Raw genomic sequence first — 72,089 nt, 5'->3', positions numbered from 1 at the left:
TAGTGGTTAAAGAAAACACTCTCAAACTCACCAGCTTCTTCTTTTCTCAAGAATCAAGAACTTCTGTGTTTTACTAAAAATAGAATTACCATATAATCCAGGAATCCCACTCCTTGGCATATATCCAGACAAAACTATAATTCAAAAAGATACATGCACCCGAATGTTCATTGCAGCACTATTCACAATAGCTAAGACATGGAAACAAGCTCAAAGTCCATCGATAGATGAACTGATAAAGAAGATATGGTACCTATATATAATACAATGGAATACTACTTGGCCATAAAAAAGAACAAAATAATGCCATTTGCAGCAACATGGATGCAACTAGAGATTATCATACTAAGTGAAGTAAGTCAGAAAGAGAAAGACAAATACATACCATATGATATCACTTATATGTGGAATCTAAAATAAGGCACAGATGAACCTATCTATGAAACAGAAACAGACTCACAGACATAAGAGAACAGACTTGTGGTTGCTAAGGGGAGGCATGGACTGGGAGTTTGGGGTCAGTAGATGCAAACTCTTACATATAGAAAGGATAAACAATAACTAACTCCATTCATGAGGGCTCTACCCTCATGGCCTAACTAATCACCTTCCAAAGGTTCCACCTCCATAACCATCACATTGAAGGTCAGGATTTTAACATGTGAACTTTGGGGGGGACACGGATATTCAGCCCATAACAGTAGGTACATTTCTTAAATCAGAAACAAATAGTAGCTAAGGAAGAAAACGATCAAAACATATTTAACTTGCTTTACCATCCATCTCTCTGGAGCCAAATACACAGATCAAAGGTGACTTTCCAAAGTTTAGATTTAGTTAGAAAGACAACTTAGTTGGATTGGAAGCAGAAAACTAACTCTAACTTTAATTTGCCCAGGAACGAAACAAAGGATGCATCATAAAGTAAATAGCCATTGGAATTGGTTAATGAAAGAATGCCTGCTTTTAGTAAGAGATCTAAGAACAAAAGTCATAGAATTTTTTCAGAAAGTGTGTCACAGAGGGTGATTTGATGGTCACAGCCCTTGTTTGCGAAGTTTCCTTGGGTCTGGTGATGGTAAACCAGGGTCTCTTTGAAGAAGACTGGAAACCTAAGGAGTGTTGGGCTGTGGTCTTCTGAGAGCAGCTTTGTCCAACAGGATGGAAAGTTCAGCTCAGAGTGGGGTGAATGGGGGCTGTCTTGATGGAGCTGACTGACAATTCCACCCATGTCAGTGGAAGGAAAACAGAATAGATGTGGACTTCTTTTCAAGGAAGAACACCCAGTTCCAATGCCTTTACTCTGGCAAAAATGCACAGGATATTAACATGCCACATTTTCTCGGATTTACCACCTGTGAAAGAGGCCCTTACATAGACTTGGTCCCTGGGCTAACCCTTCCTTTCTCTTGGCTCTTGCCTTTTGTGAAGTTGACAATTCTTTAGTGGCAGAAAGGAACACTAGTACAGGAAGGAATGGAAGAGATGAAGGAGGTATCATGTCTATCTAGATTCAGAGGTTTCAAATAATCATACTTCTCATTTCAAGGTGCATTGTTATCGTTGTCTGGGTAGGGTTCCTCTTGTGACTGGCTGATTTATTAAATAGTTTACTTATTATCTCCTCTTCCCTTATCTGCTTCCCTTTAAGCCTTCCCCCAAAGGCAACTATTATTATGTGTTTAATGTGTATCTGTGTGTATGTTTCTTGCAAAAAATATATAATTGTTTTGTGTACATGTATTTTTAATTGAGTGGTACTACAGTATATCTCTCATTCTGTTCCTTTTCTTTTGCTTCAGCAGATGCCTCTGAGATCTATTTATATTGCTGTGTGTACTTTTCATCCATTATTTTTAACTGTTGCATAATATTCCATGATGTATATCTACCATTTTAACAAGCCACTGGCCAAGAGATGGATAACCAATTGTCTCTAACTCCCTGCTACCACAGATAATGCTGCCTCTTAATGAATCTGAGTGAGAACGTCTTTGGGATATATACTGAGGGATGGAAATGTTGTGCCATAGAATATGAATATGTTTAATTTGACTATAGTACCAGATTGTTTTCCAGAATGGATGAACTAATCTGTACCTCCTATAGCAGAAGGCCAAAAACGTGTTCACAAATTCTCATCAAAAGGTGGAAACTATTTCTCTTCCCTTTGAATCTGATTTGACTTGTGACTTACTTTGAACTGTAGAACACGGCAGAAAACACATTATTTGAGTTCTGAGTTTGGGCCTTGAGAGTTCTTGCAACTCCTATTGCTGAGCTGGGATCCTTCCACCATCACGTGAACAAGCCCGGGCTAGCCTGCTGGAGGATGAGCGACCATGCGGAGAGAGGTGCGGAGAGAGGACCCAGGTGCCCCAGACACTTTGGCTGAGGCCCCAGACATGGGAGTGAGTGGAGAGTAGTGGGACCAGAGAGTAGGCTGCCTGGCAGAGCCCAGTCCAGATTGCAAACCCACAGAATTGTGAGCTAAATAAAATGTTTGTTGTTTTAAGCTACTAAGTTTTGGGTTTTGTGCTATGCAGCAATAGATAAGTGATATTTCCCCCCCTGACATATCTCACATTCCCACCAACACTTGACATAATCTGGCTTTCTTATTTTTATCCATCTTATAGGTATAAATAATATTTTATTTAATTTGGATTTTTAGAAGTATACTAATAAAATTGAATATTTCTGCATGTGCCTGGTGGACTTCGGGCTTCCTCTTCTTAAATTGCCTGTTCATATTCTTTGCCCCTTTTTCTTATGAAGTTGCTGACTTTTTCTTGATGATTTTTTGTTCTTGTATATTAGGGATATTAATCCTTTTCCATTTTTAGACACTATAAATATCTTCTACTATTCTGTAATCTATTATTTTTTACCCGTGATGGCCTTTGTTTAATAAAACTCCTTAATTTTTATGTAATCGAATGCCTCAAGTTTTTGCCTTATGGTTTGTGTTTGTAAATTTTTTAAATTGAAGTATAGTTGATGTACAATATTATATAAATTACAGGTGTTACAGTATAGTGATTCACAAGTTTTAAAGGTTATACTCCATTTATAGTTATTATAAAATATTGGCTATTATACAATATATACTTGTAGCTTATTTTATATATAATAGTTTGTCCCTCTTAATCCCCTACTGCTATATTGCCTCGCCCAGGCCACTGGTAACCACTAGTATGTTCCCTATATCTGAGTCTGTTTCTGTTTTGTTATATTCACTAGCTTGTTGTATTTTTTAGATTCCACATATAGGTGATATCATAGAGTGTTTGTCTTTCTCTGCCTGTGTTTGTCAAGGTTTGTTTAAGAAATGCTTCTTAACTCCTAGAGTCACAAAGACATCCTACTACAATTTCCCCCATTAATTTTAGAGTTCTCCCTCAGATAATTAGAACCTTCATTCACCTTGAAACCACTCTGCTAGTTTGAGAGGTGAAAAGGGCATTTTCCACCCTGGTCCCATGTAGCAAACTGGACTTTCTTTTCCTTCATAATGAGTCAGTTCTCCCAACACCATCTGTTGAACAATGCATTCTTTCCCCCATTGAGCTGTGGTGACACCTTTGTTGTGTGTTAAGATCTCATGTGCAAATGGCACTACGTTAGCTCTTCTAGTCCACTGGCCAATCTTTCAGTCTTGTGCTAATATAACACTGTTTTTGTTTGTTTATTCTGTTCTGTTTTTACAATGGCAGGAGGTTTGATATTTTGTTCTTATGCTCTAGGCATTCAGCCATGTGCTTTCTTTTTTTAAAATAAATTTATTTGTTTGTACTATTTTTGGCTGTGTTGGGTCTTCACTGCTGTGCATGGGCTTTCTCTAGTTGCTCTTCGTTGGAGCACGGACTTTTGGCACGCAGGCTTCAGTAGTTATGGCACGTGGGCTCAGTAGTTGTGGCTCGCGGGCTTTAGAGTGCAGGCTCAGTAGTTGTGGCACACGGGCTTAGCTGCTCCACGGCATGTGGGATCTTCCGGGACCAGGGATCGAACCTGTGTCCCCTGCACTGGCAGGCGGATTCTTAACCATTGGGCCACCAGGGAAGTCCTAGCCATGTGCTTTCACTCCAGGTTCTCACTTAATTCTCTCAGAAAGCTGCAAGGTCAGTATTATGTTTTTATTATTTTTTTTAACTTTTGGAGGTGACTTTATTACCATGATTGTGATGATCTAGGTCAGTATTATTATCTGTATTTTACACATAAGGAAACAGAGGCCCAGAAAATTTAATTTCATCGACAAAGTTCATGTATACTCTTAAATGGTAGAGCTAGGATTTAAACTAAGCCAATCTGGCTTGAGAGCCTGTGTTTTCCTTTCTACAACATGCCCAGCTTGTCAGCTCCTGGTCTGCTTGCTCTTTAAGCTCAATGAAGAGTCCTGACCAATTGGGAAAGGGAAAAAATTCATCATCTTAGTCTCTTGGCAAACACTGGCATGGTTCTAGGTTTAATTGCCTCATTTTTTTTTCACTCAGTACTACCAATGCTCAAAGTTTTAAAAATCCATATTCTGAGCTAGATTTAGGCCACTTATGTGATCATTTTAAAAGTAAAGCTCCAGGTCTTGGGAGTGATGTAGTGTTTTCTAACTATAGTATATGCAATTTAGTTCAATAGTTAAAAAAAAATGTCAGAAACCTAGGTCCTCACAATGTAGGAGACAGTGTTGTTATTACCCACTCTCTTCCTTTTCAGCAGAACTCAGATTTTATTCAGATCGCGAATTCCCTGGCAGTCCAGTGGCTAGGACTTGGTGCTTTTACTGCCCGGGCCTGGGTTCGATCCCTGATTGGGAAACTAAGATTCTGCAAGGCTCAGGGCAGCCAAGAAAAAACAAATTTTTTTTAATTCAGATAATGCACACCCTAGTCAACCAGGTGCTGCATATAAGCCAATCATGGTCATTCTACTCCCCTTGCCATCAGTTAGTTTAGGCATGAGCATCAACCCATTTCTGCCAAATAAGACATGAAGAGAAAGTCTGATAGAGTGGCTTCTGGGAAGTCTTTTTCTTAAAAAAAAAAAAAAAAGATATACAAGCTTTCAGGAAGAAAGGAACACTTTTTCCTCTGGTGTGATGTTGGGAGCTGTGGTAGCCATTTTGTGACTGTGAGGGAAATTAGCCTGAGGAGCAGGCTGACCCGCTGAAGGTAGCAGAGCAGAGTGATGGAAAGAACCTGGGTCTTTGATGAGACCGAGCTGCTAAATTAACAAGTCCTGGGACAGTGTTGCCTCTGAACTTCTTGATGAGTGAAATAATAAAATTTCCTTACAGTGTAAGTCACACAAGTGACGAGGCTCCTGTCAGTTGCAACGTATGGTATCCTATATGTGCTTCCTAAGGTGATGTAAGTATAAGTCCTCAAATATCTCTTGTGAATTTAAGTCAAGAACGTGACCTCTGTATGGGCTAACCACATGCACTGGCCCCTGCTCGAGGTAGGGAGTGGGGGAGTCAACAGGGCATATTGGACCACAGTTCCCATATGCCTGCCTGCTATCTCATCCCCTCTCATCTCCAAGGAGCTTACTGTCTAGTAGGGAAGACAGAAAAATGACACGACAGTGGGTGAAGACCTGCCTGGGACTGAGTGTAAAGTACAGGGTAGCCCAAAGGATTGAGAGACCCACCTATCTGGGATGCATATCCAGGAACAGAATTGCTGGATTATCAGGTAAGGGCATGAGGATGGTTGGGGCAGGAGTGGGCTAAGGTGTCAGAGGAAGAGCCTTGAGTTGGGTGTTGTGCATAGGAATTATCCGGGGGAGGCCTGGGAGGAACAGTATTCCAAGTTGAGAGGAGGTGTGCGTTAAGAGATGGAGACAGAAACAGGCCCCCGAGGGGGAGATGGAACCCTTGGTGTGGCTGGAGCACAAGGTTATCAGGCCACAGAGAATGGGGCTGAAAAGAAGGCATTTTCCTGTTCCCCCAGAGAGGTGAAAGGAAAGAGTCTCTTTTTCTGTGAGAAGTGATGTGATATGTGCTCAAGTTAAACAAAGTATGAAAATACTTCTTTGTGAGTTAGCTAATGTATGTCGATATAGAAAAAATGTTCATATGAGAATTTTAGAAATGGGTCTTTGGAATGATTGTTTATTGGAGGATATTAAAAATGTTATTATTTGTCTCTTTGCTCATTTGTTGAATAAACAATAGACTGAAATAGACCAAAGGGTCTACACTAAAAAGTAAGTTTCCTCCCGCCTCTGATCCCCAGAATCTTACATTTCCTTTCCTGATGGCGAGCACAGTGGCCAGTGTTTAAAGAACTGTATATATGCATAACAAACAAGCATTTTGTATTAGTTATCTACTGCTGTGTAACAATTTACACCAAAACTTAGTGGCTTAAAACAACGAACGTTTATTATCTCACAGTTTCTGTGATCAGGAGTCCAGTGGCCTAGCTGGGCCCTCAGACTCAGGGTCTGTCACGAGGATGTCATCAAGCTGTCAGCTGGGAATGCAGTCACCTTATAGCTCCACCCCGGAACATCTGCTGTCAAGTTCGCTCAAGGCCTTGCTGGCAGGATTTAGTTCCTCACAGGTCGTTGGGCTGATGGCCTCATTTCTTCACTGGCTTTTGGCCTGAGGCCTCCCTCAGCTTCATGCCCCGTGGGCCTCTCCACTGGGCCCCTCAGAGCATGGCAGCTGACTTCATCTGAGCCAACAGTTGAGAAGAGCTAGAAAAGTCAAGGAAGACAAGAAGCCAAAGGTTTTTTAACCGAATCTCAGAAGTGACATCCTCTCACCCTTGCTGTATTCTGTTCATTAGAAGCATGTCACTAGGTTGAACCCATACTCAAGGGCAGGGGGTTACACAGGGCATGGTTACCAGGGGTTGGAGAGCATTGGAGGTCATCTTAGAAGATGCCTGGCTCACATGTGTACATATTTCTATCTATTGATAGCTTTTTTTTTTTCAAGCATAAAGTTTCCTACCTTGCTTTTGTCATGTAGCAGTGTATCTTGGAGCAATTTCCAAGTCAGTGTGTAAAGATCTTCTTGGCATAGCATTTTGGCCCTGCACCACACTGAACATTCTATGGATGCGCTAGAACTTAGGAAACAGTCCCTTAGTGATGGACGGTCAGGGACTTTGGATGTTTTGCTGCACATATTCTTTACTGGAGTGAGAAAGCATCCAGGGGGAAAATTCATTCCTACAAGTGGAATTGCTGGGTCAAAGGGTATGTTCACTTCACATTTTAGTAGCTATGGCCAAATGCCCATCCAAACCCCAAAGCAGAAGAATTGTCTACTTCTCCACAGCTTCTTGAGGCATTTTTTGCCACAAGTTTTAATGAAAAGAGAAAAGAGAAATCGCAGGAGAAAAACTAGAAACCAAAGTCTAATAAGTGAGACAAATCGGAGTCATTAATTTTTAGTAACAAAAAGTGGAACACTACTTGTTTACTTTGATTTGGATTTACCAGGGTATTTTCCTAGTGTAATATACAAACAAGAGCAAGGACTCTTGAGTTGAGGTCCCAGTGTACCTGTTGATCATTTCTGGCTCTCGTCACTATAATCTTAGATAATGCTTCCCTCTCTGAGGTTTGTGTGGGTCCCTAACAGCACTCAACAGTTAGCTTCTCAGATTCCAGCTGCATCTGTGGACTATGGCACTCATGAATATCGAATCAAGTTTATAATGAGTAATTATTTACTTTGGAAACTTTACAGCTTTGGCTGTTTTTGTCTTCTCCACGGATGTTTCAAGCGTTTGAAAGACAGGGAATGTTGGGGTAAGAGAAGTCTTAGAACCCAGATATAGCTCTCCTCCAACTGCCTTCCAAATTCTGGAGCCCTTTCTACAATCAGCTTCTGTCTGTGTATTTTCATAGAGAAGTACTTATTTCATTAAGGTAGATTGTTCCATTGGTAAACAGTTCTAGAGGTCAAAAAGTATTTTGGACATTGAGTTGAAATCAGAAATTTGTTGTTTTGTGCCTCCATCCAGTGCTTCCTCATCTGTCTTAGGGAGAAACAAGGAAAAAGCCTTTGTTCCTTAGCTCCCGTAGCTTCCTTCAGTCTGCTCTCCTCCAGGCCAATGGCTTTATTTCGTATCATTCCTTCTTCCCAGGAGTTGATTTCCAGATGTACCACCACACTGATCCCTCTACTCTGAACACACTCCTGTTCTAAGGTTCAAAAAGATGTCAAGCATCAGGGCACCCACACTGCCAGTTTTTCTGCTGATCCCCACTTGATAGTAGGTATATTTTTAAGACCACTGATTGCTGGTATGTATAAATGACAAAGAGCTGTTGTGAATTCAAGAATGCTCTGAGAGTGTCCATAGCAGCGTTATTCACAACAGCCAAAAGCTGGAAGCAACCTAAATGTTTATCGATGGATAAACAGCTAAACAAATTGTGCTATAGACATACAATGGAATATTATTCAGCCTTAAAAAGGAAGGAAATTCTGACACGTGCTACATCATAGCTACGTTATAGGAGACATTATGCTAAGTGAAATAAGCCAGTCACAAAGGAACCAATACTGTTTGATTTCACTTGTATGAGATATACAGAGTAGTCAAATTTATAGAGACAGAAAATAGAATGGTGGTTTCCTGGCGCTGGGGTGGTGGGGGGAGATGGGAAGTTAGTGTTGAATGGGTACAGAGTTTCAGCTGGGGAAGATGAAAAAATTCTGGAGATGGATGAGAGTTTGCACAACAGTGTGAATGGATTTAATGCCACTACGCTGCACCCTTAAAATGGTTAAAATGGCAAATTGTATGTTATGTGTATTTTACCACAGTAAACCAAATTGTATCCTAGCAGTCACAGCAGCATCTCCAAACATTTGAAAAACAAATTGTATATGTGCCTAAGACCTATTATTCATACACTCTATGGTTAGTTTTGGCCCCTCAACCCCACACCCGACATGAAATCTTTGTTCGATCACACTGTAAGCCTCTGGGGGCCATTTGTACTATGTGGCCCTATTTCCCTGGGCGCGGCTGATTGGACCAAGAATGGGCAGCTGATCTGAGCTGGACTGTTCAGAAACTCACGGCTGTGATTTTGGAATTTGGTTTCAGGAACTTTTTGTTAGTCTCTGTGTAGGGTGAGAGGATATATGTTTGGGAGCTACAAGGTAGCCATCTTCCATGTTCATTTATTATTTATTCAACAAACGTTTATTGTTTGCTTATGGGTGCCAGGCACAGTAATAAGTTCTGGGATTCAGCCCTGTCCCTGTCCTCCTCAAGAAACAGAAAGCCAGACTGAAAAGATATTACCTCTAATGTTATCTATAATATGTTTGTTATCTCTAAGATTTTGTACACAGTATACCATCGTTTCATCGTATTTAACTTCCCCCTCTACATTATTTTGTTAGCACTTTTTTTTTTTTTTTCCAGCACTGGAGCTAGCACAACTGCTCAATGAAAGCTTGGTTGACATTGACAGGACACTAGGAAGATTTTTAATTGACAAGAGCACCAGGACCACTCACAGAAGTTGTGTGTGTGTTCACAAGATCTACAAAGGATGGTGGGTGTTTTTATTCACCAGCTGCAGCAGTGCTACCACGTGGCAGAATAGTAAATGATGTTTGTAGTCCGTTGAGCCTGTCTGTAGAAATCACACAATTCTTGTTTTTTCTTTTTCCTTTGGGCCACTCTGCGTGGCTTGTGAGATCTCAGTTCCCCGACAGGGATTGAACTGGGGCTTCCGCAGCGGACGTGCTGAGTCCTAACCACTAGACCACCAGGGAACTCCCGAAATGACACAATCCTCGAAAAGAGTTTTTTAAATTGAGGATGAGAGGAGGTTCGTATTATTTCAAAATTTGCACAGGAAGGGAGACTTTTCAGTCTGTTTAAAGTGAGCAAAATTTGCATTTTCTTAAAATGAGATAACATTGTGCTAAGGTCTCCATCCTGCTCTCTGAGAGCCTCTAGTAATTCCTGGGAGTTAGCCCCAGAGGTGATTTCTTAAGAGCAGGACAGATACCCCCAAAAGTTCTACAGATTCTTTGACGAGGCCTTCCCTGACTCCTCTTATGCAGCACCAGTCTTCTGTGTTCCCAAAAAACCACCTCTGCTGTGGATTTCATTCATTAGCAAATAGTCATTGAGTGCCTGCATGGTGCTTACTCTGTTTCAGGCACTGCAGACACAGCAGTAAACAAATCGGACCAGAATTTCAATGTTATTACACTTGTTGTGACACATCTGTCTCCTCTATACCCTGTAAGTCCTCTGACAACAGGGATCTGTCTCATGCCATTTCACTGGAACCATACCGTCTACCCCTTTAATTCCCCAATAACAATTTCAGAGCTCAGTTGCTTTGAGAAGACTGTATTTATTAGGACCATTCCCATGTTAGTGTTCTGGTCGGATCAAAGCTGTGCTTGCCAGCTTTCTTCTAAGATGAAGAAAGTTCATTTTAGATCCTGTGGTAGGCTGAATAATAGCCCTCCAAAGATATGCACATCCTGACCCCCAGAAACTGCAGATACGTTAATTTACATGGCAAAGGGACTTTGTGGACGTGATTAAGTTAAGGTTTTTGAAAATTTATTTATTATTATTATTATTTTTTTTTGTGTGGTACACGGGCCTCTCACTGTTGTGGCCTCTCCCGTTGCGGAGCACAGGCTCCGGAAGCGCAGGCTCAGCAGCCAAGGCTCACGGGCCTAGCCGCTCCGCAGCATGTGGGATCTTCCCGGACCGGGGCACGAACCCGCGCCCCCTGCATCGGCAGGCGGACTCTCAACCACTGCGCCACCAGGGAAGCCCAAGTTAAGGTTTTTGAGATGGGAAATTATCCTGGATTGCTGTGGAGGACCAAATGTAATCATGAAGGACCTTAAAAGAGGGAGATGGAAGACTTGGAGAGAAGATTATAAGTTTGAATCAGAGGTCAGAGAAGAGAGAGGATGCTATGCTATTGGCTTTGAGGATGGAAAAGGGGCCACAAGCCAGGGAGTGTAGGTGAACTCTAGAGGCTGGAAAAGGTAAGGAAATGGATTCTTCTCTAGAGCCTCCAAAATGAACACAGGCCTGCTGGCACATTTTATACTTCTGACCTACAGAACTATGAGATAATACATTTGTGTTGCTATAAGCTGCTAACTTTGAGGTAATTGTTCTGGCAGCAACAGGAAGTTAATATAGATTTCTACCCGTCCTCCCTCTAATCTGCTCACCCCACTGCCCATTCTCGCTGGTGCACAGAGCAGGACATTTCTACTCTGTTCCCTTATTTTCCCAAGTCATGGAGGTGTCCTGGGGTTTCTTAACACAAGCCTGTAATAGTGTTTCTGTCATAGGGTTGTCTGACCATTGGCAGTCTTTGGCATATCCTCAGGGTTCCCAAGTTTTCTATGAGAATTAAAAATTCTGTATTTTCAGTTCCATGCTTGGCTAAAAAATTAATATATAATTAATATATATTAATTAATAATTCAACGTACAACCCCAAAGTCAGCCTCATCCTCGTAAGAACACTAAAAGCATTCTCATCAAAGTCAGGAACAAGACAGGGATATCCATTAGTACCATTCTTACTTATCGTTATTCTGGATTCACTGGCTAATGTTATTACACAAAAGATAGAAAAAAAAAAGTGGGATGAGAGGAGGTAAACTTATAGTTATTTGCCAATGAAATGAAAGTCCAAAAGAAGCTGTGAACAACTATACAAATAATAAAAGAATTCGGCAAAGTGGTAGGTACAACGTTCATGCATAGTAATCAACATAAAAAATTACCTAGGACACATATAAATAATGGAAAAACATCCTATTTGCAGTAACAGAAAAAATTTAAAATCTAAGAATTAGGGTAACAAGAAATGTGCAAAGTCAATACAAAGGAAACAGAACAAAACTTGGAAAAGAAGGAAAGTATGCCATGTTCCTTAAGAGAAAGACTTACCATGATAGCACTGTGAAAACAGAGTCTTATGTGCTTAAGACCACTGCGGCTGGGCTTCTGTTGTTGGCAACCAAATGAACTTGAGGAGAGAAGCAGTCTTGTTTTATTTTCTCTCCATAACTTCATTCTCCACCTAGCCTTTATATTACCTGGTGGTCCAAGCCAAGCCCACCTTTGGACTGCCAGGCCATGGCAAGTGAGTTCTCCCTAGGAGACGTTGCCCTCTGCTCCGTTGTTGTGACTTGCCCTGGGCACCTTCAGTCCTCCTTTTTCACACACACACATACACACACAAACTTAGAAACACCCATTTCCACAATACCCTATCTGGCCCATCCTAGGTTTTACTATATTGTTGATACAATAATTGCTACACAGTAAGGGTAATCTCTCCAGGATCAAAGCTAAAATAGCAATTTTTATTATCTTCAACATGTCACCAGACCATTCTTGGGCTATATGCTTTCTGACACTGGTTTTTTTTTTTTTTTTTTTTTTTTGCGGTACGCGGGCCTCTCACCGCTGCGGCCTCTCCCATTGCGGAGCACAAGCTCCGGACGCGCAGGCTCAGTGGCCATGGCTCACGGGCCCAGCCGCTCCGCAGCTTGTGGGATCTTCCCGGACCGGGGCACAAACCTGTGTGCATCGGCAGGTGGACTCTCAACCACTGCGCCACCAGGGAAGCCCTCGGACACTGTTTTTATATACTTCTTACCTCCCTACATCCCGGGCATTGTAGTTAAAAAAAATTCCACTGCTAATTACTATTGTCAAAGGAATTCTATATATCATCAATAAGTACATTTTTTTTGCTGGTGGGGGGAGAAAAAGGAGAAGCTGTTATTGCCACTGAAATTTTACTTGTCAGGCTAGCATTGTGGGGTGGGGCAGGCGATCAGGTTAATCAGAAAGAATCTTCCAGTCCACACAGACCACACCCTCCTTGGAGGCTGTCACCTGACTATTCCTAGAAGCGGCTAGGATCTCTCAGCAGATAAGCTAAGTCGGATTTTTAGCTCTCCCTTCCTCCCTTTTATCTTCTTTCTGCAGAGCCTGGCACATGCTAGAAATTCAATAACTGCCAAATGAACAAATGGATGGGATTGTCCTTTCACCAACCTATATCCTGAAGCCTAAAGAGCAGGGAGAGCTGCTTAAAAATTCTCTAGAAAGAAAGTGCCACCAAGTAGGAGCAGTTCATTGGCACAATAGAGGAGATGTTAACCTTAGGGCAATCATTTTTAAGGTCTCTACCTTTCACTGCGTGTACTGTGAAATGCTGCTATTGTTTCAGCCTCTCCACTCCATCTTCCCCCGGCCCTTATTCTAAAAGAAATTAAAACACTTTGGGAGGCCCCTAAAAGTAAATGGGCCCTAGGCACTGCGCCTTCTATGCCTAACAGGTAAGTCAGTTCTCCTTGGTGCCGGGGGACTGATAGTTAAATATTTTGATCATTACCCCTGCTGAGACTTACATTGTACATGAGAAGTAGATAACTCATAGGCCTACAAGCAGGCCTGTGTGGGGCACTTGTCCACCGTGTGTGGTGAAGCCCTGGTGAACCCGAGACCCCCTACCCAAGAGCTCCCTGTGGCTCACCTCCACCGGGTTTTTCCCAGACTTGCCCATGTTTCAAGAAAAACTGGAAATCCTGAGTAGAAAAAAGTCAAGTCTCCCAATTAAAAAATGCTCAAAATTCAAAGAAAAAACCCTCCCTACTTGAGCCAAACAAAACACCTCTGTGGACTGCATCTGGCACTACTCTGTAATCTCGGTCAAATGTAGCTTTGGGGAGAACTCTTGAAAACAGATGACAGCTGTAGGACTAGAGAACCAACACGCCAGGAAGAGAAGGATGGTATGGGTTCAGTGTGATTGTAAAAAAGTAATACTAATTTCAGTAAATGGTATGATTTTCTTACTCTTCATGTGTAGTCACTTGGCAATAATAATTGTGAATCTAATTAAAAATTTCAGGTTCTGTAAACTTCCATTCATATTCATATTCATGCCCTTTCATCCTCTTTGATTTGTGGCTTGAGTAACAGGGCCACAACTTACATGTACCTATTGAGGGAAGCTGCTCTTAATTGTGATTGTGAGTTTTTTGTTTTTTTTTTAGAAGATGATGGGGGTAGGAGTTTATTAATTAATTAATTAATTTTTGCTGTGTTGGGTCTTCGTTTCTCTGCGAGGGCTATCTCTAGTTGTGGCAAGTGGGGGCCACTCTTCATCGCGGTGCGCGGGCCTCTCACTGTCGCGGCCTCTCTTGTTGCAGAGCACAGGCTCCAGACGCGCAGGCTCAGTAATTGTGGCTCACGGGCCTAGTTGCTCCGCGGCATGTGGGATCCTCCCAGACCAGGGCTCGAACCCCGTGTCCCCTGCATTAGCAGGCAGATTCTCAACCACTGCGCCATCAGGGAAGCCCGTGATTGTGAGTTTTTAAGAGTGTACTTAATTCGGCCTTAATAAATGCCTATGTACCATTTCTAGTCAGGTCATATTTGTTTGACTTCCTTTGGGGCTTTACTGTATGAAAAAGAAGAGAGAGGAGAAGTCTATGTTCCTTTATGTTCAAGTCTTTAGGAGTAAACATTTAATAAAAATGATTTTTATGTGAAGTAGGACTTTAGGGATTTAAATGAAAAGTATGAATGTATTCACTTTACAGTGACAAAGTCAGCCTGCAGCATTGCCAGAACATGACTAGGCACGGCCAAGCCCACAATTCTCCCTTCATCTCAGCTGATGATTTCATTTTCTAATCCTAGATTGTAAACAGACAATGAAGATCTGGTGCAATGAGCATCTTGAGTGCGAAACAGGTTCCTATGGTAACAGAAGCAGAGTCTCTTTCTTAGGCTTGGTAGGGGAGGGAGGCCTGTAAGTCTTCCTGGAGGAAGGGATATCTTCAATAAGAGTATAAAAAGAAATTGATTAGCCTTCAACTAGCAGTCAGGACTAATTGGGGGGGAGAAGCCCAGAAGTGAAAAAAGCTGGGCTCGAAAATAAATTCAGCAGGACTAGAGAATGTAAAGCACCATTCCATTTCAAGTGTAGCACTTGTTACTTTCTGACCTTTCCTTGTTTGCTCATTTGTTTACTGTCTGTTCTTCTACGCCCAACCCCTCACACAGAACAGGAGCCCTACCTGGCCTGCTGATTCCTCAGTCTGGCACATACGACTGTGAGTCTTTCCATGTGTCAGATCCAGCTTCCCTCACCACCACGCCAACCTCCCCTCCCTCTCCCCCCCAACACCATCCAACAGACAAAATTCTACTTCCTCAGAGTTGGCTCAAATACTTCCTTCTCTGGGAAACCTCCCCCCATCTCTTTGCCCAACCCCTACCTTTAGAATGAATTCTTTCAGGGTTCCCACAGCTAATGACCCTTCCTTGCAGCATAAATTGAATTCTACAGCGTTAGTCTGTTGTTCCCTTCTCTCCCCTATTCCTCATTAAATCTTTTTTTTTTGTTTTGTTCCTCATTAAATCTTAAATCATAGGAAGATAATGTGTTTTAGGCATCTCTGTAAGCCTCTCAACATTTCGTGCAGGCTTTTACACACAAAACGGGCTCAAAAATATTTTGAATAAATGAATTCAGGAGAAAGTCATGAACCCTTCTTCCTCCCTTCCCCCAGTGCTCAGAGCAATCTTTTTTTTTTTTTTTTTGCGGTACGCGGGTCCCCCACCGCTGTGGCCTCTCCCGCCGCGGAGCACAGGCTCCGGATGCGCAGGCCCAGCGGCCACGGCCCACGGGCCCAGCCGCTCCGCAGCACGTGGGATCCTCCCGGACCGGGGCGTGAACCCGCGTCCCCCGCATCAGCAGGCGGACCCCCAGCCACTGCGCCACCAGGGAAGCCCAGAGCAATCTTTTAAAACTTAAAATCTGATCATATCACAGCCCTACTTAACTGTGTTGAGGGCCGCTCTTCATCCTTGGAATAGAATTCTAACTCCCTAAGCACACTGGTTACCTCAGGGCCCTGTGTGAGCTTGCTCCCATCTACTTCTCCAGCCACGTCGATTCCCAAAACCTGGTCTAATAAAACGGGACTGCTTAATGTGACTGCACCACAGGGCTGTCCTGATTCATGCCACCAGGCTTTTATTTCAACGACTCCCTCTTCCTGGAATGCCCTTTCCATTTTCCTTGCCTGGCTTGGCTCAGGAATGACCTCAAGCAAGCTTTCCTTCTTTGACTATAGATCCTATTAAGAATTTAAAAAACCAAAAACCAAAAAGCTAAGTACAGAAAGGTTTATGGTGCTCCCCCATTTATGTGATTAAAAATGAAAAAACCGTAGAATGTAATTCTTAAATGACACACAACTTACATGGATGCTAGATTTAGAATACCATCTGTTTATGATTTTTCTTTCATTCACCCTCTCTCTGCATGTACCCGTTTTGACCCAGAGTCTATCCGATAACCCCACTGCCGGAATCTCAGGTTGGGTCAAAAGCTTCCCTCCTCCGCTTCCGGACACCACTCTATTTTAAATTAACTTGAACAGACTGCAAGTTTGCCTTTCCCACTAGGGTGTGAGCGACAGAGGTGGCGCGAACACCATCTCTGTCCACGGAGCACCGGACCCCGGTCGGCTCCAGATTTATTTTCTGAGTTGAAGTAAAGGCTCCTCCCCAGCTGACGACGCATTTCTTCTTTAAGAAGACTTTCCCTCCTCGCCCAGCAAGTGCAACTGGCTCGCACCTACCAAGGGTTGGTGCTGGAAAAAGAGTGAACTATCGACCGGCCCTGAAAGCCAGGACAAGAAGATTCTCTAAATTCTCGGGCCCAATAACGCAACACGCCACAGAAACGCCCCCAAATATTCAGCGGAATGGGCGGGCCCGGGAAATGACCAACACCGAAGTCACGTGGCGAAGCTCCTCTTGAATTTCGCCAACTCGGCAGTCGACTATTCGGCCTTGCACGCGCCTCAGGCGGGCTCCGCTGAGATCCAGTCTTTCGGCGCTCGACTCGCCCGCGCTGCTGCCGCTGCCGAAGGAGGGGCAAAGCTCAAGATGGCGGACAAAACGCCAGGCGGCTCTCAGAAGGCCAGTTCAAAGGTAATTTCTTAGAGGACTTAGTAAGTCAGTGAGTGTATCACTGTCGTCTGGGGACTACAGACGCTTCTGGCCAGAGGGAGGAGATTGGGGTGGGGGTCCGCGTTCTGGTCGCGACGGTAGGCCGGGCGCAGACGCACCGTGGTGCGCAGGTTGAGAGGCCTGGTATCTCCCCTTAGTCCCAGCCTGGATTCGGCTCGAGACTGGCGGGCCCAGGGCGGGTGGCCTGAGTAGTTCGGCTCCCGCTTAGCACTGGAGTGAAATCAGTGATTTAGACTGAGGTCTGAAGTCGGGAAAACGCGCCCCTGTATTTCAGCTTATTGAGCTCTGAGGCCGCGGGACAGAGCCTGGGAGAGGCGGGAATCGCTTCCCGGTGCTTAAGTGTCTGCCTCTGTTTCCTCGGCTCTTTGGGTTTGGATCTCGCACGCTTCCGGCCTCGCTCTAGTTCCTTCACGTCCTCCAGGGAATAAATCTCTAGGGCCGCAAATTGTGAGGGGAGGGCCAATAGTGGAAGGAAGCGGGGTTGGAAGTGCAGTTCTCCTTTGCGGTGATGCCTCGCCAAGGTTAATGCTACGCTCTACACGTGGTCTTAGCTCACATAAGAGGAAGTGTAGAATGAGCCCTTCGTTGGAGGGCTCGTTTTCGAGGACTCGGGGTCTTCCGCTTCTTCTGAAAGGAAAACTTTCATAGACTTGGAAGCCACCTAAGTAGTAAATTGCTTTTGAGTTTACAGGGAACCGTGTGCACGTATTGTGAAAGCACTGAGCTGTAGAAGTCGTTTAGCGTTAGTCAGGTTGTGATTAGCATCAGGTCCTAAGTTGCCATCCTGGACGGGTCAGTCACTTAATCGTTTTTTGCTTCGAGTTTTTCATCTCCAACACGATATTAAAAGTAGTAGTGCCCGAAGTACTTGTTAAGCTTTTTGATGCTGATGCAAGAAGTGTAATACTTAAAGGTTCTAAGGACTTACATCTTAAAGAGTGTGTATTATAGTAAGTAGGTTATGAGGAAGTTACGTTTACGGTAGACGGGGCTAGTCTTGTTTGTACAGTTTGTTCTGGGAAACATAAGCTATTATACACCTGCTTTCTCAGTTTCTGTTAAATCATAGTCTTTATGCCATTTGGTGAATGATGTTTATAATTAGTTCGTAATTAGTGATGGATTTACCAGAAATCTTTTAGTTATGTAGAAACTGTGGTAGAGGGCCAGTCTTGGTTGCTCTACAACCTGCGTTTACTCCTTGTTTGTTTCTCCCCTCCCCAGTACATTTCTCCTTGGTGAGGAGGGGCATAGTTGGGTACCTGACTGCCCACTTCCTCAGCGGACTCTTGACAAAAACAGCCCTGCTTACTATTAGGGAACTGTTACTAAAGCTAGTGCATCCATAAAATTCACGCACAAGCCTCACTAGTTTTGTTTCTACTCAGCGTAATATTTTAAGTATCTTCTGTTTGAGGCTTTGGGTACATTGAAAACATTAATGTATATATATGTTCAGGCCTCCTTCTCTAGTAGTACTTCTCACGGTTGTGACTGTGTGGCTGTTCCCTGTAAGTAAATTGTTGGATCTTCCAGTAATCTTTTTAGTTTATATTGCTTTAGATTATAATCAGTTGATGCTGTTAAGAGATCTACCGATGTCTGTAAAATATCTCAGGAGGGTGCATGATGTAGTGGAGAGATTATGGATTTTGATAACAAACAAAAGGTATTTGGATTCAAATCCTGACTTGGCAATAAATTATATTTGCGATATCAAGGCAAATTGCTTAAACTTTTCAGCCTCAATTTCCTTGTTCGTAATATGGACATAATCCCTTTTCTACAGGGTTCATGTAAGGATTAAATGAGTGAATATCAAGTACATAAAAAAACTTAGTTCCTTTCCTCTCTCCCCTTTGTTCTTAGAGGAAGTAAAAAGTACTTACTTTTCAAAATGTCAGGCTAAGTTCTAATCCTGAGATTCAGAATCTGTTATCATAATGACTGCTCAGATTACTGCTTTCTATTTCTAACACAAGTCCAGAATTTATTGGAGAGAGTATAAGATCATTTTGGTTAATATGACAGTGTTTGGAATTTCTAGCCTTTGATCTCTGTTTTGATTTCTTCCTCTGGGGAGTGCAGATGAGTGACATAGTCTACCATACAGATGGAGTAAAAAATTCTTTAGTTTCATGCTCATTCTTACTCTTTGGTAGTTAAATTCCCATTGCTATGGGTAGGGATGCTTGTTAATCGTATTTCTAGACCCTGAGGAAAATGTTAATTTTAAAATGTACGAGAGGATGTAATGTACAGCATGGTGACTATAGTTAATAATACTGTATTGCATATTTGAAAGCTAAGAAGAGAGTAGATCTTAAAAGTTCTCATCACAAGAAGAAAAAACTCTGTAACTATGTTTGGTGACGGCCATTAACTAGACTTATTGTGATGATCTTTCTGCAGTGTATACAAATACTGAATCATTATGTTGTATACCCAAAACTAATACAGTGTTGTATGTCATTTATACCTCAGTAAAAAAAAAAAAGGAGCTAATTGAGGTAATTTAAGGTATTGAGGTAATTTAACAAATGAAATGTATAATAGGTTTTTTTGCTATTGACAATGGCAAAATTATTTGATATGTCTTAATTACAAAATAAAGAGATTAAATTAGATAACCTCTACAGTTTCTTTTAGCTTTAAAAATCACATTTTAAGTTTGTATAGTCAAATGATTTAACCTTTATGTGTAGTTGTCCCTGATGAAGAGACCCTTTATTTTCTTTGTAATTTTGCTGTACTTTTTATTTTAAAGCCTGACAAATATAGAAATTCAGTAAATGTTTTAGGAATTAGCTAAAAATTTCCTGTGCATTTATTCTTGTATCACCAGACTAAAATGATGCTTTGGGGGAGAGGGGTACCATGTTGTAGCTTTGATTTTGGGAGGAGAGGCAAAGAGCCTATAATTGTTTGCTTAGAAAAATGTTAAATTTAGTATATAAAATTAGAATTTAATTTATAAAAATTAATTTATTTTGATTGTAAGAGTTGTTTGCTCAGCACAATGAGGATATGAAGAGAATGTGGTGTTCTCGTTCCCTCTGCAGCTCCTGTGCTGGTAGTACTACTAATATAATGGAATTGTGTGCCCTGTTATTTCACTCTGTGACAGTGCTTATTTTTTGCCATAGTGTCAAAAATTGGGTTAGAGAGGTAAATGGCTAAGTAGGAAATACTGCTGGCTTCCTTGGACACCCAGTGCAAAATTGGTGTGGGAACTATTTTAATTGCTGATTAACAAAAGTATTTCAGTTGTACGAAATATGTATTGATATAATGAGGATCCATTCAAGGCTTATCATCCTTAGGTATATATTACTGCTTGTGTACATTTTTTTGGTGGTACCTGAAGCTATGAAAGAATTAAATATGATCAAAAACTCCAAACAAAACACAAACCTTTAAAAATTAGGCTCTGTTGTTCTCCAGTTTTAGTTTAAACTGAATCTTTATTATGATATGGTTGTAAGATAAGATAACCGTCTTATCTTAAAATATAAGGTGGTTAGTTTTTTGGGTGGAAGGCTGTGTTTTGGGGTGAAGAGAGGAATTAGGAACTTTTGTTTTCTTGATTGGTGTCTTTTAGAAATTCGAGTATTTGTAGCACTGGTGCTCGAATATGACTATTAATATGGTTTTTAAAATTTTCTGTCTTATTGGATTGAACTATTTGTTTTCGGAAAGTCTAGTTGTTTTTTTTTTGTTTTTTGTGTTTTTTTTGCGGTAGGCGGGCCTCTCACTGTTGTGGCCTCTCCCGTTGCGGAGCACAGGCTCCAGACGCGCAGGCTCAGCGGCCATGGCTCACGGGCCCAGCCGCTCCGCGGCATGTGGGATCTTCCCGAACCAGGGCACGAACCCGTGTCCCCTGCATCGGCAGGCGGACTCTCAACCACTGTGCCACCAGGGAAGCCCTGAAAGTCTAGTTTTTATTCTCTTCTAGTTTTTATTCCTGAAGCTTTTTTTTTTTTTTCCTGGAAAGTATGATAAATTGACAAAAAGATACTCATTTGCCAGTAAGGCAAATGAGAGGAGGGCTCATTTGGTATGCAAGTTGAAGACTCCTGCCTCTCTATCCCTTTTTACAAAGAACATCATTTTTGAAAAACAAAAACAAAGGAACAAAAAGGAGCCCCAAACTTCCTACAGGATGTTAAACTCAAAGATATTAATATTACAAATAATTTGCCTCTTGTACTGTTAAGTAGCTTTAACAGTTTATTGCAGATTGGCCACATGCCAGATACTTTGCTGAAATAATTTTTTTTTAAAGCAAGATGCATTTGCCAATAGCACTTGAGGCTTTTTGGTACTGTTAGATGTCTCTTCCTTGAGCAGTTAATTTTCTTTACCAGGCTTTCCTCATTTTAGATTACAGATCATTCAAAACGTACTTACAACTTTTCATGTATTGGTCGTGTTTTGGATGTAATTTTAAGGATAATTTCAGGTTTATTATTTAACTCAATAGATTTGATGAATTTTTTTGAGAGGTAGACTTCGGTTTGTCTTGGAAAGTGGTATTCAGCTAGGTAGCTGTTACTTGTTGGTGAGTGGACAGCTTAGTATGTTGATAGTGAGGAGTGCAATTTTGTTGTGTAGGTACTTGTTCCAACTGGGTACGTCAGCAAGTTTATTGAGGCTCCGTCACTTGCCAGATTTTGTTTGACTCTGAGGAAGAAAAAATTAAATAAGATGATAATCAGTTTTGGGGAACATGCTGTCTCGTGGAAAAAGAGTCAACACATGATAGTTCAAAGCGGAGCCATCAGAAGCGTCTAAAACTTTAGGGAAAGAAATGACATATGGTTGATTGGAGGGTGGGGTGGGGAGGCTTCAGGAATGGAGGAGTTTGAGTCTTTTGAACAATGAACAGAGTTTTGAAGGGTAGACGTAGAGGTATAAAAAAGAGATGGGTGAGGTAAAGAAAATAAATCACTGGCAAATGGATTGATACATGTTCTGGTTTAGCCAATGTATATAGGACATTTGCATAGGGATAAAAGTTTCTGAGACGGAAGGATAAGTTTGAGCTAAATTGTGGCGGCTTTAAAACCTATGGAATAAAATTAGAAAGCCATGGAAGATTCAAGGCAGGAAAGTCCTTTAGGAAAGCTCTTCTGGAGACATAGTTTAGGAAGAATTTGGGAGTGAGGAGGATTAGTTTGAAGATTTTTGTAGTGCTGCTGATAAATATTAAAGATTGCTTCAAAAATCTCACCTCAGATACTCTTTGGGAAGCTTTTCTGACGTCGTCCCCACTCCCATTAAGATTTGCTTGCCCTCTGTGCTCTGGTGGTGTAGCCGCACTGTTTTACTTGTCTCTCTTATTTATTAGCTCCTAAGAACATTTATATCTCTGATGTAAGGCACAGTACCAGTAAGTGGTTGCCCAGTAAATGGGTTGAATAAAGGGAAGATCTGAACCACAATAGTGTCTTTAGTAAAAAGGGCCCCCAGAGAAGAATTTCAGTAGAGGTGGGGTGAACAGAATTTGACTCAGTTGGTTATGGGGGATAGGGAAGTAGTCAAGGATGACCCTGGTAAAATGCTGCTGGCTAACACTCATTGAGCACTTCTGTGTACCAAACACTGTTCTTAGTGCTTCACCTGTCTTTGTCCTTCACAACAATCCTATAAGGCAGGTGCTATTCAGCATTACAGATGAAGGAACTAGGCCCAAGTTTACAAAGCTGGTAAGTGCTAAAAACAGGAAGTCTGATTCCAGAGTCTGTGCTCTTAACATTTTACTACTTCCATGTTATGACTGATTGAGAGTTACCATTCGGTGTCAGAAGTAAGAAGGTCAACAGGAGAAGCTAGTTTGGGAGGAAACTATATTTTATATATATAGGATGTGAGGAACTTGCAGATATGCAGGTGAAGATGTCCAGGAAGTTGTTTAAGAACAGATTGGAACCCAGGAGAGGCACCAAGGTTGAAGATAAGGAATTGGGAGTCATCTCAGCACAATAAAAGTGTTGATATGCTTCCTCTGGGAGTGATTGTTAAACTTGTGGAAATGTTAAGTTGATGCTTTAGAGGATGTGAGGAGGAAGGAGGCAGATGGGAATGGAGAGGGGACTAGGCAGAGTGGAGGTGTTGGAGGAATGTTGCTGTGGGTAGCTTGCTAATTTGAAAACTCAGGTGTGGCGGTTTTTCAATTGACGTAAAGTAGGAGCAGCTGGAAAAAAAAGTTTTATGGTATCGTTTAGTTGGCTTCACCTCTGTCTCCTCAGCAGCCATCAGAATGATCCTTTTTTTTTCCCCCTTGCTGTCCTTCCCCACATCTGTACTGTATCTGCTTTCTCAAACTTGAGATAAGTTTTTCTTGTGTCTGCTTCTTTATTGCTTCAAATCTCCCTTATTTTGCCTTTTCATTTCTTGCTTTTGGGTCTTTTCATTTGGATGAGGAATTGTGCTGTGGACTTCAGAAGATCTTTAAGCATCACTAATTTACTGTTCTTCAGTAAAAACATAAAACCCAAACCCAAGACAAATAACATAGTGCAGTTCCAGATTAAGCAGAGGGAGAGACTCGGCTTCAGAAATAGCATTACATTTACTGCTTACCTGGACCATTAGCTTTAGAAGTTGGTTATTCCTTTAAAAATTTTATTCACTAGTATTTGCATCTCTTTAACTGTTCTCAAGCCTAAAATTTCATTCTGATGCTGTGTAGCGTATCAGTGGAAAATGTTTGGTTTGCAGTAAATATGACCATCTTAGGTTAATTGAAATCAGCTGATGCATCGTCCTAAGCCATGCTGTTATTTTTAAATCCTAGAAATGATGTTATGGATGTGGTGGCATAGATTAAAGAAAGGGTAGCACTTTCTTAGCTGCTCTTTTGTGCTTATTCTTCTGGGTGAACTTCAGAATTATTTTTGGCAATCCCCCTTGTCCCCTTGCAGAGACTTCCCTTTAGGATTTTGAGCTGTGGAATGAAATTGCATTAAATGCATAAATAAATTTAGGTGTAGTTGACTTTGTCTTAATAATGAGTTTTCCCATCTAGGAATGTGATAAATCTTTTCAAAAGTTGACTTGAATAACAACTCTTCTGTGAAGTTTGTATTTTCTTCGCACAGGTGGTACATATTTCTTTAGTTGGTTTCTAGGTGTTTTATGTTTTTCTCACTATTATGATTACCGTGTTATTTTTGTTACCTAGCAGGTTAACAGTGGTATATTAGAAGGCAGTTGAATTTTTTTTTTCTCCTCAATTCACTCAGTCTCTTGATGGAGCTGTTTTTTTCTTTTTTAAGAGGAGTTATTTATTCTCTTGTATTTTTTAAGTGTCTGCAAATGGGTGCATTTCAAACTGATTCAGAGTAGGTTTCACAGGGTTAAATTTTTTTTTTTTTTTTTTTTTTTTTTTTTTTTTCGGTACGCGGGCCTCTCACTGTTGTGGCCTCTCCCATTGCGGAGCACAGGCTCCTGACGCGCAGGCTCAGCGGCCGTGGCTCACGGGCCCAGCTGCTCCGTGGCATGTGGGATCTTCCCGGACCGGGGCACGAACCCGTGTCCCCTGCATCGGCAGGCGGACTCTCAACCACTGTGCCACCAGGGAAGCCCCACAGGGTTAAATTTAAATATAAAAAAATTTCTTTCATGCTACCTTGCCTTTTAGGAAAGGTTAGCAGGGAGAAGAAAGTGAAATAGGAGGGACACAATAAAAGTTGGGGACAGAAAAAAGATGGGTAGAAAGAATGGAGATGGCTGGTGGCTCAGTGCTTGGTTGTCTTGGGCTGATTTTGCCTAGGGTTCAGTATGGAGTTCAGAGGAATAAATTGATTCAGTATGAAAATCCGATCAGCTGTTCTTAGCCTTATGTTTCAACAAGATAAGTAAAGTAGTACTGTGTGGACCCATAGGAATCTTACTGGCTTTTTTCTACATCATACAAATCTTCAATTTTTTCTTAAAAATGAATATATTGTCTTGTGCATTACATTTGAAATCTAGAACTGGGAGCTAGGATCGATGAGGTACTTGTGATCTCAAGATTCTTGATTTCACTTTTAATACTTAAATATATATATAAAATAAGTAAAATCTCACTACCCAATACCTTGAAAAATAAAAACAACTCAGTACCAGAGTTAAATTCTGGGCCTCCAATTAAAACTTAAGAAAGATACCACATATTATTTATTTAGTTAATAGTGTTATAGCTTGGCTTCTTCATCCTTTGCTGCATAGTGAAAAATCAAATAAATTATTATATGCCATATGTAATCTGAAATGTAGATCAACTAAAACAAAATCAGGTGAAGCTTTAACACTTGACCTTATTGGAAAGTGCCATTATTTGAAGACTGAACTTGACTGACACATTTATTTTGGATCACAATTTTTGTTTGTAAGTCAGAGATTGCCTTTGTTAGGTTTTATTAGCTGAGAAGAAATTGCTACAAGTTTGGAAAGATTGTGTAACACGAGAAATACTTGTTTTGTTAGCATAATACATTTTCTGATTATTTAAATGTTGGTTTTTATTTTTAATGCTTGCAGACCAGATCATCAGATGTTCATTCATCTGGATCTTCAGATGCCCACGTGAGTATAAAAGGCAATCGTTGTCTTTTTTCCTTAAAATGTAATTTCTCTTTGTATATATCCCTACTTGATGTGTCCCTTGTGATTTTACTTGATAAATAAATATGATTGCGTTGTATGTGCATATTTTCTTTAACCTTTTTTGCTAGATGTTCTGTGTTCTTTTTTTGTGTTCTGTTATTCACGTAAGTTGGCCCCTCAAACCATGTTAGAAACCAAGTGTATATATTTCCTTTTTTTTTTTTTTACTGTGCTTGTAAAATTTTGTATATACATACGTGTGTGTGCTTATACTTTTTTTTAAAACAAGTTTTGTGTTATACACATTTCTTTTCACAGTGCACAGTACACCTATTGCAAATCCCTGCAAGTCAACAGATACAGCTCTAATCTAGTCTTTCTAATCTAGTCTTTCTAATGGCATCTTAATTTTCTACGGGTGAGGTGCAATTATTTATTAAGCTATTTCTCTGTTGATGGGCATAGACATTTTGTTTCAAGCTTTTTGACATTTTGAATAATACTGCGATAAACTTTCCTTTACATGTGTTATTATAGCAGTGCTAAAAGTGTGGTCTTCAGACCCCTGGGGTTGCTGAGAATTTTTCAGGGTGGCTGAATTCAGAGCTATTTTGTAATAACACTAAGACATCATTTGCCATCACTGTGTTGACATGTGTACTAATGGTGCAAAAGCAATTGATGGGTAAACTGTTGGCACCTTAGCATGAATCAAGGCAATGTCACCAAAATGTGCTAGTAGTCATTGTGTTCTTCCCCTCCAGACACAGTAAAAATATGCTAGTTTCACTTAAGAATGTTCTTGATGAAGCAGTAAAAATTATTAATATTAAATCTTGTCCTTGTGTATGGGTGTTTTTAACGTTCTGAGTGATGAAATGGGAGGCACATATAAGGCACTTCTGCTTGCCAAAGTGTGGTGTTTGTCTTGAGGAAGAGTATAATACTTGTGGGATTGTTTAAGTTGTGAAATAAAACTGGCTCCTTTCATGGAATACCATTTTTACTTGAAGGTACAACTGACAAACTGTGGTTAGTCAGACTTGGGTGTTTGGCAGATATTTTCTTGAAAATGAAGGAAACGAACCTGTTCTTTTAAGGAAAACAACTATTTGTTAGTGATATAAAATTTGATCTTTCAAGTGCAAGTTAGAATTATTGAAAACTTTCTGTACTTAAGAACTTTTCTGATGAAATCAGTGGTATTAAGGGATGGGATTAAGGGATAATTAGTGAAATATTTTGATAGTGTAAAATGAAGTTTGTCAATATTTGAACATTTGGGTTGATTCTAGTTTCAGTACTACATATATGATTTTTAAAAACTCATTTTCCTTTTCTCGAAGATGGATGCATCTGGACCCTCAGATAGTGATATGCCAAGTCGGACACGACCCAAGAGCCCAAGAAAGCATAATTATAGGAATGAAAGTACCCGTGAAAACGTTTGTGACTCTCCTCATCAGAATCTCTCAAGAGTAAGTATTGATAAAGATAAGAAAGGATAGATAATGATTTTGATCTGCCATTGATTGAATTTGGTAGTTGAATATCTTGGTTTTGTACTTGTTGTTTCATTTTGTACTATTTGAAAATAGCATTCATTATTCTATTTGGGTTAACAATAAATTCAAACTCATCTAAAGAAATGTTTTTTAGCTCATATGTAAGATATGTTTCATTTAAAAATTTTAATTTTATTTTAAAAAACCAAGGAGTGTTTTGAATGTAAAATGGTTAATAGATTTATTATTCTCCCCTTATGCCAAACCTTTACTGAACCAAGTGCCAGAGGCCAGTCACTGGAAATACACAGATGATTAAAACACACTTCTTGTTCTCAGCTTATACATAGTCCCAGCCTGGGAAGCTAACAGGAGCAGGTGCTGTTCACTCTGGTCAGTGGAATTCCCAGGGTGCTGCAAGCACCCAGAGAAGGAGCATCTTCATTTCCTGTATCTGCAAAGTACTCTCGTGTTCTTTTAGTCTTTTTTTAATTTCAAATAATGTTTTCTTGTCATGGTTAAATTTGGAAAATATAATAAAGAGGACAGTCATTACCAGCCAGTATTGATACTGATAACACTTTATTTTTCTTGTTTAATATTTTTAAGCATAAATATATTTTTACTTTGCTGAGGTCCATTTTACAGGAACACATTTTAAAAGATTCTTCAGGTCGAATTTTTTTTTAATTTTAGGAAAAACTCTGTAAACAAACTTTTTAATGGATGATTATATTTTTTGAGTAAGTGTTCCATAATTTCCTTAACCATTTCTCTCTTAGGTGTCTAAGTTTAGCTCTTAGGATATAGATAAAATTGAGGACAAAAATTTTGCTTTGTAAAAGTATGTTTCTCATTGAATTTGTATGTAATTTTACCATTTGTTTAAACTTCAGCAGTTGAAACCAAAGGTGCTGAATGATAGCAAAACATTTTCCTTTCTATTTTCGGAAAAAATTTACTTTGAATGTGTTTGTGAAACCCAGTATTGACTTTTGAGTTATGAACTGCTTTATTTTTTTTAAAGGGATTTTAATGTAACCTGGAAGTAGTTTGCAGCAATATTACTTTTCTATTTTGTATCTTGCCAAGGGCAAGCCTGTTTAATAACCAAGGGGTTGATAGTTTAATGTCATAATTGGTTAACTTCTCATTTTGGTAGGTGAGAGAGAAGCCTTCAGATTTCATCTGCAGATTAATATTTTATGCTGTATTTTTGAATTTTATTTATTGTTTTATACAGCAGGTTCTTATTAGTTATCCATTTTCTACATATTAGTGTATATATGTCAATCCCAATGTCCCAATTCATCACACCACCACCACCCCTCACCGCTTTCCCCCTTGGTGTCCATACGTTTGTTCTGTACATCTGGGTCTCAATTTCTACCCTGCAAGCCAGTTCATCTGTACCGGTTTTCTGGGTTCCACATATATGCGTTAATATATGATATTTGTTTTTCTCTTTCTGACTTACTTCACTCTGTATGACAGTCTCTAGATCCATCCACATCTCTATGAATGACCCAGTTTTGTTCCTTTTTATGGCTGAGTAATATTCCATTGTATGTATGTACCACATCTTCTTTATCCATTCGTCTGTCGATGGGCACTTAAGTTGCTTCCATAACCTGGCTATTGTAAATAGTGCTGCAGTGAACATTGGCGTGCATGTGTCTTTCTGAATTATGGTTTTCTCTGGGTATGTGCCCAGTAGTGGGATTGCTGGGTCATATGGTAATTCTGTTTTTAGTTTTTTAAGGAACCTCCATACTGTTCTCCATAGTGGCTATATCAATTTACATTCCCACCAACAGTGCAGGAGGGTTCCCTTTTCTCCGCACCCTCTCTAGCATTTGTTGTTTGTAGATTTTCTGATGATGCCCATTCTAACTGGTGTGAGCTGTTACCTCATTGTAGTTTTGATTTGCATTTCTCTAGTAATTGGTAATGTTGAGCAGCTTTTCATGTGCTTCTGGCCATCTGTATGTCTTCTTTGGAGAAATGTCTATTTAGGTCTTCTGCCCATTTTTGGATTGGGTTGTTTGTTTTTTTTAATATTGAGCTGCATGAGTTGTTTATATATTTTGGAGATTAATCCTTTGTCCATTGATTTGTTTGCAAATATTTTCTCCCATTCTGAGGGTTGTCTCTTCGTCTTGTTTGTAGTTTCCTTTGCTTTGCAAAAGCTTTTAAGGTTCATTAGGTCCCATTTGTTTACTTTTGTTTTTATTTCCATTACTCTAGGACATGGATCAAAAAAGATCTTGCTGTAATTTATGTCAAAGAGTATTCTTCCTATGTTTTCCTCTAAGAGCTTTATAGTGTCTGGTCTTATATTTAGGTCTCTAATCCATTTTGAGTTTATTTTTGTGCGTGGTGTTAGGGAGTATTCTAATTTCATTCTTTTACATGTAGCTGTCCAGTTTTCCCAGCACCACTTATTAAAGAGACTGTCTTTTCTCCATTGTATATCCTTGCCTCCTTTGTCATAGATTAGTTGACCACAGGTGCTTGGGTTTATCTCTGGGTTTTCTATCCTGTTCCATTGATCTGTATTTCTGTTTTTGTGCCAGTACCATACTGCCTTGACTACTGTAGCTTTGTAGTATAGTCTGAAGTCAGCGAGTCTGATTCCTCCAGCTTCGTTTTTTCCCCCTCAAGACTGCTTCGGCTATTCAGGGCCTTTTGTGTCTCCATACAAATTTTAAGAGTTTTTGTTCTAGTTCTGTGAAAAATGCCATTGGTAACTTGATAGGGATTGCGTTGAAGCTATAGATTGCTTTGGGTAGTATAGTCATTTTCACAATATAGATTCTTCCAATCCAAGAACATGGTATACCTCTCCATCTGTTTGTATCATCTTTAATTTCTTTCATCAGTGTCTTATAGTTTTCTGCATACAGGTCTTTTGTCTCCCTAGGTACGTTTATTCCTAGGTATTTTATTCTTTTCGTTGCAATGGTAAATGGGAGTTCTTCCTTAATTTCTCTTTCAGATTTTTCATCATTAGTGTATAGGAATGTAAGAGATTTCTGTGCATTAATTTTGTATCCTGCAACTTTACCAAATTCATTGATTAGCTCTAGTAGTTTTCTGATGACATCTTTAGGATCCTCTATGTATAGTATCATGTCAGCTGCAAACGGTGACAGTTTTACTTCTTCTTTTCCAATTTGTATTCCTTTTATTTCTTTTTCTTCTTTGATTGCTGTGGCTGGGACTTCTAAAACTATGTTGAATAATAGTGTTGAGAGTGGACATCCTTGTCTTGTTCCTTATCTTAGAGGAAATGCTTTCAGTTTTTCACCATTGAGAATGATGTTTGCTGTGGGTTTGTCGTATATGGCCTTTATTATGTTCAGGTAGGTTCCCTCTATGCCCACTCTCTGGAGAGTTTTTATCATAAATGGGTGTTGAATTTTGTCAGAAGCTTTTTCTGCATCTATTGAGATGATCATATGGTTTTTCTTCTTCAGTTTGTTAACATGGTGCATCACATTGATTGATTTGCGTATATTGAAGAATCCTTGCATCTCTGGGATAAATCCCACTTTATCATGGTGTATGATCCTTTTAATGTGTTGTTGGATTCTGTTTGCTAATATTTTGTTGAAGAGTTTTGCATCTGTGTTCATCAGTGATACTGGTCTGTAGTTTTCGTTTTTTGTAGTATATTTGTTTGGTTTTGGTATCAGGGTGATGGTGGCCTCCTAGAATGAGTTTGGGAGTTTTCCTTCCTCTGCAGTTTTTGGAAGAGTTTGAGGAGGATGGATGTTAGCTCTTCTCTAAATGTTGGATAGAATTCACCTGTGGAACCATCTGGTCCTGGACTGTTGTTTGTTGGAAGATTTTTAATCACAGTTTCAATTTCATTACTTGTGATTGGTCTGTTCATATTTTCTATTTCTTCCTGGTTCAGTCTCAGAGGGTTATACCTTTCTAAGAATTTGTCCATTTCTTCCAGGTTGTCCATTTTATTGGCATAGACTTGCTTGTAGTAGTCTCTTAGGATGTGTTGTATTTCTGTGGTGTCTGTTGTAACTTCTCCTTTTTCATTTCTAATTTTATGGATTTGAGTCCTCTCCCTCTTTTTCTTGATGAGTCTGGCTAATGGTTTATCAATTTTGTTTATCTTCTCAAAGAACCAGCTTTAAGTTTTATTGATCTTTGCTATTGTTTTCTTTGTTTGTATTTCATTTATTTCTTCTCTGATCTTTATGATTTCTTTCCTTCTGCTAACTTTGGGTTTTGTTTTTCTTCTTTCTCTTGTTCCTTTAGGTGCAAGGTGAGGTTGTTTATTTGACGTTTTTCTTGTTTCTTGAGGTAGGCTTGAATTGCTATAAACTCCCCTCTTAGAATGGCTTTTGCTGCATCCCATAGGTTTTGGATCGAGGTTTTCGTTGTCATTTGTCTCTAGGTATTTTTTAATTTCCTCTTTGATTTCTTTAGTGATCTCTTGGTTATTTAGTAACATATTGTTTAGCCTCTATGTGTTTGTATTTTTTACAGTTTTTATCCTGTAATTGATATCTAGTCTGATAGTGTGGTGGTCAGAAAAGATACTTGATAAGATTTCAGTATTCTTAAATTTACCAAGGCTTGATTTGTGACCCATGATATGATCAATCCTGGAGAATGTTCCATGAGCAGTTGAGAAGAAAGTGTATTCTGTTGTTTTTAGATGGAATGTCCTATAAATATCAATTAAATCTATCTGGTCTTTTGTGTCATTTAAAGCGTGTGTTTCATTATTAATTTTCTGTTTGGATGATCTGTCCATTAGTGTAAGTGAGGTGTTAATGTCTCCCACTATTATTGTGTTACTGTCGATTTCCTCTTTCATAGCTGTTAACAGTTGCCTTATGTATTGAGGTGCTCCTGTGTTGGGTGCATATATATTTATAATTGTTATCTCTTCTTTGATCCCTTGATCCTTATGTAGTGTCCTTCCTTGTCTCTTGTAACATTCTTTGTTTTAAAGTCTATTTGATCTGATATGAGTATTGCTACTCCAGCTTTTTCTTGATTTCCATTTGCATGGAATATCTTTTTCCATCCCCTCACTTTCAGTCTGTATGTGTCCCTAGGTCCGAAGTGGGTCTCTTGTAGACAGCATATATATATGGGTCTTGTTTTTGTATCCATTCAGCAAGCCTGTGTCTTTTGGTTGGAGCATTTAATCCATTCACATTTAAGGTAATTATCGATATGTATGTTCATATGACCATTTTCTTAATTGTTTTGGGTTTGTTTTTGCAGGTCCTTTTCTTCTCTTGTGTTTCCCACTTAGAGAAGTTCCTTTAGCATTTTTTGTAGAGGTGGTTTGGTGGTGCTGAATTCTCTTAGCTTTTGCTTGTCTGTAAAGCTTTTGATTTCTCCATCGAATCTGAATGAGATCTTTCCCAGGTAGAGTAATCTTGGTTGTAGGTTCTTCCCTTTCATCACTTTAAATATGTCCTGCCACTCCCTTCTGGCTTGTAGAGTTTCTGCTGAGGAATCAGCTGTTAACCTTATGGGAGTTCCCTTGTATGTTGTCATTTTTCCCTTGTTGCTTTCTATAATCTTTCTTTGTCTTTAATTTTTGCCAGTTTGATTACTATGTGCCTCGGCTTGTTTCTCCTTGGGTTTATCCTTCCTGGGACTCTCTGATCTTCTTGGACTTATGTGGCTGTTTCCTTTCCCATGTTAGGAAAGTTTTCACCTATAATCTCTTCAGATATTTTCTGGGGTCCTTTCTCTCTTCTCCTTCTGGGACCTCTATAATAGAATGTTGTTGCATTTAATGTTGTCCCAGAGCTCTCTTAGGCTGTCTTCATTTCTGTTCATTCTTTTTTCTTTATTCTGTTCCATGGCAGTGAATTCCACCATTCTGTCTTCCAGGTCACTTATCCGTTCTTCTGCCTCAGTTATTCTGCTATTGATTCCTTCTACTGTATTTTTCATTTCAGTTATTGTATTGTTCATCTCTGTTTGTTTGTTCTTTAATTCTTCTAGGTGTTTGTCCTTTAATTCTTCTAGGTCTTTGTTAAACATTTCTTGCATCTTCTCGATCTTTGCCTCCATTGTTTTTCTGAGGTTCTGGGTCATCTTCACTATCATTCTTCTGAATTCTTTTCCTGGAAGGTTGCCTATCTCCACTTCATTTAGTTGTTTTTCTGGGGTTTTATCTTGTTCCCTCATCTAGTACATAGCTCTCTGCCTTTCATCTTGTCTATCTTTCTGTGAATGTGGTTTTTGTTCTACAGGCTGCAGGATTGTAGTTGTTCTTGCTTCTGCTCTCTGCCCTCTGGTGGATGAGGCTATCTAAGAGGCTTGTGTAAGTTTCCTGATGGGAGGGACTGATGGTGGGTAGAGCTCAGTAAAACTTTAATCCCCTTGTGTGTTGATGGGTGGGGCTGAATTCCCTCCCTGTTGGCTTTTTGGCCTGAGGCGACCCAACACTGGAGCCTACCTGGGCTCTTTGGTGGGGCCAGTGTCGGACCCTGGGAAGGCTCACACCAAAGAGTTCTTCCCAGAACTTCTGCTGCCAGTGTCCTTGTCCTCACATGAGCCACAGCCGCCCCCCGCTTCTGCAGGAGACCCTCCAACACCAGCAGGTAGGTCTGGTTCAGTCTCCCTTGGGGTCACTGCTCTTTCCCCTTGGCCCCGATGCACACACTACTTTGTGCCCTCTAAGGGTGGAGTCTCTCTTTCCCCCAGTCCTGTCGAAGTCCTGCAATCAAATCCTGCTAGCCTTCAAAGTCTGATTCTCTAGGAATTCCTCCCTCCGTTGCCAGACCCCCAGGTTGGGAAGCCTGACGTGGGGCTCAGAACTTTCACGCCAGTGGGTGGACTTCTGTGGTATAAGTGTTCTTCAGTTTGTGAGTCACCCACCCAGCAGTTATGGGATTTGATTTTACTGTGATTGCGCCCCTCCTACCCTCTCATTGTGGCTTCTCCTTTGTCTTTGGATGTGGGATATGTTTTATGATGAGTTCCAGTGTCTTCCTGTTGATGACTGCTCAGCAGTTAGTTGTGATTCCTGTGCTCTCGCAAGAGGGAGTGAGAGCACGTCCTTCTACTCCGCCATCTTGAACCATTCTAGTCTGTATTTAATAAACATTTCCTCTCTTTTAAAAGTTTATGACTCAAAATTACCATTCAAATAAATAACTGAACAATTAAAAGTCTACAATTTATTCAAACCATATTTACAAGGAAATTGCTTCTAAGTTATATAAATGAAGAATTCATTAAAATACTATTTTCTCATATTCACAATTAATTGATGACTGTTTACTTGTGTGAAACCTAGAACACAGTATGTGATATTTTCCCAGCAATGAAAATGAAATTATTTTGTTCATAACATGAGTTTTGTTGATGAAGAATTGGGTAATTTACTGAATTACAAAAGGAAGTGATGCGATTTTTGTACCTGAATTGGGGGCTCTAGATGGTAATGATTCCTGCTACTGAACCATGGAAATAGATGCCTCTTTCTCCCTATTTGAATGTCTGTTTTCTATCACTGCTTCTTTTGCCCAGAAACATCTATACTTTCCTTCCTCAAGTGCTTTTATTCTTGTCGCCAAGTAGGTTGAATGAGTTCTAAGCCTTTATGTCTCTCTTTGTGTTTTATTTTTACTTTATGTATTTAAAAATGGCTTTTATAAGTTATTAACCTTGAGGTTAATAACAAGTTAAATTGATAATGTGTATGTAAAGGTGTGCTTTTTATTTCTTTTCACAGCCTCTTCTAGAAAACAAACTTAAAGCATTCAGTATTGGAAAAATGAGTACAGCTAAGCGAACTTTAAGTAAGAAGGAGCAAGAAGAATTAAAGAAGAAGGTAATGCTTAAAATGTATTTTTAGTCATCTTTATAAGTGTGTCTAAGGAGGCGTTAAGTGTATGGACAGTGTCTTCTCAGCTCCCACCCCAAGTTAAGTCTTATTATAACACAAGATATATTCGGAGAAGTCCAGCTTTATCCCTGTCCCCTCCAACATTTCGTCTCTTCTGTATAAGAGTTTTGATTGTTTTCTGGTCTATTCTTTTTGTATAAGCAAGTTTGTATAAATGTATGTTGTGCCTGCTCTTTCTTAGATGAACAATAGCTTGCTATATTCAGTACACTTTTCTCCACCTTGCTTTTTTCACTTAACATTATATCTCAGAGATTACTGGAAGTATATTGAAATATTGCTTGTTCTTTTTTTATAGCTCTATAGATATCCCATAGTTTATTCACTAAAATCTTACATTCACTACAATGCCTATTGAGGGCATTTGTGTTTTGGTCTTTTGCCGTTTCCAGTAGTGCACTTAGGGATAGTGCTAGGCATATGGGTTTATTCCTAGTGTATCTTCAGGGTATATTCCTATAAGTGAGATTACTGGGTTGAATGGTAAATGCATAGCTGTAATTCTGCTAGATAGTGTTAAATTGGTCTCTCATATATATGGGCAGGTCCATTTTGCATCCCTGTAAGCAGTGTTTGAGAGGTTGGTTCCCCGTAGCCTTGCCAGTATTTTTGAAGGACTTCTGCCAATCTGCTAAGTGAAAAAATGGTATCTCAGTGTAGTTTTAAATGTGCATTTCTTTTATAAGTAAGGTTGAACAACTTTTCTTGTGTTTGATTTTGTGGACTGTCTGCTCATATCTAAACCAGTATTCCTCTAAGTTAGTAGGATATCTCTGTTTTTAGAAACTCCTGTATTAAGTATATTGTAACACTTGTCTATGACATAAGGTACAGTGTTCTTACTCAGTTTGTTGATTGCCTTTTTATTTTGCTTCTGGTGTTTTTTTTCCATGCAGAAACTATTTTTTGTCGTATGGTCAGATTTATTATCAGTCTTATGATTTCTGGTTTTTCAGTTTACATTTTTTTACTCCAAGCTTTTAAAGGAATTTCCTCTTGTTTTTCCCAATACTTACATTTTAAAAAAAATAAATCTGATTCATTTGCAATTTCTTCTGGTATGTGGTGTGAAGAATTGGTTCATTTTTATCTTTTTTTTCAAATAACTATCAAATTATCCCACCATCATTCATTGAAAAGTCCGTCTATTCTCCACTGATTTGAGAGGCCCCTTTTATTGAATACTAAATTTCCACATGCTATTGGATTTATTTCTGTATTTTCTATTCTGTTCTGTTGGCCTTCCTATTCATACATGTTTTGGGGACATTTAGAATAGTTACAATTGTCAAGGTTCTTTTGAGGTTTTTTTCTTTAATGCCAACTGTCTGGAGATATTGGTTCTTCAGACTTCTAATACTCATGTCTTCAGTGGTTTGTGAAAGAAATGTTTATATTCAGAGTTAAATTGTTGTGCCTTAGAAATGTCATAAACATTAATTGAATAATATGTTTTGTGTAGTCAGTTGTCATACAGTTGGACCCTTGCATTGTCTCTAAACAGATTTACTTAGTGGGTCCTTTTCTTGTTCCACAAATCACCTGTAGAGGAGCAAAGCCCCTCTTAATTCCAGTGTTAATTAGTATCTTAAATATCTACTAAGCATTAGATACTACCGCCTGTTAAGGTTGCTTAAATAACCTGCTTTCCCCATTGGAGGGAGAGGTTTTGTTTACATTATTCTTGGATGAGTTTCACCGTATATACAGTAATTTTTGTATCAAGTGATGTTAATATTTTCGTGTGTATTTAGGAGGATGAAAAGGCAGCTGCTGAAATTTATGAGGAATTTCTTGCTGCCTTTGAAGGAGGTGATGGTAATAAAGTGAAAACGTTTGTGCGCGGAGGTGTTGTTAATGCAGCTAAAGGTTAGTGTGAATATTACAGTCCTTGAGCAAACCCAAAAAGTCTTGGTTGAATTGCTTTTGAGTTTCATGTTTCCTTTCTATCAGCACCCTCTAGTGGTGATAATGATTAGTAAAATTAATGGCCAAATGTGGATTAATGACAGATTGGAGCCAGATAAGTTTAAAAAATGTTTTTAGTACCTTTCAGGTTTCAAGATAGCAGAGAACTTTGCAAACATTTTCAAGTATTTTATAGTTTTACTGTATATTCCTAGGAGTGGAGTTGCTACTCATATGGTAACTGTTTGTTTAACCTTTTGAGAAACTGCTGTACTGTTTTCCAAAGTAGCTGTACCATTTTACAGGTTTTATAGTTTTACTATAAAATGATTAAATTAGTATTTTTGAGAGTAAGGCATTAATATTTGAATAATATTTGAATTGAATTTCATATTTTGTCACTAGTGATATATCTTAATACTAAAAACATTTTACTAAGTTGTGTTTATTTTTAATAAAAATAGTAAGTAAACAAAATCCACATAAAGTGAAATTAGTTTTGAAACTTAGTATTTTAAATTTCAGAAGAACATGAAACAGATGAAAAAAGAGGTAAAATCTATAAGCCATCTTCAAGATTTGCAGATCAAAAAAATCCTCCAAATCAGTCATCCAATGAAAGACCACCATCTCTTCTTGTGATAGAAACCAAAAAACCTGTAAGTCATACTTAAATAATTGACCATTTATGTTCAGAGATGACATTGCCAATAATATTTTCTGCAGTTCCACTGTAAGCAGGACTTTGGTTTCTCGTTTCTAATTATTTTGGTAGTAGATGTTGAGTTTTGATGCTTAACCTTCCTAGATGAGAGATAATAAATTAGGACACATAGATGATACTCTTTTTATGTTTGTTGAGCAGTGAACATTTGCTGTTACTCATAGCATACTGCAAGTTGAAAGTTAACTATAGTATAGGCATAAATGTAAAATAATGGGATTGTCTTTTTAAGCAATGCTGAACTTGGGTATTTAAATATCAGCATGTGTAGTATCAATTACTTTGGAAGACGGTGTACTCCAACAATGTGTCTGTTGCCTGGAACATTTTTGGAATTTATTTGGATTTACTATCAGAACTAGTGACACTTTCCTTTAAATATTCTCAGTGTTAGAAAGTCTTTATGTTTTGAGAGTGGGATTTTTTCATGGGGGATGGTAGGTAGATGTGGGTCTTGTCATTTGGAGCCAGATTTGAGGAAATGTGATTATGCTGAATAGTGAGACTGATTTTTCTTGTGTGACTTTTAAAATAGCTCTGAAAGCAATTTAAAAAACAGCTTTATTAAGTGTTTTTTTAACGTATGTTGACAGTTGTGCAACAGTCACTAATCTCTAATTTTGAAGCATTTTTATCATCCCAGAAGGAAACCTTATACTTAATTTCAGTCATCCCTAACCTCTGGCAACCACTAATCTACTTTCTATCTCTTTGGATTTGCCTGTTCTGGACATTTCATGCAGATGGAATCATACAGCATATGGCCTTTTGTGTCTGGCTTTTTAGCATAATGTTTCAAAGTTCATCTACATTTTGGTATATATATCAGTACTTTATTCCTTTTTATGGTTGAATAACATACCATTTTGCAGATATAGCTCATATTGCTGATCCGTTTATTACTTGATGGATATTTGGGTTGTTTCTACTTTTTGGCTATTACGAGCAATGCTTCTGAAAACATTCATGTATAGGCTTCTGTGTGGACATATATATTTAATTCTTTTATATTCCTAGGAGTGGAATTGCTGGTCATATGGTCACTAATTGTTTAACCTTTTGAGAAACTGCCATACTGTTTTCCAAAGTAGCTGTACCACTTTACAGTCCCATCAGCGGTGTATATGAGTGTTCCAGTTTTTCTACATCTTCATCACCACTTGCTAAAATTATTTCAGTCAACTGAGTGGGTGTGAAGTTGTATCTAATTGTGGTTTTGATTTGCACTTGCCTAGTGATGTTGAGCATCATTTTATTTATCATCCACTTGGAGTCTTCTGTAGAGAAATGTCTTTTCAGATCCTTGGCGCATTTTTTAATTGAGTTATTTGTCTTTTTATTGTTGAGTTGTAAGAGTATTTTACAGCTTCTAGAGTCAAGTCTCTTATCAACTATGTTGTTTTCTCCCAGTTTGTGGGTTAGCTTTGCCCTTTTTTGTTAGTATCCTTTGAATAACAAAAGCTTTTAATTTTAGTGAAGTTTAGTTTATCAATTTTTTGTTGTTGTTGCTTTTTCTTTTGTTTCTCATGGTGTCATATCTAAGAAACTGTTGCCGAATTCAGGCTCATGATGGTTCACTCCTATGTTTTTAGGTCTTATATTTAGGTCTGTGAACCATTTGAGTTAATTTTTGTATATGGTATGAGGTAGAGGTCCAACTTCATTCTTTTTTATGGGTGGATATTCAATTTCCGTACTTCCATTTATTGAAAAGACTATTCTCCCCCATTGAATTACTTTGGCACTTTCAAAAGAGGGATTCCAAAAGCATTTTTGGAAGCCGTTTTTTTTTTTTTTTTTTTTTGGCGGTACGCGGGCATCTCACTGTTGTGGCCTCTCCCGTTGCGGAGCACAGGCTCCGGATGCGCAGGCTCAGTGGCCATGGCTCACGGGCCCAGCCGCTCCGCGGCATGTGGGGTCTTCCCGGACTGGGGCACGAACCCGTGTCCCCTTCATCGGCAGGTGGACTCTCAACCACTGCGCCACCAGGGAAGCCCTGGAAGCAGTTTTAAGAGAGGAATTCCAGTGGTGTTACTGTTTGTTTCAGTAATTCATTTCCTTCTAAGGTGATTGTTTTGAAGGGTGCATATTTTTGGTAGTTGTTCACGGCAGTTATTTACATGGCAGTTCAGTTACTTTATGTTTATTAATTTTCCCTCCAGTACCCTTCCAGCAGTATTCCGGCCTAAGTGTTGTAGGCTTTGGGGCAGGGGCGGGGCAGGGGATAGAGTTGGTGGCTCCTTTAAAACTGCTCCTTGTTGTTTTAATAATGTGTTAAATTCTCAGTTTTAGAAAATAGGAAGGAAAGTTCAGTGGTAACAGAAGCATTCTTTCTTTTTAATTTAAATAATTAGATCATAATTGGCACTAAAATAAAAGTTTATTTAAAGTGATCTGATTATCGAACCATTAGTTTTGTTTAACCTTGTTTTCTTTGAAGTATAACTTATCATATCCTTCATAGCCACTGAAGAAAGGCGAGAAAGAAAAGAAAAAAAGCAATTTGGAACTCTTCAAAGAAGAATTGAAACAGTAAGTTTTATAGTGTTGAGAATAGCTCTCGTAGGTATTTTGAGCTGATACTTATAGATGCAGGTATGAAGAATGTAGTCTACCAATTCGTTTTTACTAACTGGCTTACCATGAGGCTGTTTTAGATTATTTTGTGGGTTATGTTTGAAAATGAAATTAGCCTTCTGTCCAGCATCTAGGTTGCTTCTGTTATGTGGATGCAATTAAATTGATTTAACTAATGTCCAGAGTCCTGTTTGCAGTGGAAACAATATAGTCACTGAGAAATGAGGAGTGGTCAACCTTTAGCTAAGAAAGAACAAATTAAGTGGTTTTAATGTTGAATTTCCTTCTCACCTTAGAAGTGGGCTTTGTATTCTACTGCTTACATGATATATCAGAAGTTTGCTCATGACTTGTAGCTGAGGGACTCTTTAATCTTGGTTGTCAGTACTGGCATTACACACAAATATTTCAGGTTATTTCAAGATGATAATCTGGATAAGTTCTGTTATTAAATGTGAACAAACAAATTTTGGCTCGTTATTAGTGATTATATATTTTTTCAACAGAATTCAAGAAGAGCGCGATGAGAGACATAAAACAAAAGGCAGGTTAAGTCGATTTGAGCCGCCTCAGTCAGATTCTGATGGTCAGCGTCGTTCTAGTAAGTGACATTTATTTTAATGTTTGTTTTTGTGATGAACTATTCCAAAAACTAAGAATTGTTTTCTTTTCCCCCTTTTAAAGTGGATGCGCCTTCAAGAAGAAATAGATCATCTGGTGGTAATACAGTTTTTTGCTTTTTTTAATTCATAGAAATTGTCCAAACTTTGTATTTTGCAGGTTATAATTTTTTCTTCTTTGTCCTAGTTCTCGATGATTATGCACCTGGCTCACATGATGTAGGAGATCCAAGCACTACTAATTTATACCTTGGAAACATTAATCCACAGGTAATATTAGAAAAGTAAGATGAATGTTGGCTCATATGCTGTATACTTTTGTAGGAAAACTGCTTTGTCAGTCATTAAAAAAAATGAAGTCAAGAATCTGAAGTAAGCAGATTTGGTGGAACTAGATAAGTCTCTAAAATTATCTTGTGAAATTGAGCCTTAGCGGTATGGGCCGAATTTTCTTGCTATAATTCCTAAGGGCTTGTCTCCTCTTTCTTTCTTTTCTTTTCTTTTCTTTTTTTTTAAAATACATTTATTTAGCTTTGCTCTTCTTATTATTTCTTTCAAAAGTTTTTGGCTGCGTTGGGTCTTCCTTTCTGTGCGCAGGCTTTCTCTAGTTGCAGTGAGTCGGGGCTACTCTTCGTGGTGGCGTGCGGGCTTCTTGTTGTGGTGGCTTCTCTGTTGTGGAGCACGTGCTCTAGGCATGTGGTAGTTGCAGCACCTGGGCACTGCAGTTGTGGCGCACAGGCTTAGTTGCTCCGCGGCATGTGGGATCTTCCCACACCAGGGCTCAAACCCGTGTTCCCTGCGTTGGCAGGCAGATTCTTAACCACTGCACCGCCAGGGAAGTCCCTGTCTCCTCTTGCTGTAACTGGACTATCCTCTGATTTTGAAATGTTTTGCTAGGTGCTGATTTTATTTATCAGGATATGACCAGTGGTAGAAAATATTCTTTTGAGACTGTCCCCTTCTGATGCATAGCCTACTTCCTTATGGATTTTTTTCTTTTTTCATCTTAATAATAGCAAACTAATATTTTTGCTTTGTTTTTTATTTTTTAATTCTTTCCCCTGCTTCATTCTTAATTGTTATGGGGAATGTAGTGGTTGTTCTGCATAATAAGATCTTTTAAAAAATAATATATATTTTGGACCTCATTGCATATTTACCCTTTTTTGTTTTCTCTGTTCTTGATTACACTGGCAGCTGGGTGCTGGAAAAAGAAAAAGTGACCAGATCCTTTATTTCTTTCATTGCCAACAAATATTTCCTCCTTGACTTAAGTGTGGTAATCATTGCTGCCTGAAAAAGGTTGCTAAATGCTGAACAAACCATTGCTGTAGAAAGCGTATTTTAGGTGCAGGATCTCAGAAGCAGGAAGAGTGAAGGTAAAGGTGTGCTTTTGATTTCTCCAGCCACCCAGCCTCTTCACCCGGCCACTTATGTAAAACAGGATGTTGCTGGTGTGAAAAGATTTGTGCGTGCCCCTTGAAGGCAGGATTTTACCCTTGTAGAGGTCCCAGTACTTGAATGGAAAGCTGTAGCATTGATAGGTCTCTTCTCATTTTGCAAAAACTGCTCTGTGCTGCACAGAGTTCTTTTTTCTTTCCTCTTTGCTTACCAAAAATATCTTACGCCTTTTAATAGATGAATGAAGAAATGTTGTGCCAGGAGTTTGGAAGATTTGGGCCCCTGGCCAGCGTGAAAATTATGTGGCCCAGAACTGATGAAGAAAGGGCAAGAGAGAGAAATTGTGGCTTTGTGGCCTTTATGAATAGAAGAGATGCTGAAAGAGCTTTAAAAAACTTAAATGGTAAGGAAGCCCATCTGTAGAACTCAGATATTGCTTTGGTTTTGAAAAGTATTTATAAAAACTCGAGGGGAAAAATGGACCAGAAAGGTAAAGGTTAAACATGAAAATTAATTTAAATCACAAGAGAGCCCTTATTTTCTTTTGAGAGTTACCAGGGTGACTTTTCTTTTCTTTCTTTTAGGAAAGATGATTATGTCTTTTGAAATGAAGTTAGGTTGGGGTAAAGCTGTGCCTATTCCTCCACATCCAATATACATTCCGCCTTCCATGATGGAACATACGCTTCCCCCACCTCCGTCAGGACTGCCTTTTAATGCGCAGCCTAGAGAGCGGTTAAAAAACCCCAATGCTCCCATGTTACCACCACCTAAAAACAAGGAGGATTTTGAGAAGGTAATTTAAAAAATGTACATAGGGCCGCATCTAATTTGTAAATACTAAATCTGTGGTAGTATTTCTTTTCAACAATTTATAGAAAGTGTGTGTGTAATTCTGTTTGGCAACTCTTAAAGAAAATGAAATAACTTAGATGTGTTCCCTGCCTTAGCCCATGGAAACCCTGTATTGGGATACTAGGTCATATTTTTATTTGTGGCTATCATTCCTTTTTTGACCACTTATTAAGTTTTTTTTTTCCTTTGTCCACTGTTGTATCCAGGTTTGCTTAAGTGTAGTATCTAAATTTACTTTGTTTTGAGAAAGTGATACTTTGTATTTGGTTAAGTGCCTTTTCAGTTAGAGACTCCTAAATAGTTAAATTGTTTGGATGGCAGCTAGCTAATAACTTCGTTTTCAAGATCGAAAGTATTAGAATATTTGAGAGCATATATGGTTTTTAAAAAGTTGGCTACTCTAGTAAAAGCAAAGGGTGAATATTTTCTTTTTATTAAACATAAAACCAACTTAATTTCAAGTTATAAGAATTTGTTGGTTCTATTATGAATTAATTACACTTAAAATGACAGGGCTGGTTTTAAAGGCTTGGGAACAAAGTAGCAAACTGTGGTCAGAGGCAAACAGTTAATGATTTCACAAATTAAAATCTTTATCTGATAATTCTCAGTGTAGTACCTATTTCAGTGCATTGATGTGCATTCTGGCAGGAATGTTCTGATTCTTTGCATTTGGTGAACGTTTACTGTTCACTGAACACATCCATTTGCATTTATGTAATTGCTTAGTGTATAATTACTTCAAATGCAGTGATTGCCTGCAAAACTTGTGATTAGATGTGTAGTATTTTCAATGCATATGTATATTTTTGCTTGTTACTTGTTAACAATACTCACATATTCTATGTTTATTATCTGATGTGACTTCATATACAGACTCTGTCGCAAGCCATAGTCAAAGTGGTTATCCCAACAGAAAGGTACATGTTTTTCTTTATTATTACTGATCTAAATATAGACAATATCCCCTTCTGAATTAAAAAAAAAAATGGTGTTGAGGAAAAGGTAGTATCTTGACTGAGCAATGGTTCCTTCCCAGTACTTTTTGGGGGGGATATGTGAAATTTAACTAACTTTAGTATACTTTGCAATTTTATGTCATTATCGTTTTTGTTTTATTGTTACCAATGTAGGGTATTTTGTAGCTTTAGTAGTTAGAATGTGTTTAATAGATTTAATCTGGAGTTGTTAGTCTAATAACATTAGACTATTGGGATGGGAAAATAGGTGTTTTAAATGTATCTTAAATTTTAGATAATGTTACATTTTGACCCAATCTGTTATTTTTTTTCTTGGTTTCTGAATTGTCTGTGTTTAATATGCAAGCTTAGTTTGAGTTTTCCTTACTGAAAGCATAGCTTTATTTTTCCTAAATGATTTTAAGAAGGAATTTCTATTATTCTGACCATGACACTGACCATAACTAGAAACTTTTTTCATTATAACAAAGGTGTTTGGAGTTCTTTTATTTTCCTTTCTTCCTTTTTTTCTTTTTCAACATAATGTTAAAGCAGAAGAATTCATGCTGTAGGTATGCTCTTGCTCAGTCAAGCTAAGCCTTTTCCCAAACACAAGAACACAACACTGGTTGAATAATAAATGAACACAAAAGAATACCAAATTCTCTTTGACATTGGCCTTGGTGAGCAACACCAGCTGAACTGTCTGCGGCAGCGGGGGACCAGGAAAACATCATGGGATGGATTGGGAAAGTATACAGTTTTTGACCAGACATTGGTACGATCGACTCCAATAAATGTGGTTTTATTATAACTGAGAGACAATTTTTGTTGTTGTTGCCCAGAATAAGATAATTACCATTTTAAAATAAAATAATGCACTTTAAATTATATCATCTTTTTGTACTACACTGTTTCATTCTGATAGAAAAGTCACCTTTTTAAAAATAAGCACATAATCCTTAAGGAAAAAAGAGTGATTACAGTTCTTTAAGAATCTTGAATTTAAGTTAGCAACAACTAATTGTCAGATTTTGATTTTAAATAATCATGAAACATTTTAAAACTTCTTTTAAACTTTAAATTTTCTAAAAATAGATATATCAGTTACAAGCCTGTTTAAAACTATAGTGGGTTTTTTTTTCCACTGGTAAAGCACTCACAGGAAAGTAGTATATTGGCAACACTTAAAAAGCATATATCCAGTATTAGCTTTACATGTGGCTCAGCTTATTTCTAAACAAAATTTTGAGTATACATTTTGCTGTAAAGTCTTGACTCACCATTACAATGAATCCTTTGTTTTAAACTTGCTAAATCATTTTTCATCTACCTTTAATACACAAGTCAAGTTGCTTTTGACTTAATTCATACAAGTTTCTGGATGTGTAGTATTTGTCCACCTAGTCATTGATTTTATATATTATGATACATAAAATTTCCCTTTAATTTGACATATACCAGTGGGAATTTTGGGACTGAATCAATACCATATCTCCCTTCTTTTAAAACAATGTCATTAACCATATGGATGTTGAGAATACGTTCTCATTTGGCTATCAAGAACTGCATATTTGCAGACCAATTAATACTTCTGTGAAAGAATTTTTAGATTTAAAATTGATGCTTTTTGGGTTTTTGTTTTAACAGTTTGAGGTTGAATTAATAATTTTAATATATAGTTTTCCCTCTGTTAAAGATTTATTAAACCTTCATATTTTTCTTTGACCTCTTTTAGGAGGTCAAAAAAATTCATTTTTTCACTATGTAGAGATTTTAGTGTCCACTTAAGTAGGTTTGTTTGAGAACTGAGAAAATAATTATAATCAGCATGAGATAAATTATTTTACTGTTCATGTACTCTGAAGCAGGGCTTTATAGAGCAAAAAAAAGGTCTTATTCTATAACTATATATTTATTTATATTCTAGCAGTTATATGAACTTAATTTGAGCTGGGAATGCTAAAGGTGTAATTTAGTGTGTGCCTTGTACCAAGAGCCAATATCCTTTTGCTTTTCCCATTTGTTATTTGCCAACTCTATATGGTGGAGACTGGTGAAATGAGAAATCAGAAGTAGCTATCATAAGCTGAATCATTTTTGCCTGACACTGTAATCAATGTCTAAAATTGTGTTTGGAGCCTAATAAGGTATCAAATTTTAAAAATAAAGACTTTGTATAAGGCCAGTCAACAAAATGACAACTAAAAAGTTACATATGTTTATTTTTGGCTTAAATATTGGGAAGTAATTGTTATGAAAAATGGGAAGGGCATATCACCATGTCCCTTATTTTGGAATATTTTGGAAACAGGACTCCATTCGTTTAAGGCTTTGGCAATATAATTGCTTTACTGATTCAGAACACACAGGCAGAATTATACATGTCATGAACTATGTGAACTAGTTTGAAGTATGGTCCAAAGGGATGTTGCCTCATTAAAGGTCAGATTCAGTAAAAACTCCATCTGCTATATGTGTACCAGAAAAGCACAGGAGTTGGATGGATTTTTTTATTATTATTATTAAATCAGACCTTAAACTTGTTAATAGTTGTGCATCTTTATAAATTATAGTCATGTCTATAACATTTCAATATCACTACAAAAGTGCTTGGTTTAGGAATGTTTTAAAACTGAGATAGTGTGTAAGTTTTTAGATGGTTGTGATAACGTAAGCTTTAAGTTACTGATTTTATATATTTGCAGCTTTCCAGTTAGTTGTGATTCATAATTTAATGTTTTGCATTTGGAAAGTAAAATTAAGTGGTATTTAGAAATTGAAATCTTTATTACTGTGAAGCTGTGTTGTGGTTTCCCACCCTCCCTTCCTATCCCCTCCCCTCCCACTCCCTTATCCCCATTGCCCCACTCCCTCTTAATGCACAAGGTATTAACATATGCTCCAGGTTACTTTCTTGGTATAAAATTCTGTATTAGTCAGCAGAATAATCTTTTTCTGCACAATTATAGTAACTTAGGTCAAGTGTAGTTTTATTTAGTGGTAGGTCTGAATCCATTTTCTTTAACTGTGTTGTTGTTGTAGGAATTTGCTCGCCCTGATACATCGAATGATAGAGTTTGTTGTACGTGAAGGGCCAATGTTTGAAGCTATGATTATGAACAGAGAGATCAACAATCCTATGTTCAGGTGTGCATTTTTTTTATTGTGGTAATAACATTTACATGTAACATACAACTTACCATTTATATATGTACAGTTCAGTGGCATTAAGTACATTCATGTTGTTGTGCAACCATCACCGTAACTTTTCACATTTTCCATAACTGAAACTGTACCCCTTAAACAGTAACTCCCCATTCCTTTGGTCCCTCAGCCCCTGGCAACCACCATTCTACTTGCTGTGAATTTGATTACCCTAGGTACCTCATCTAAGTGGTGTCATACCTTATTTGTGCTTTTGAAACTGGCTTATTTCACTTAGCTTAATGTCTTCAAGGTTCATCCTTGGTGTAGCATGTGTCAGAATTTCCTTACCTTTTAAGGCTGAGTAATATTCCATTGCATGTATATACCACATTTTGTTTATCCTCAGATGTGCATTTTTAAAAATACTTTAAAATTATTTTTTTTGGAATTAAAAATACTCAAAGAATAAAGTCCTAAAAGTATGAGGTTATTTTCGTAATGGGGTGAGAAGGCAGTTTTAATAATTAGACTAGAATGTGCCTGTGTCAATTTTCCAGTGATTTCCATGGTTTGATTAATTAAATAGCTTTGTTTTTAGCATTCTCTAGGAGGAAAATATTTTTCATTGTGTTTTTCAATGAAAGAGTCTTTCATAAGCAAAATATGGTAGAATAAATGAGGTTTATAAGAAACTACTTATCTTCTTAATAGTTATATCTAACACTTCATTTGCGGTTTACTTAAGTCATTTAAAAACCACTGCTTTTGAAATTATATCTTGGGAAGACCTCTCCATTGCCAGACACAGTACCTGACACAATGTTCAATAAAACTGATTGTAAGACTCAGCAAGATGCATACATACCTTCTGAGTATTAGTGTCAGTCACAAAGGCAGTCTGGGGTTGGGGTGAGGAAGTGGGTAGATGGCAGTGGGTGAGGATTTCTTTCGGGGATCTTTGCTTTTGATTTTATTTAGAAGTAAATAGACAAATAATGTTTCTCATTTGTTCATATTTACTTGAAGATAGTTCTCCATTAAAGAATCCAATGTTTAATTTTTTTGTTTGTTTTTGTTTTAGATTCTTATTTGAAAACCAGACACCAGCCCATGTTTACTATAGGTGGAAGCTTTATTCTATTCTGCAGGCAAGTATAATCAACTACTTTGTTTAATTTTGACTCTGAGGTATTATTAGATCTTTCTAATAACATTCTGGACACTTAACTAGGGAGATTCTCCAACTAAGTGGCGGACGGAAGATTTTCGTATGTTCAAAAATGGATCTTTTTGGAGGCCACCACCGTTAAATCCATATCTGCATGGGATGTCAGAAGAGCAGGAAACAGAAGCTTTTGTAGAGGAGCCTAGTAAAAAGGGAGCACTTAAGGAAGAGTAAGATTTTTACCTTTCTTGTTTTATATTCAGAAAAGTTGCTTTAATGGTCACTTTAATTGATGGTCTTAATAAGATGTGTTAACCCTAAAATAAAATGGTTTTTAAAATTGGTGATTGTTTAAAATAGTAACATCTCTTAACATATGCATTGTAATTTAAAAAATCTTGGCAAGTATTATAAGTGCGTGTCCTACTCAACTTGACCACTTCCTACTGACAGAAATTATTGATGATCTCTTAAGTGATGGTATTCCAGCAGTGGAATACTTTATATTCTTACAGAAATTATTTCATGGCCCTTAGAACTCTTGCCTCTTTGAATGCAACGTAAAGAGGTAAAGTTATTTTATGGCTTAGTGAAGTCAAATGAGTGACTGCAAAGCTGCCCATGAAGTGCCGTGTGCGGCCACCATAGAAACATGTTATTATTAGTGCTCAGTCAGCACTGCTTCAGGGCAGTTAACCTGGTTTAAGAAGCAAAAACAAATTAAACTATTGAAATGTTTAGAGGAAATTCTGTATACCTGAAGGGGAAAAAAAGGCCAAAATAATTTTTAGCTTATAGGATTATATACTTCCTGTCAATAAATCTTAATGCTAGTTGCATTGATGCATTGTTGGTGAGAGCATTGCTGATAGAGAACTATAGCATTTGAGAGTATATTTGCTTCTGAAGATGTTATGTTCATCATTACTTTTGCCCAGGGATCTGCATACTCAGCCCATAGGCTAAATCTGGCTACCTCCTGTTTTTGTAAATAAAGTTTTATTTGAACACAGCCATACCCATCCCTTTACATGTAGTCTGTGGTTGCTTTGGTGTTATAGCAGCAAAGCCGAGTAACTGTGACAGAGACTGTATGACTTTCAAAGCCTAAAATATTCACTCTGTGATCCTTTACAGAAAAAGTTTGTCAACCCTTGCTTTATAGCCTGTCCTAATCCTATGCAGAAGTGCTAAAGTAACAAACTTCCTTCAAAGGAGAGTGAAGACCATGAAGGTTCTTCTTCCGTGTAATAGGGTAATAGGAGTGGGACATTCACGAAGACTCTTGAAAAAATGCCTATAATTTTAAATTTACTTAACTTGTAAACTAAAAGTCACTAAAATAATTTATTAGTTCCCAGGATAGTTTTCTTCCCCGTATAAATTCTTTAAAAAAATGTAACATATTTGGAATACGTAACACAAATCAGACTTAACACAATTTAGTCTTCAGAGTTTTATCTGAGTGGGTTTTAAAGAAATTAACTTGCAAACAGAAACTATAATGGCATTTGATATTTGTATTTATAAATACTTATAAGTTAAAAAATTCGTATTCAGACAGAGGGACAAATTAGAAGAAATTCTGCGGGGGTTAACTCCAAGGAAAAATGATATTGGAGATGCAATGGTTTTCTGTCTTAATAATGCTGAAGCTGCTGAAGAAATAGTGGATTGCATTACCGAGTCATTGTCCATCTTAAAGACACCCCTTCCCAAAAAGGTATGGGAATAATTTCTCCTAATGGAACATTTAGTTAAGTAAAGGAGAGGTAATAGTTGACTTCTGTTTGAATTGAAATTGGTTTCCTTTTTGAATGAAGAAGTTGACTGAAGAAATCTTTCTCGTACAGTTTCATTTTCCTTCTGCCTGGGAAACTTACCTTAGTTACTAACACACAAATTATCAACAGATTGAAATGTAAATGAGTTACAACTTTTATCCATGCCAGAGTCATGGTTGTGGTGATACTGAATTTCTTAAAACTCTTCTCATTAGTTAGGATTATTAAATTATGGCTAAACATTGGCCTTATGCTGTTGATTCAAAACATTTCAATATGGAAATTTTTTTAGATACGTTTTTTGCTGTTGGTTTTTATTTTTAATCCATTTTATGCTATCTTTTGGTATTCTAGATTGCCAGATTATATTTGGTTTCTGATGTTTTGTACAACTCTTCAGCCAAAGTTGCCAATGCTTCCTATTATAGAAAATTGTAAGTATAGTGATGTAAGTTGACATGCCTGAACTAAAATATTTAAGGGTAAGGAGCTCAGAACAGAGGATAGTTTTGATAATACCCTCAATAATAAGAAATAATTTGAATTTCTTCATAGTTTGTTGAATATTCTAAAAATTGGATTGTATTCATTGAAGTAAACCACTTTAAGCTAAATTATTATAATCTTTTGAAAGTTTTTCTATCAGTTTCTTGATTAACTATCAATAAAAGAACAAATAGGAGTTAAAAATCACTTTATTCCTATTGTGTATTTAGCCACTTGTGTAATAAATTAGCTGAAACACTAGAAATAGTGGCCAACAAAGGAAGAAAACAAAGGAGCATTAGCTATTTATAGAATCAGTATTCTCTGATCATCATTGTATTGGTTGTAGTTCATTGTTAATGTTTTCCTAGGCAATAGGAAATTACGTTGCTGTATATTGATATACAACTCTTTCTCAGTTCCCCACATTTCTTTTTTGGTGTTTATTTTATGAATTAGGGAAGCTTTTCTTTAGGAACTGGCTCTGAAAGGAAATTTGGAGGTTTGGGCCCTAATCTTAGCTCTGCTATTTCTTCTTTTGCCTTGGACAGGTCACTTACCTTTTCTATTTCCTATTTTATAAAACAAAGAGGTTGGACTAGATGGCTCAAGGTATCCTAGATGTAAAAGTTCCTTGTTAATTAAGGGAACTAGTTCTTAAGGCTCTTCGTGTGATTTTGCAGAAGAAAAATTCAGAATAATAGGAGTTAAAGTTTTAGTTTAAACACCTAATTCTTATTTTTAAAGATTTACTTGATTAATTTATTTATAAAATTAAAAGTCCAGAGTGCTTTTCATTGGCTAGCATGTTGAAGTAGATAAGGATTTTTAAACACATTCTATTGTAAAAAGCATATTATTTGAATTTCAGTTTTGAAACAAAGTTGTGTCAGATATTTTCAGACCTCAATGCTACCTATCGTACAATTCAAGGCCATTTACAGTCTGAAAACTTTAAGGTACGTTTATTGTTTGGGTATTTTTGCCCTAGTGTTTTAAATGGGAAGTGGGCGCCGGGAAGCACATTGGAGGGCTAAAAGAGTATGTTAATTAAGTAAGTGTAAGACATAACTTAGATGTTTCAGAAATTATTGTTTTAAAATTTACTGCCATTTTACCTTCAGTATCAAAAAAAGCCTGAAATTTTAAAATACGTCTAGTGTTTTGTTGCGTGTCTGTTTTAGTTTTAAGGATTTTATTTAAACATTTTAAATATTGGTCTTTTCACAGAAAACACTCAGAAGATCACTTGCTTTGTAGTGGCATATATTATTTGGCTGGATTAGGAATATAGTTATTCATGTTGAAAGTATATTCAGTTATTAATTTTTTATTAACGCGCAAGCTGTAGACCAATGTTAAGAAAAGCCAAACAGAATACCTTACTTATAGTTGAAAAAATAGATACACTTTCATGGGAAGAATACTCATTAAGGAAATTTTTAGCTTGGGAAGATGCCCAATGACCCCACCATTTAGGGGATTCAGACAAACAACTCCATTAAAATTTTTTTTGACCTTAAATTTTGACCATAAGAGATTATAGAAAAAGTTTAAGGAGGGGACAGAGAGAATTGTTAGCCAGAATCAGGAAGTACTTCATCGGACCATAAAGGAATTCAGATCAAAATGTGGGCTACCTTGATATCCAGCTTTCATAAGTTTCTAAGCTAGTGTTTCCCAGAATGTGGCCTCGTGTACCACCAGTGGTATGGGACCTTGATCTTAGGTGACTGAGAGCAAACAGTTACTGTTTCTTTTTTATTACATTTATTCTTAGTTTCTTTCCTCTTTTAATGGGGAGGTAATATTGATTTTTTAAAAAAATATTGTAATGATGAATAGTTATTTCCCTTAAACTTTAAAAAGAATATTGGTTTAAAGGAAAATTTAGCAAATTGTGATGGTCATTATTACGAGATGACGTTGGATAGTTATTGCCCTAAATGATAATTCATTGTCTTTTTCCTGTTAGCAACGGGTAATGACCTGCTTTAGAGCATGGGAAGATTGGGCAATTTATCCAGAACCGTTTTTGATCAAACTACAAAATATTTTCTTAGGACTTGTAAATATTATTGAAGAAAAGGAGACAGAGGTAGGTATTCAGTGTATTTGTCCGATTATCTTAAAATTTATTTCTGGAATGCTGTGGAGGTATGATATGTTACAGATGTGAGTAACATTTCTTTGTGGAAAATGCCTACTGTTTACCACTAAACAGTGGATTTTTGTTGCTGGGATTGCTGGAGCCCAGGACTTGAAATTATATGTAACAGGAATTTTCTGTTTTGTGTCCTTATGTGAAAATTGGTGACTTTTAATTTGATGACATGAAAGGATTTATAGTATATTAGTAGAAAAAAAGCAAGTAATAGAGCAATGTATGTAGCATGATTTCATTTTGTTAAACTAAAGATAGCTGTGTAAGTAAACATGTACCTGAAAAGATACACCACAGTGGTAGCAGATTGTATTCATCACCACTCTGTTTTTTTTTTTTAAACCTCCTCAATAGTTCTTAAATCCGTCATCTTCATTTCTACCATCCTAATCCAGCTATCATATTTTCACTTTCACTGCTCCAACCACATGGTGCTTGTTTCAGTTTCTTAAATATATGTCCTCCTACCATAGACCTTTGTACATGTTCTTTCCTCTTTCCGGAACATCTCTTCTTTATCTGAGACACTTCAGATCTCAGTTTGAGGCATAAATTCATTGAGCCTTCTCAGACCTCTTTAGGCGGAACCTACTTAGTACACACTCTGATAACACAGTGCACCTCTTTGTTACAGCAGTCATCGTATATTGTTGTGATTATCTGATTGCCTGGCTCCTTCTCTGCCCCCCTGTCCCCCCCACCCCCTAGTTGTACTAAAGCTCTATGACAGGAGGGACTAGGGGACCAAGGCTTGTTTTTGCCCATCATTGTATCCTCAGTGCCTCCCATGGTACCTGGCATAATTAAGTACTTGGTAACTATTTGATAAATATTGCACAGATGAATGCGTCTTTGTCAGCTGGATGATAAAAATATATTCTTATTATCTCCTCACATTGTACCTGGGAATGTTAGTTGGTTTATACTGGATTGCAAGTTAATCTTTTAGCAATATGACTTTAGCAAGCAAAAGAAAATGTTACAGTAGTATGTGTTTTTATAGGATGTGCCAGATGACCTTGATGGTGCCCCCATTGAGGAAGAGCTTGATGGTGCACCTCTAGAAGATGTGGATGGAATTCCTATTGATGCTACTCCCATTGATGACCTTGATGGAGTCCCTATAAAGAGCCTTGATGATGATCTTGATGGAGTACCTTGTAAGTTCAAACTTCAAACTCATTAAATCTAGCTAATAAGTTTGATTCCAAGCCTCTTTAATTTCCACACATGCTGATATGGAAAAAGGTTATAATTTCTCAGTAAGGTTGTCAGTCATTAATTTTTTTCTGTCTTTTATTTCTGACTTTTCAGAATGGAACAACCCAGTAATACATTTGTGCCAAGAAAAAGGTTTCCTTTCTGGTCACATTTATTTGTTGGGACAGTCAGCCTCTTACAATATTAGCAGGTTTTTCCTGTCTTAATTGTTAGGAAACTATAGGCAAAATCCTGTGTTCAGTTGTATGCATAATCCCGGGTGCTTGGTTTTATCAGTTCTATTTTTATTATTTTTCCTAACTTATAGATTCAGTTTTCCTAGTTGCCTGAAATCATTTTTGGAAATAGGAAGTATACATAATCTTTAGTACATTTGGATTATATGTTAAAATATTGAGTAATATATGAATTCTGCAGTTTAAACAATAATTAGATAAAGGTACTAAAGTTTCTTTTACTTCCTCAGCTTCTCCATTTGCTTGCAATAACCACCTCTGTTCTGGGTATGTGTGTGTGTGTGTGTGTGTGTGTGTGTGTGTGTGTGTGTATACACGCACACACACACATATATGCATATGTATATATATAAATTATATTTATACTTACATTTAAAAATTGGACCTCAGGTGCAGAGAGTTGGATTAGTCATAATCCTTGTCCTTGACACTAGCATTATTAATCCAAGTGTGACCTTATGTAATTTTACTTTTTAATAATAAGTGAATACTCATGAGCTCCTTAAGTCATCCTCTAGTAGTCAGAGTTAATGGCTCATCTTTCTTCAATAGTGGATGCGACTGAAGACTCAAAGAAGAATGAGCCTATATTTAAGGTTGCCCCATCAAAATGGGAAGCTGTAGATGAATCTGAATTGGAAGCACAGGGTAAGTAAAAATACAATAAATACAAAGCTTTAAAAAATTGAGTACTTAAAATTTTACCAAATCATTGTTGTGTGTGTGTACATTTTCCTTTTGTATTTTATAACATGTTTCAACCTTAAGACCCAGTGTTGTCATATTTTATGTCTAGTGGCTAAGTTTTCATTGTGGTTGCTGTTTAAATTTTCTTAGATCATTCAGTTTGGATGCTTCAAGAGTAATCAGGGAAATCACTAAAAACCTTTTAGGTTAAGCCATTTCAGTAGAAAATGTAGATGGGAAGCTGTACCTGTTTGGAAATTTACTTAGTGGTCAGTTTCAGAAAAACCAAAGCTTTGTCTCTCTTATAATGCTTGACTTCTTAGATGCAGTTTAGACCTGCCTTTCATACTTGCTTGGACATGTATCCTAGCGCTTATAATCTGTAATTGTTAATTTAGTATTTGTAGGTTCTAATGAAATAGATCTTACCATCTAGCATAGAAATAAGGATGACAACATTATTTGTCACCTCATGAATTTGAGTAAAATTATACTGTAGGTGTGAGGAAAGAAATACATTTAGTACATAGAAATGGCTATTCAAAGAAAAGATAAATGTAGATAACTTCTGTAATATAAACTTTCAGTTCTAAAGTTGGGCTTCTACTGTGCTGCTGCAAAAATGCTGATTTACCTTATGGAATTACATCCTTTTTTTCCTTCCATTCAGCTGTAACAACTTCTAAATGGGAGTTATTTGACCAGCATGAAGAATCAGAAGAAGAAGAAAATCAAAAGTAAGAATCTAAGTTTCGAATATACTCAGTTTCTTATTGCTTATACACTCCCTTTTTCATTAAGAGGTATGCTTGAAATAATAGTGAAGAGGAAAACTTAACTCTTAAAAAAACTTGTTTTAAGAGGATCATTTTTAGTTCTTCATTGTTTTTCCAGTGAATAAAGAGCTTTTGCTTTCTGGTTTTGACGCATCTGGTTTCACTTTGCTTTTGAGTTTGTTTTCCTATGCTAGGTTATACATTCTTACTTTGTAGTTACTAAATGGTCAACTGCATTTATTTTAAATCTTTGTCATCAAGTATTGTTTTGGCTCCACAAAAAGTGTTTTTTAAAATGTGAGTGGGAAGGTTATTATGCTCCTTTTTGGGGGGGATTGTGCATTGCTAAGAAAAATAATGCATTATGACCATTATGACCGTTATGTTATTTAAATGTTAACACCTCAGAAGAACTAAGAATAACTAAAAGAAAAAAACCATTTAACCTTTACCGTATGGGGAAATTATAGTTTTCAATCTTGCTCTTTGGTAATTACCCCCGGTTGATTTTGAGTTTAACACTGAATGTGATTATAGGAATTCCTGCTCCCAAATTCTCTGGCAAGTTTATGCTGGTAGTTTTTTTTTTTTTTTTTAAGATAGCACTTGACACCTTTAAATATCATTACAAAAAAAGTTAATTTTTTTTAATAGGGAAAGAGATGGCATCAAAGCAGAGGTTTCTGGGTTTTGTTTTTGTTTTTTTTAAAATCTTCTTTTATTGTTTTCATATGGAAGAGTGCACAAAAGGAAAAGTCCCTTTGTGTCCCAGCACAATTTGAGCATTTGTATGGATTCAGTAATTGGGTGTTAGCATTTAGATTTAAGGCAATATGATTGATCAGCATTTGTGGAAACACAGTTTGGTATGATGAAGAAAACTTGGCAATGGTGATGTCTTTCCAGAAACAGTGTGATCAGAACAAGTCAGCAATGATTATGACAACATGTTTACAAAATATAGATGTGGTTCGCTGATGGAAGTACCTCTCTGAGGCTGTTTAGGTGTACAGGAATTGGGAACAGTCCAGTTTGTTTTCATTTTTATGTCTGCAGTCCCATCATTAGTAACATCTCTCACCATTGTAGAATCACTGCTTTTTAAAATGAGTATGTGTATTCATAAAATAATTATTTAAGGGAAAGGAAGGGTAGAAAAGCCATTGCAGAACTCAAATATTGTTCAAGCGGTTTTGTTTCTAAAGGTGCTAATTTTTTTGCATTGAATTTGGTATTTATGTTAATGTTTGAAATGTGAAAGCATTTTTGTGTTGATGGTAATTGTACATTCATACAGTGAAGCATGGATCACTGAAAATATAATTTATATTTTTGATTTTTCCTAGGAGCTCCAAATAAGTCATGATAACATGAAAATAACTTTTTGAAAGTACAAAGCAGGGGAAAATACTTTTTCACATACTACTGCTTTCTGGTCCTTGAAATTTTCTTGCGCCTCACTGCTGCTCTCTAGTGGCTGAATCCAAAATGCCTTTTTACCAAGGAGCTGCTTTTTTGGGGGGGTGGTGCTGCATTGGGTCTTCGTTGCTGTGTGCAGACTTTCTCTAGTTGCGGTGAGCGGACTTCTCATTGTGGTGGCTTCTCTTGTGGAGCACGGGCTCTAGGCACACGGGCTTCAGTAGCTGTGGCTCGCGGGCTGTAGAGCACAGGCTCGGTAGCTGTGGCGCACGGGCTTAGTTGCTCCGCGGCATGTGGGATGTTCCCGGACCAGGGCTCGAACCCATGTCCCCCGCATTGGCAGGTGGATTCCCAACCACTGCGCCACCAGGGAAGCCCTGGAGCTGCTTTTTGACACTAGTAATTATTGTCTTTGTGGCAGAGAAGGGTGATTAAAAAATATATATAGCACTACTAATGCTTTGGAGAAAAGTTCCAATAGTAATTTAATGCGTTTGTAATGAATTCTGTATGGGTTTAGTCTTGAATTTCCAGTTCTTTAAAAGAAGAGCAAGATGAGGCTGTGATGAGATCTGAACCTAGAACTGGTAACTAAGAGCTAAAGTCAAAGCCAATTAGATCACTCAGGCCTTACAAACTTTAAATAGCAGCTGTAAAGTATGTACGTATTTTAAATTCTCAAATTGCAGTGTAGTTCATTTTAAAAATCGTAAATAATATGATTAGCATTCAGCCACCTATATTTTTTCTCTGTATGTATAAAAACATGCATATCTGTTTAAAGCATAAACTATGTAATGTTGTACATACTCTTCTGCAACCCATGTTTTTCACTCAAGTATCATGGGTTTTGTTATTCCATGTCAGTCCATATGTTTATCAGCTCTGTATTCATCTGTGGTTGAAAGCAAGCATTCAGATAAGTGTCCAAGGAAGTTTATCAAGGAATATTTCAAATTGCAAAAAAATTTTTTTGAAAAAATTGTAAATAACAGGCTGGAATTGGTTAAGTAATCTCCATTGCATAGATAACACAGTTTCATTAGCTGTGTTGCATCTTTATTGATTAACTCTTTCCAGAATAATCCTTCAGTAAACTGTATTTACACACACACACACACACACACACACACACACACACACACACACACTTTAACCACTAAAAGCATCTGAGACACTTGTAAAACTATTTTGCACCATAAAACAAGAAATTCTCGTCTTTTAAAAAATTAGCTAAGAACTGCATTTAGGAAGTTTCTGCCAAATTAATGGGAAATATTAAGTAAAAGTTTATTTCCGAAAAGAATATGTTTTTTAATCGTCGGTTTTGACTTTTTCCTCTTTTTTTTCATCACCTAAGTATTGTATTGAGTTGTGCCTATATGTGCTACTAATGATTTGTGGGGCTCTGAGAGTATAAAGTGTGAAAAGTATTTTATTAGTATTCTAGAAAGGACCTTTAGATGAGAAATAAAAAAGCTAGTACTCTCTTTATTTTTATCTACCTTGCTTAAATTTTTCTCATTCAGTGTGTGACTCTAAAATAATTAAAATTTTATTTGGAAAGAATTTGGTTATAATTGTTTTTATATTATCATGAATAGTTTTAAATATATACTAAAAGAACTCCTCTTATTCATGGTAGAGTGTAGTTAGTACCCAAATACCAATATATAAGGGCTTATCAGGTTCAAATATTAAGGGAAAATGGCATATATTCTAGGCTGTGCCAGTAATGTTCTTATCACAATATTGTTTATGAGGAGTTTTGTTTGTATATACGTAAACATTTTGAGTTTGTACATGGAAGACTTGTTTTGCCCAGATCCAGCATTTACACCCAAAAGGCCCCAGTCCCATACAAGCTTTTTTTTTTTTTTTTTAAAGTCCCATCATTCTTTGTGCTTCAAGAACATTGAAGAACATTTGTTAATCCTATCCTGGCAATGATGAGCACCTTGTCATAGTTGCTTCCCTGTCTGTTTCCACTTGATTGCTTCTGGAAGGACAGGAGAATTTTTCTTCATTGTATCCTTAGCTATGGTAGTCACTTAGTTTATCATTTTCTTTTTATCTGACATAGAACCAATACAACTTTCATAATCAACTATGACGTGAATACTAATGTGTGCTAAAATTTAAAATTAATACACTGTTTTGTTCTTAGGGTTATGTGTTAATTAGATAAGGTCTTTTACTTGCTGCATAGAAACTCTGTGACTCAAACTTATGTATTTTCTAGCTTACAGGCTCTGCTGAAGGAAGGGTAAACATTTGGCTTTTTAAACATTAACCATCATGAAATTACTCTGAACTACGAAGTATGCAGAAATCACTGATTGATTATTCATTTCATTTAACTGTTGCAAGGAACGTTTGTGGCAGAATGAAAAGCACAGAAATAACATTAACATAAGCAGAATTTTTAGAAGTGTGATTATGTTGAAGCTCAGATTTTTTCTATGGAGGAAACAAGAGTTTTATAAAATTGTTATTTGATCAGATATTTAGTAAAAGATGTCTTAGTGATGAATTATCCTCTTATGTTTTGTTAACATTATTTAAGCTCTAAGGTGGTGAAAAATCAAAAAGCTGTACTGTAAAATGTAATTTTTTTCTTTGCTGTCGAGACATACAATGTATTCTGCTTATTTATTTTCAAAGTCAAGAAGAAGAAAGTGAAGATGAAGAAGATACTCAAAGTTCCAAATCTGAAGAACATCATTCGTACTCTAATCCAATCAAAGAAGAAATGACTGAGTCCAAGTTCTCTAAGTACTCTGAAATGAGTGAGGAAAAACGAGCTAAACTCCGTGAAATTGAGGTTAGTATTGCATTGAAGTTTAAACTACACTACACTGGCCTTCTTTCACTTTTCCCACCAAACTGTGCTTCCTCTTAGCATCATACCTTGGTCCATACTGTTCCCTCTCTGCCTGGAAACCTTCATACCAGCTGTCTTCCTTCAGGCCTCTTAGTTCAAGCATCTCTTCTGTCTTTCTGTTACGATTTTACATGTGTTGTGGTGTGTGTATTGTTTTTTTTTTTTTTTTTTTTCTTGCTTGCTTGTTTAGTGTGTTCCCCTCTAGGCTGTGATTTCTGCAAGGGTAAGGGACCATGTCTGTTGTCTGTTCATCATCATATCTCCAGTGCCTGGCACATAGGAGACCCTCGCAGATATTGATGTAATGAATAGATTATATCTCACATTATGAAATCCATCACATGTTGAGCATAAATAATATGTAACAAAAAAAGTGAGATATTTTCTGACACGTTCAAGTTATGTATATATGGTACTGTAGTAGGCTCATTTTCAGTGTCTGCACAAGTGATGGAGAGAGAGTAGACGTCGATTGGGGCTTAACAACAAGAAGGGGAATGACTTACGCGGGAATCCAAACTCTCAAGACTTCTCTCCATTCCTTTTTCTATTATAATGCCTTTTTAAAATTACCAAAGGTATTCAGACACGTCAGTGAGGGGAGGGTTCTATAATGGGAGACTTCGTTAGTTCTTGCCCCAAGGTGGTGGAACATTCCCAGTAAGTATTAGCAGTCGTGTAGCAGTCAGTCCAGAATCTCAAAAGTGTGCATGAGAGTGAATTTTAATACTCTGTCCATTCATGTAACAGTATTTTATATGCCTACTGGTGGTCAGTGCTTTTCCTCTTACTAACTTATAATACCTACCACCTGAATTTCCGCTTCTCCACTTACTGACTGTTGGGCTGGTACAAGTTCTTGCCCACCTCTTTCTGGATATCACCAAGCCAAAAAGTTAATAGAGAAAACGTTTTGTTTCAACCTTACACAGAATCAGTATGATGTCAGTTTTAAGTAGAGAGGAGGGATTTTCAGAGTTAGTAAGTTGATTCATTTTTCCTGAGGTGTATTCATATACATTCTTTATAAAATTGTAGGGGAATCAAATGTTGTGTTATCAGTGAATGTGCTCACCTGTGGACCTTTTTGAAGCTGCACATGGCCCTTAACTCTCAGAACTTCTCCCAGTCTTACTGAACTCTGCCTTACTGACCTGATGGATCTATTGGAGTAGAAACAAAGATTGAGTTCAATAAAAAATATATTTTCTTGATAAATGAATGACCCTCTTATAAATGCCAAAACAGACTGTTTCTAAATGTTCTGTTTTCTTATTGACTTGAAAGAAAACCATGTGATACAACTTTTTTGTTAATTTGGATGGTTCTACACTGTATATGTATATACTGATTTGTGCTGTACATGCATACACAGAGGTGCACATACCAACACACCTTATATATATACATTTCCCTACTTTATATGTTCTTTGAGAATCTGGCCTCTCTCTTTGTTAGATACTCAGCGGTTGTTCATCCTGCTCTCATAGTGGCTACCCTATCGCAATTTACTTACCCTTTTGGGATTTGGACGTGAGCCAAATCCTGATTTTAAAATGTAGATCTTGGCTTTGTTATAGAATTATCTATTCTTCTCCCTTATTTACTCTGAGATTTAGTCGCGTGGAGTAAAGGTCCACAACTGGTGGCAAATTTGAACTAGAACTCAGGGCTCGTGAGCTTCATTCATGCGCACTCTCTTCTCTGCCCCTAAATTCAAATGTCAGTTTCTGAATTTAGAATTCAGTGAATACCTTTTTATTGGAGAACCCTTAAATAGAGAATTAAGTTCTAATTAGTTTTATTATATACTATAGTATATATAGTATGTATAATGTGTATTTATAGTATAGTTTTTCTTTCTAAAAGCTCTTTTCTTCCCCACATGTGTCGTAATAAAGATGTCTGTAGCTGAATCTTTTTTACCATGGGATTAATAAAAACCAAAGGATTTGTGTTATAAAATATTGACATTCTCTGCAAAGCACCTAGAAAACACGCAGCCATAAATTACAGTGTTTACTGGAAGCAAGTTCTTAATCTTTCAGATTCTGCTTAGAGCAGTGCCTAGGCTGGCGTTTTCTTTTCTCGTTGTGCTGTTGGCTCCGTTTCTATCAATAAGGGTTGGAGGAGTGGAACACTAGGTGGGGAGCCAGGTGAAGGGTCTTCTTTGTTGTTGAAGTAGAAAGATCCCTTTTCTGCCCTCATCCCTGAGGAAAGAGTGAATAGTCGAGGGGAAAGGTGATATACTTGGCACTGTCCCAGGGCAGCCAGGGGATAGATGGCTAAGAAGCCATTCCGTGGGCTGCTGTCTTTTGAATTGGGACCCTTTGTGACCTATTTTCTGAGTGCCCTGGACTTGTGCTTGTGCCTGAGTTAGGCCACATCAGTAGGAACTGTAGCTAGGGATTTTATAATGATCTTCAAAAGGTGCTCTAGGAATGCCTTTCTTTCACCAAAGTAACATTCAGGTCTGTTGTTTGACTCTTGGATGCTTAACTCTTAAACTGATTCACCGCAAATTAGAACAGTCATTTTTGTCAAGTCATCTCGTGTGGCTGTGCAGAGAGCACGTGGGCCAATGTCTGATTACTTGAATTCTGCATAGTTGGGCTTGTCTGAAAAGTGGCCTTCCGGTTAGGGAGTTACACATTGATGTTATATTTTGACTGAGTCCTTAATCAGTTACTGTATGTTTTTATGTTGTATGTTACTATACTTATGCTTTTCGTTTTTATACACTTGTTTCAAAGAAGAGAGTTTTTATTTAAAGGAGCAAAGCACTCCTTGAGAAGCTATAGTGATAAAAAGAGTTATTTTAAATATGTGTTATTTCACAGCTCAAAGTTATGAAGTTTCAAGATGAATTGGAATCTGGAAAAAGACCTAAAAAACCAGGCCAGAGCTTTCAGGAACAAGTAGAACACTACAGAGATAAACTTCTTCAACGAGTAAGGAATAAGTATACACAGTAATATGCATCTTCCAGAGTTATTTGTTTGACTGCCTACAATATTGATACATTGGTATATTTAAGGAAAAGAATACTTCAAATTATATCCTTTATCTAAATGCTGAATATTGGTAGCTAATCAGGAACGTTTGAAACTTGATGTTTTACAGTTATTTCAGCATGGAAAACAGTCTTAGGGCAAGAGCACACTGTTTTATTCCTGATACTACCTGTGGAGCATGAAATCCTGCTAAGAGCATGCTTTCAGAGCTGGAAGATACTATAGAAAGAGTCACATTTGTGACAGTGAGACACCAAGAGCCCTGAGAAGTAGCACAGAGTCAGAGATGGAGTTAGGGTTTGGGAATTTCATTTAGGACTCCTTTTCCATTGTGTCCAAGGAGGGACAGCAAGTGGTAGAATATCTCATCTGTGAATTCTAAGCTTTTGAGGGACCTCGTATTCTTATACATAAAAAAGTGTGTAGGGATATACAGAGAATTTCAGAACAAGGAGGCCTACATGATAATTGTTGAAAGAACCTAAGAATTTTTTGGGGACTGCTATTAATTTTTACCTATATCTTGACTGTCTTACAAATAAAAGATTATAGAGAGAAATAGAAACAACTAGAAGGGAGCTTAAAATCATACAAACCTATTAATGGTGACGGGAGCACAACAGTATGGTAAAGCAGCTTGTTGCTGTCCAGCACTGTGGAGTCCTGGTGCCACTGTCTGCTGTGCACTCCCAGGCACGTCGCTGAAACCTGCTTTTACTCTGTGAAACTGGGTTGATAAGTCCCAATTTTGCAGGACTGTGAATTAGATAATAGCTACATTAACTCTATTATTGAATTAAAATGTTTAAAATATCTTGAGTGTTTTAACTGTAGTCTGATTCCTATGAAAGTATCAATCAGGAAAATGTATCCTACAGATCACCAGAGGAAGTCAGTCTCCTCAGCATCACTTTTTAAATTTGTGCTCAGTATGTTGTATTTGGAAAAAAGATAAATGAGTTGTTTTTTTTTTAAAAAAAGATGTTATGTATCTGAACCCCATGAGTCCCTTTGGAGATGGTGGTAGATGTTTGATCTGCATGGAAGACTACACCTTGAGACGCCCACTGGGTCTAATGTAGTAATACATGTGTTATTACCATTTTAGTCTCCTTGCATTCCATGGTTGTAATTGGAGGGAAGAATGTATTTTTTGAAGGTACATACTAGGGGTCAGCAGACTATGGCCATCACCTCGTCTTTGTAAATAAACTTATTAAAACACAGCCATACCCCTTCACTTATTATCTGTGTATTATCTACTGTGGCTTTTGGACTAAAGTGGTAGAGTAGACCGGTTGTGGCCCACAAAGAAAATATTCACCACCTGACCCTTATGGAAAACATGTGCCAGCATCTGATGTAGGCTTTTTATCAAATATCAGTTAGCTTTCTTGATGCATACAAATCATACAGAAATATAATTCCTGTTAGTGGAGAGCTAAGTTGGCTTTGTGGGTTCATTGTCTATAGCCACTCCTTTAATTATCAATAGAAATCATAATTTCAAGTGAGAAGTGGCAGTTGTAGCAGTTGGGGATAAGCAAATAAGTTATTTTTTGGTTTATATAATTATATAGTCATGTAGTTAGTCAGTTTGTACTTTTATAAATTAGGATTTAAAATTTCCAATATGATTGGTACTTGTTTCTCACTAATAGTATTTTCTGATGGACGATTATTGTGAATAGCTCTTTCTCCTTTTCAACATATTACTTTGTACGGGCTTTCCTTTGATTAAATCAACTTGCTGTACCATTAGAATCACTATTGACAATTTTATTGCAGTCTGAATTGGAAAGGTCATTGTACTGTTAGCTTTTTCCGATTTTTTTTTAAGTGGAGGGACAGCACTCTAGGTAGTAGCTAAGAGACCCCTGGCTCTAGAGCTTTGGCTCAGATCCTGACTTCACCATCCTGTATGACCACAGGCATGGTACTTAGCCTTTCTGAGTCTCATTTTTCATCTCTAGAATGAGGATAATGCTATTCCTAGGCATGTTTTGAAGAATTACACGAAATGGTCTATGGAAAATTGTTTATTAATTGCTTGGCCTGTGGTAGGCACTCAGAAAATGTTTAGCTGCTGCCACTGGCATTATTCTTCAGTATAAGTAGAAGAGTAGAAGAAATGACTGGTTTTCTGGAAGAGTAGGTATTTAAAAAAAAATAGTTAGACCTTCAGTAGTAATTTAAAAAATAGTTAACTAGAAGAGGCAATATTGTTTCATAAATGAGATTAACCAGGTTGGTGTTTTTAATGGGTAAATACTTTCTCTTTAAAAAAAAAAAAAAACAGGAGAAAGAGAAAGAATTAGAAAGAGAACGAGAAAGAGATAAGAAGGATAAAGAAAAATTGGAATCTCGATCCAAAGACAAGAAGGAAAAAGATGAGTGTACACCAACAAGGAAAGAAAGGTATGACATTTCTCATTTAATGCCTCTACTGGTTTCAGGATTTGGAATCATGTTTCATTTTGTAATATTTTCATCACTGGTGCCAACAAACTGGAAAAGTATTTTTGTGTGTGTGGTAAACATGTTTGGCCTCTGCCTGCAGGAGGCAGAATTAGCTGAGAAATGGGGCAGTCAGTTGGCACTTGGCTTAGTTATCTGGGACATCATCCCTTTACATGGTGCGTATGGTACCTTAGCCTTAGTTCAGTACAAGAATTCAGTTACCGTATTAGGTATCAAACCTAAGGCTTAAATAACTAAACAACTTGCTAGATCTTGCCTGTTGCCTCCAATATAAGCTTTTCTTCTGTGCTGAGGCTGATATCTGTAAACTTGAGTCTCCTGGTCCTGTTTGTAAAGGGAGTTTGTGTACATAGGCCATAGGGACTTGGTCCTCACTTTAAGTCTTTATTCTAATCAAAATCATTTCTCTTTTAGTTTTTATTTCTTACTTTCACAGTTCCTAAATCTCTGATTAGTAGAGAAAATTACTTCAGTTAACAGAATTGCGGTTTTCCTAATAAAAACCGAGCAAATGCCAAGAAAAAAAATTTGGCTCAGTCACTCTACATATAGTTACAAATAACAGGTACACTAATTGGTTAAGTAGTAAATCTATCACTTTTTTGTTTTTTATTATTATCTTGATACAATTTCAGATTTATAGAAAAGTTGCAAGAATAGTATAAAGGATTCCCAGATACCTTCACCCACATTCCCCCAATGTTAAAATATTTCTCCTTTTGCTTTATTTTCTTCTTTCTCTTCCTTCCCCCCTCATCCCCATTCATTTAAGAGTACTGTGCCTACATGATGCCCTGTTCTCATACTTAACTACAATAAAAGTTTCAAGATCAACAAAAAAAGGTTTCAAGAGCAGGAAGTTAACATTTTAAAAAACACTGTTGTCTAATCAGAGACCTCGATGAAATTTGGTCCATTGTTCCAGTAATCCTTCTTAGAGCAGGAGAAAATCTAATTTAGTTGAATTCAGTTTTTGTCTAGATCAACCTATCTTTAAGACTTATTTGTTCTTAGTATAAAAGGCTTTGAATGTTGTTGGAAAATAACATTAATAAGGTTAGTGAAAATAAAGATAGTGTAAGCTGGTAGGAATTAAAAGCTAATTTAGTAGAAGGAAAATGAATACCTGATCCTTTGCTCACTTTTGGAATGTTTTGGGGGCTTTGTTCCATAGGAAAAGGCGACACAGTACGTCCCCTAGCCCATCTCGCAGTAGCAGTGGTAGACGAGTGAAATCCCCATCACCAAAATCGGAACGATCAGAGCGTTCAGAAAGATCTCATAAAGAGAGCTCACGGTCCAGGTCATCTCACAAAGATTCTCCTAGAGATGTTAGCAAAAAGGCCAAAAGGTAAACGCAAGTCATTTTTTTGTAATATTTGAAATGCCAGTTTCCTTGTCATTCCACCAGCTTTTGAAAATAATTTGGTTGGCAGCCATTTTTAAAAGGATTCTAGAAAACCAAACAGATATACTTTCATTTTAGAATCTTCCTTCCCATCTCACCACCCCAGCCTTGTCATGACTAAAGCACAAGAAAGCTTCCAACAAGTAAAGACCAGCCAAGAATTTTAAACATCAGTTTCCTGTGGAGTAGGGATAGCTGCTTTCCTTTCCTTTCTGTTCTTTAGCTTCTATAGAATATTCTTTGATTTTTGTCAAGGCTGAAAGAAAAATACATTCTCCCTCCCCACCCAACAGTAATCTTATTAGCAAGTTCTTGGGTAGAGACTTATGGACATAGATACTATTTCTTCAGTGTTTAATTTAGTGTGTTATATACCTTTCTCCTCCTAGTTCCAGAAAGGTGGTTCAGAAATGTTTTATTTATCTAGTGTTTTATAGAAGAATTTTTCTGAGAGCTAGAACTGCTTTTTATCCTAAAATGTTTTTATTGTAACCATTTTTAGTAAAATCTTTATACAACAGATATGTCTCTTTTTCTAAATGGTGCTTGTGCATATATTTATATACATGTTCATGAAAATTATATATATATATATATATATATATAATTATTTGTTTTGGTAATTTTCATGAATAGCACTTACAGAGTTATGCTGTCTTAAATGATTCCCTCAAATGATATTGCAGTAGTTGGTTCTTTTCCTTTCGAGAAGATAGGCTGCAAAGCTGCTGTGTTTAAAAGTTTGTGAATGATCTTGGATGCCATTTTGAATTTTGGCTTATATAATCTGGGGAGCTTGTTAAAATGCAAATTCTCAGTCCCTACCTCTTGAGATTTAGATTCAGCAGAGCAGTGGTAAGGCTCAGGAGTCTGTCTTTCTAAGCATGCATACCACCAATGATCACTGATGTGGTGCCTAGGAAGTACAAAATCTGTGTGTGCGCACATGGTAGGCAAAGTATCAACTTGGAAAGTTTACAACCTTTTTTATTTCAGTGACTTTCATTGTGCTCTCTTAAAGATCACTTTAGATAATTTAAGGATAGTCCGTTTTGATCACATGAGTACTTTGGTTAAATTGTTTTTGTTTGTTTCCTCAGATCTCCATCTGGTTCAAGGACACCTAAAAGGTCTAGGCGATCACGGTCTAGATCCCCTAAAAAATCAGGGAAGAAATCCAGATCCCAGTCCCGATCTCCACACAGATCTCATAAAAAGTCAAAGAAAAACAAACACTGACATAAGTTCTTAAGATACTGTCACTTATTGGAAATGCGATTTTGTTCTGTGCCTGAACGGTCTGTTTTTAAAAAAAAAAACAAAAAAACAAAAAATCTAATGAAAGAGCATTCCTGGGGTTTTTCTTTGTTTGTGAATGCATGTGTAAACTCATAAGTAACTGCATCTGTAGACCTGTCATTGTTTTATATTGTATAAATTACTTTCATTGTGGCTGTTTCTCAAGATGAGGTTTCTATTGTGCTAATGCGTTTCATCAAAAATGTGTATAATGGATCTGCCGGCAGTAGTAATATTTTGTTTTAGGATGTTGTGACTTAGCAAAAAATAATACAGATGTCTTCCCCCCTTTTGTAGCTTTGACAATTTGAATTAGATTTCAAATAAAATCTGAACAGAAAACTATAACGTTGTTTTTTTGCCCTATCGATGACATCAAGTCCCTTAAAGTCCTACTTAAGTGAGTTTAGCACTTCTGCTGTGTTTCTTATACCTAATGCACTTTACAAGCTCCATTGTTCAGGTAGCTAAAGTTTTATATTTACTAAGATGACTGTCAAAATTTAGGGACCTGAGACTCACATTTGGTAGGTTTGCCAACCAGTTTCTTTGGTAAGGTTCCCTTAAGTAATGCTAGTACCCAGAGATCAAAAGACTAGGCACATGTGGCGTAGTCTTTTGTTAATGCAATGCCTGGTTAAAATATTTTTTTCTTTTTTCAAAGAAGCAATATGGTTTCAATACACTTAACCTGTGTCCTGAGCAACTACTTATTTTCAGGGAAAAATTAAATTTCCATCTTTCGATTTCATCTTCTGTCATTAGAAAAGTTTACTTAAAAGAAGTTTTCTAATAATAGTTGGCCATAGAAATTTTTTTTGAAGGTCACCCTTTTACAGCCCTCTGTAGGCTGTCTTTCAAACACTGGTATCAGAATATTTCTACAAGGTTCAGTTTAAAGCACCTTTGTTGGTTTTTTTTTGGTTGGTTTTTAAAGAATTTACTTTTAGGTTTAGCTTTAAGTAAAATCTAAAAATAAAATAATTTTCAGGAAACTTAACATCCAATGGTTTGTAAATTAAAGGTGCAAAAAGTTGATTTAAACCATTTGCAGAGTTGAAATCTGTAATACAGTGGTAATAAATTGCAGTATGAGGAAGAAATAAGAAAACTTGTGTAATGTTGAATATAATATTGCTATAATGTAATAAAGGGTTATGTAGACTTGAACTGACACTACTACTATTTGTAAATCTTGCTTTCAGTTTTTCATTTAGGCACTTTATATAATGGTTTGATGTTTTTTTCCCCCTCTTAATAGAGTAGAAAACTGTTCTAATAATGGATTGTTTTGAGTTAGCTTGTTTTTTAAAAATACCTTTTCAAGTTGTTTTACTTAGTCTTGCCTAGTCACAAAATAAAAAAGCTGTACTCATGATTTGAGGAGTAGGAGTATCAGCTGAGCAGTGAGGCATGTTATTGCCAAACTGGGCAGACCTACAATAGCTGTAGAAATGAGCCAATCAGATTATTTTACTTAGTGGTTCTTATCAACATGCAATATTGCTTGAAAGTTATTCCCTTATCATTCACTCTTTTGTTTGTCCGTATTGTTAGGGTGTTAATTACTAAATGTTGCTCAGAATAATTAAACATGAACATTTGGTGCTGGTTTTTAAAAACCTACAAATATAGCCATTTTTAAAGAGCATGTTTTTCTCCCCTGTTCATTCCCTGGGAGAATGGAATTTTATATAATTACCTTTCTTTGCAGAAATAACAATGTTGAGTTGCTGGTGACTGCGGGCACTCTATCATTCATTGGTATCTAGTATAGGCTTAGAAATAGTTAGTCAGGAAATGATTTTGCCAGTCAAGTTGCAAGGAGTACTTCTTTTTCTCTCTTTAAAAAAATATCCTGGAGAAGCAGGAGTGTGTAGAAATTGTTAGGTCAGTTTCAGGTGCTTATATTTAGTATTTTTTCTACTGCAGTGGGACATAGTTCTTTTAATCTGCATCCAGATATAACGAACATTGTTTATCTATCTTAGAGTGGGGAGACTGGCTTCCTTTTGGGTGATGGGTGGGGATTGTGTAGGCTTGGTAGAATATGTATCCTGTGAAGTTTGCTAATGTTCGTATTAGATTGTATTGGATTTTTTCCCCCTGGAATTGCAAATGGTATTGTTACATAGGTTATTTCCAACTTAATGAGAAAATATCCAGGGTAAGTGTGTTTAATTCTCCATGGATTCTATGAAAGCTAAACGGTCAGAAATTGGTAAATTGTAAGGGAGGAGATATTCTCTACCATATTTTTGTAATAGCATGTTATTCCTGTTTCCTGTCTAAAGAACACTTAATTAGATAGCAGAACTTCTACAGGTTGACTAAAATGTTTGTAGATGTGGCCATCCAGTTATAGGAAATACCCTGTTTCAGCTCTGTGATAGACAGTTATCCTCCACCACAGCTACATGTAGGAGGAAATCCTCTGTTGGCTACTCTTTTTATAAAGGGCGTGGCTTAAACCCTTCACTCTCTAACATGCACAGGGATTCCTTACCAGGTTAATACCACTTAATCTCTCATTCTTTAACAGGTGAGAGAAAGTAAATCATGTTTGTGAATCTTTTCTTTAACTTTGTATTTCCTTATTACTGTTAATAAGCTTATGGGCACTTCTGGACTGCAACATGTTGAAAAGTTAGAGACTAAAGAACTAAAACAAAAAGCCCTGACCCAAACGATCACTTTTATTTGGCTCAGAGTGTTCTTGGCATTTCTGCTAAAGTTTGCAGAAAGTACTATACACTGACCTAGTTTTTCTTTATTGCAGACCATTCCTGAGACTTTTATCCCAATTAAAGAATCTTAGAGGGAGGAAATACTTGCTTATGACTTTTGCATTTTTTCCCACAAACTTTAATATTCTTGAGCACTTGAAAATATTTTAAAGAAATTCTAATCGTGAGCTAATATAGTTTATTAGAAATATTCTGCACATATTTGCCTCCATTGTGGTATAAGTTCTGAAAAATTCCATGGACATGATAATAGTATATGATTATTAAAAATGAGATGAAATAAGTATTGTCAAAGTGACTTAACCTGTTCTGATGACCACAACAGTGTGATTTCTTTAGCAGAAAAAGTTGTTTTTAAAAATAAATAGTACCACTTTTCTAAGAAAATAAGAGCTGCTTTTTGCTTTGTTGTTTTCCTCTTCTATTATATATTAATGGAAAAGCTACAGAAAATTCAGTGCAGGTACTAATGAAGACACTAGTGTAAGTTTAAAGGAACATGTGACTGTAAAAACTCATGAAGTGCTTGGTTTCTTCATATTTCACATGCATGTTTTAGAATAGATTTTAGGGAGTATTTAATTCATTTTCCTTTTGGCATTTTTCTTTATTTTGTTATCAACTTCCCAGGACTTAGATGATACACAAATACAGATCCCAGGGGATGTGTTGTGATGCTGGACTAAAAGGTGGGAATGTGCTGCTGTCCAGAGTGAGCCATGTTCCAGTGTTGAAAATTCAATGCCTCAGTGTTTATTCAGTACCACCTCATGGAGCGTCAGTGTACACGGATTATATGTATAATTGGTTATTTATATAGTTTTGTAGATCTGTAGATAAATGCCCTCATTCATTTTTATATGTAATTGTGCTTGGAGTATTTTTGTGTTTTATTCTTTGACTTCAACAGGGTCTTGTACGTTATATCTTTGGTGATTTGAAATATCAGGAAAGACAGATTTTCAGAAATGAGAATAATACAGTTGAAATCAGCTTAGCTGAAATATTCTATAGCAAGACAATTTCTTTTGGGTGAACTGATTCCATAATTTAGTTACTCTTGATGT

General features: G+C 37.3%; 1 protein-coding gene across 4 annotated transcripts; it reads left to right on the top strand.

Annotated features, from left to right (window-relative positions):
* Nucleotides 1-16,899: 16,899 nt before the first annotated feature.
* Nucleotides 16,900-68,617, top strand: U2SURP (U2 snRNP associated SURP domain containing). 4 transcript variants are annotated; one of them, XM_081235449.1, is made up of 28 exons: nt 16,900-17,009; nt 25,578-25,622; nt 26,990-27,121; nt 34,884-34,982; nt 36,812-36,926; nt 37,491-37,624; nt 40,154-40,221; nt 40,773-40,867; nt 40,951-40,986; nt 41,074-41,156; nt 42,525-42,690; nt 42,872-43,083; nt 44,019-44,062; nt 47,147-47,251; nt 48,333-48,399; nt 48,483-48,646; nt 49,977-50,139; nt 50,555-50,634; nt 51,558-51,645; nt 52,662-52,784; nt 53,854-54,010; nt 54,860-54,955; nt 55,665-55,731; nt 59,854-60,013; nt 62,914-63,024; nt 65,387-65,505; nt 66,743-66,919; nt 68,077-68,617. In XM_081235449.1, exons 1-28 carry the CDS (start codon nt 16,965-16,967, stop codon nt 68,213-68,215), a joined length of 3,090 nt encoding a protein of 1,029 aa, XP_081091575.1. In that variant the 5' UTR covers nt 16,900-16,964; the 3' UTR covers nt 68,216-68,617. The 4 variants fall into 4 exon arrangements, with proteins under 4 accessions (XP_081091575.1, XP_081091573.1, XP_081091572.1 ...); XM_081235447.1 differs by having other exon boundaries at nt 16,908-17,009; nt 40,951-40,983; XM_081235446.1 differs by having other exon boundaries at nt 16,908-17,009; nt 48,333-48,403; nt 48,487-48,646.
* The last annotated feature ends 3,472 nt before the right edge of the window (nt 68,618-72,089 follow it).

The sequence above is a fragment of the Mesoplodon bidens genome (genome assembly GCF_964165515.1).
Source record: "Mesoplodon bidens genome assembly, chromosome: 5".
In the NCBI taxonomy this organism is placed as follows: Eukaryota; Metazoa; Chordata; class Mammalia; order Artiodactyla; family Ziphiidae; genus Mesoplodon; species Mesoplodon bidens.
The sequence above is the reverse complement of the archived record's forward strand: the minus strand, read 5'-3'. Positions and strand labels throughout refer to the sequence as shown.

What these genes read in the sequence shown, in the direction of transcription:
- U2SURP (XM_081235449.1), top strand. Translation starts at nt 16,965, where the DNA reads ATGGCGGACAAAACGCCAGGCGGCTCTCAGAAGGCCAGTTCAAAG. An exon ending in TGATGGTCAGCGTCGTTCTA is followed by an intron (nt 40,868 to 40,950) that starts GTAAGTGACATT and finishes CCCCTTTTAAAG; the next exon opens with TGGATGCGCCTTCAAGAAGA. An exon ending in AGCTTTATTCTATTCTGCAG is followed by an intron (nt 48,400 to 48,482) that starts GCAAGTATAATC and finishes ACACTTAACTAG; the next exon opens with GGAGATTCTCCAACTAAGTG.